Raw genomic sequence first — 72,089 nt, forward strand, 5'->3', positions numbered from 1 at the left:
GCCGATAACTCACCTCTGAACGGTGAACGCTTAGCGATTAGCATCTAACTCTAATAATACTGCTCCAGCAGTATTAAAAGTGCTAAATTTAGAAAATACTGATCTCTGAACAGTGAAAAAGCTAGCTAGCTAAGCGGTTAGCATCTAGCTATTGCTGCTCCAGCCTCGGAGCGGCACGGCTCTGCACGGAGTGTGTGTTTACTGCTCCTTACACCTGACGGGTAAAATTTAGATAATACTGATCTCTGAACAGTGAATAAGCTAGCTAATGCTATTTGCTGCTCCAGCCTCGGAGCTGCACGGCTCTGGACTCTGTATAGCACTGAAACTCTGTATAACGCTGCACGGAGTGTGTGTTTACTGCTCCTTACACCTGACGAGTAAAATTTAGATAATACTGATCTCAGTGAATAAGCTAGCTAGCTTAGCGGTTAGCATCTAGCTAATGCTATTGCTGCTCAGCCTCGGAGCTGCACGGCTCTGGACTCTGTATAGCACTGAAACTCTCTATAACGCTGCACGGAGTGTGTGTTTACTGCTCCTTACAACCTGACGAGTAAAATCCATACAAAAGGCGCACCGTATTATAAGACGCACTGTCAATTTTTGTGAAAATTAAAAGTTTTTAAGTGCGCCTTATAGTCCGAAAAATACGGTAATATTTTGTAATGATCATATTTATTACTGTATAGTATATACTAACTATATACTATATAATGCACTATGTATGTCACTGTAAGTTTTTAAACAAGCTTACAACAATCACATAAGATATTGTGTATGCCCTATAATGCATTACAGGTGCATTCATTATGCTTAATGAAAACAGGATTCATAATTCAATTCATAATTTAATTAGGATGTGTAACATATTACAAGAACAACTTATGATACTTATGATACTATAATCTCAATTCATAATGCATAATAACCACGTCTATTATGTGTTATAATTTTTATACATATTTATAGCAGTGGTTATAATGTCTTATGAATGCATTATAATGTGTGACCAGTGGTTCTTTTATTATATCATGAAAATTAAGGACCTTTGTTTTTAATAGTGAATTTTATTTAGTTCCATAAAGAATGTTTTGACAAATGCCTTTAAATGTTTTAGAGCAGTTAAAGGGCTCTTCCTATGATATTTATTGGGATGGTCCTTTAAAAAAAAATATGTAAACCGTAAGTTGTTGCATAGTCTCCTGCACAAGGGGTAGGTTGTTGCATTTCCATGTACTGATAAATTATTCATGACTGGTAGGAGCTGGAAACTTTATGTTTTCCTTTTTAGCAGAGATGTACAGACTGCTGACATAAAAATAGCATTAATTTCATTTCAATTTCTAAAATGATTTAGTGTTAGGTGTGGGTGTGGGGGGGCTGTATTTTGTTGCAGTTGCAGAGCTTATCAACAGACAGACTCAGGAGATTCTTTGTCTCCAAAGCCATCTTTCAACTCTTGCTGTAGGAGCAGGAATATTGCTATAGACTGAATAAAATCTAGTCACACTACATGGAAATTTACTCATCCACAAATATGGATGGGTATGCTTTGATGGGTACATGGATATGCAAACAATAAATCAACCAACCAGGGCCTCACCTTTAAGTAAACCTAAACTCCACCCCAAGACATTTGAGTTAACAGTAATTGAGAGTCAGACAGGATCCATACTAGCACACTCTTTTACTGAAAATAAGTGAGGAACATTGTTTTTTAACACAATGCTACAAACGTGTGTTAACTAACTCAAACTGATTATAAGAAATGTATAGTATGAATATCAATATAAAATGAACAACTTATTTCTCATTAATTTCTCTCTCTCTTACTCTCTCTGTCTTTCTTACACACACACACACTAACACACACACACACACACACACACACACACAAAACTCCCACATACAGGTGCAGTGTTTACACACAATGCAGTATAGTATTGCACGTGCCTGATTTATCAGACATGTGATCTGCTGCCCACGTGCACTCTCACTCTCACTACGTTCCGCATTCTCCACCTTCTGCACTCACCAAACCCACAGTGTGTGTGTGTGTGTGTGTGGTGACTGCACCATACATGTTGAAATGTTCACACACACTGTAGAGCTGAAGTCAGCATCAACAACAGCTTCTACTGATATCACTCTTCTCTCATATCTCTCACTTCTCTCACAACTCATATTTACCATATAGATTATTAATTAATATTATTATCAATTTCAATACAATTTTCAGCCGCGATGAGCTCATCACCGGTACTGATTACAGTATTTATTACTGCTATTTTGTATGCACCAATACTATATAATGTACGTATTGTACAATATGTATTTATATTAAACTATAGTTTTACATTATATTTATTCATAAGTGTGTTGTAAATAAAACACCAGCAGGTTTGTACATATACTGTTCACAGTCTTCATCATGCAACTTTTTTTACGAAAAATGTTATACATCATGATATTTTAGTGAAGTGTTATGCAGGAGTTTGGGTACTGATATGTTTACTAGCTAAGGAAGCCGCACCTGTCCAGGGTTTCTTCAAGTGCGGTGTAGCTAGCCTTCATTAATACACTCTGTTTAAATAAACGGAAGGAAATAAAGATTTCAATATCACTTTTCACACTTGGTCTCAGTTAACAGAGTGTGGGCATTGCATGCTGGGTACTGCCCGCCATGTTTTAGGACACACATTCAAAACAAATGGACTGTGTGAAGAGCAAGTGCAAGAATTATTACTGTGATAAACTAAACAAAAATGCAGAGGAACCTTACCTTGAGACAATTGTGGGAATTAATGGGCTTAAGCTTGGCCTTTTGCTTAGTGTGGTGTATTATAAGTTGTAACTAGCTAACCTGTCTTAAATGCATAGGTTATGACAAGCTAACCTAGCTTTAATTTATACGTTATAACTACCTAACCTAGCTAACCAAGCTAGGTTAGCTAGTTATAACTTATAAACTAAAGCTAGTTAAGCAAGTCATAATTTATACCTTAAAGCTAGATTAGCTAGTTATAACTTATTTCGTTGACAGCTAACAAAACTCAGTGATCTCCAGGTGCTCGCTCGGTTGTGTAGTGTGAACTTCCGAAAGACTCTGCAGACAAGTCACAGACGCCCATCAAATAATGACATGCTAAATTTCTGATGTAGAAAGAGAGAACTATGGATCCAAAACGCATCTTCAACATAACCAGAGCTGTTTATAGAGGGTCTGACCACTTTCTCTCTCTCTGTTATATCACTGGTAAAGCCTGCAAGTCCTCTATGAATGTGGGTAAATCAAGGTAAAAGCTAAATTTAAAATATTAATGCTTTACTTTTTCTGAGTATTCCTTTAATTTTAAAAAGTAGAATAATGTATTTTTCTAAAAAGCAAAGAAAGCGTGCCTGTATATTTCTGTTTTTTCACAGTAAACAAGTTTTACACACGAAAGATGCTGCATCTCTGGTACTGTAAGCTGATGGGTTGGTGAGCTACTGCCACAGTTAGGGGAGTTTAAAACCTTAAAACATTATGTCTCCAGTAATTAAACAATTGATATAGTTCTGTGCTGAGTACATATTTCAGAATAAAAGGATAAAATATTTATAAACTGATTTTACTCAGTTGTTTCATATGAACCAATTTATTTAAAACTCACACTAAGTGTGTATTCTTATCTGGCATGGCATCAATAGTGTTTCTGGAGAGCTGTGATGTGAGATGGCAATTTCCCACGGTGTAAAAACCTAGTAATATGTGACCCTGTTTCACCCTGAACACTTTTTCACACAGAGCCATATAGGTTTGTATTTTTTTCTCCCTTCATATTGAAAACTGCATTTTGTGCTTACTTATGCTGTCTTTTACCAATATTTACATTTGTTTGTTGATCTGAAACATGTAGGAATCACACACATGCAAACAAATAAGAAATCATGACGAGTGCAAACACTTTTTTACACAACGGTATATATTCAATATAATATAGTTCCTCCTATAGAGTGCCTGTACTCTGTATTCGGTGTGCATTTGCTGTTACAGTTAGGGAGGATATGGGTAAATGTCATTGCTGTCTAAATAGTGTAAAGAAAATAAATCTAGTATCTAAGATATCCAGCTCACAAGCAGTGAACTGGGATGTTCAGGTGACTTTTTTACAATAAAGTTTGTTCATTATAGAGTAGTAATAATTTAAAAGCTACAGACATTCATTACAGTGTACAGTCTTCCCCCATTCAGGATCAGCTTCTGATAGCTCACCTCAAATATCTGTTCTGATCAGAGAACACACCTGGCCCTGAGAGACTCACTACAGACACAGGTCAAAATTCACTGATAATCATGATAATCTCATTAAATCTGTTTTATAAAGATGTAAATCAACTTATCTCCTGATATCTGATTAAAGGAGAGAGAGACAGGTATGAGCTTCTGCATCCTTCCTCTCTGTCTCCTCTCCTCTGAGTACATTATTACAGTGTGGTGTCTGAGGAGCGTAAAGAGCTGAACTTGCTCTGTAATGTGTGGAAATTTCGGTGATTGATGTTTTTTGTAAGATGTGGTAACGTCGTAACGTAAAGCTGAAAGCATGACTGACGTGGTTTGATCTTAAAAACCACCGAAACCTGTTTGCTCTCCCTTTTCTGTCTCTCTTTCTCTCAGTTTCCAGAGATTGAACCTCCCGATTTAGAATAGTGGTGTTAATTAATTTTGTAAAAGTATTGGAATTAATCACAACAGAATTCTGTATTGAACTGTTATTAATCACACTTTTTTATTCTTAACAAGAAGCTTAGGATAAGCTAAGGATTAAAAAGAAAAATACAAATAAAATGATCAATGTTAGATTGGCAAGTTAAATAATATTTATATTAGTGGTGTCAATTGCTTAAAGATTGTGTCAGGTGCGGGTGCAAGGAGGACGCGGAGGCGGACGCAAATGCAAACAAAAAAGGATTAATTAAAGAAAACAAATACAAAATACACCGGGAATAAACTGAAAACAGGACTGAGGAAACTGAGGAAAACATGGAGCACTGACAGACGATAAACGTACAAGGATCGACCCCGGGGAAATGGAACACGGACCTTAAATAGAGGTGCACACACACAGGAAACAGGAAACACCTGGGACGAAGGGGCGGAGCTACAAATGAACACAGGTGAGTGGAAAAACACTGGGAATGAAACACAGACCTGAGAATAACACAGACATGAGAAGCAGACAGACAAAAGACGTGACAGATTGATTGTTTATGACTTAATCACAACAGTATTCTGTGATATGGTTTGCTGATACTACAGCTACAGCAGAAATGTAGAATTAGAAATAAAAAGAGCTGCAAAGTTAAACGAGAGCATGAGTCCTTGCTTAACCCTTTAAACCCTAGGCTGTTTTAGTGTGGGTTTTTTTGTTTGTTTTTGTCAGTTCCTCTTTTAGGTCTTATAGTAATTATAGTAATTATATTAAACAGCCTCATGCCATGAGTTCTTCTTTTACTCCAGAAGCCATACGGCTGCTGTTAAAAAATTTACCAAGCGCCTGTTTTTTTTGTTTTTTTTACTTATTTTTGAATGTATAGACTTTAAATATATTCACACCTGAGATATATTTTCAAAAAACAGAGTGTATATGAGTTAAAAGCATAAGAATATTGATAATAGTTCATTACATGGCTTATTACTTTGACAAAATACATGGAGAGCATCAGGCAGAGTTATTTTTCTTGATAATCACACCTCTAGGATACATGTAGATTACTAAAAACCTGACACTCAGAGCAGCCTATGCCTTTCAGTATTTTGATCAGGACACGATATACTATATACCAGGGGTTCTCAACATTTTCTACCTTACGGCCCACCTGTTTACAAAAAAAACAGAGTATAATAAACTCTTGCTGCCATAACTTTACCCTAAACAGGGATTTAGGCTTTTCAAATATAGTACAAGAACTTCTTACTGGAAACATGCTCTAATATTGTGCTTCTTTTGTATTTTTACCTTTAAATATACACATAAGAGTAGCACGGTTTGACAGGGTAGCACAACTCGACAGAACACCTAATGACATGGCTCGCCGTGTGGGCGTATCCGTGTGGACGTATCCGTGTGGGCGTATCCGTGACGTTTTTTTAACTCAAATCAAACAACAAGTGTAGTCAATCATAAGTTTAAGATCAACCTCACTGTGATCTGTAGTTATATAAATCCCTTTTCAGCTTCTCCTCCAAGGTTAAAAGGCAGCTGTTCTTTGTGTGTGTGTGAGGCTGGTATGTGCCTCTCTCACACATGGCTAAACTTTTTGTCGGAGGGCGGGGCTGAGCTCATGCAGCGGGTCTCTCTACCTAAATGAATAGGATGCACTGTGCTGGTGGACGGGGAGAGGATGCGTCTAAAATTTCATTTAGAAGGGTGCTTCGCGGCCCCCTGGTGGTCCGCAGCCCCCTGATTGAGAAACCCTGCTATGTAATATATACAAAAATGTAAACGTTTTAGTCTAAATTAATAACAAGATTCATCCATTCTCAGTAGAACCTGCATCATAATGCACGTTTTACAAGTGCTTTTCTACATGCTCAGGGCAATTACAAATTCTGTAAAGAGAGGTCTCTAAATTCACAAAACATATAGACTTTTACCGTAAAACCTATTTATACATCTGCATCGAAACTATGCTGTAGCCTATGTGTATCCAGTGTGAGTGTGCTATGCATCAGCGGCATTGCATCACTCTGCAGTTTAATCTGCGAAGGAAGGCGGGTGTATGTTTGACGCAGGAGTATACATTGGCCTTTAAGGTGTAGTGGAAATTTAAAGTGCAACTGAACGAGACACTGAAAGTTCTGAATGATTAAATAAATTTATTGCACAGATATAGAAAATTTAAACTCAGACGGGTCACTTTTGACCCATTTTGTGCATCAAGGGGTTAATGTCTGAATGTACAATAAATAATACCAATAGAGCCAATTATACAGGGGTTCTTGAATCACGACAGGAGGAGGACTGCTTATCCCAACCACAGGTTCAGTTATGTGTGTACGCACATGTAAAGTAACAGTAACAGTAAGAGAAAGTGTGTGTGTGTGTGTGTGTGTGTGTGTGTTTGGAGTGTGTGATTGTGAACAATCAGTATGTTGTGGCCTACTGACTTATCTCCAGTGTTGGCAGATGAGGTTTCAGGGTCTAGCATATCTTGTAGAAAGGAAGAGTAAAACCTCTTGTGCTCCCAGGTGAGAAAGTGAGCACGTAGTATATAAAATGTGTAATAAAAATGAAACATTAGACATGCCCTCAAGTATGAGAGAAAAAAATCATACCATATGAACCTTACCCAGCTATGATTAATATTAATAGGCATATAACACAGATTGTAAGTATATAAGTAAGTGATGTTAAAGACACATTAAAGACTCCAACTCCCAGCATGCACTTACACCGAACCTTCCGGACTCCGCTGATCATGTGATGCTACGGCATTCATGATCTCCGAGCTACTGATTGCCCGCACCTGTCTGTGCTTGTATAACTACCCCCTGTTTTAGTCGCTTGAATCTACACCGCATTCCAAATTATTATGCAAATTGGATTTAAGTGTCATAAAGATACATTTTTTTGTTTCTCAATGAAACTCATGGATGGCATTGTGTCTCAGGGCTCTTTGGATCACTGAAATCAATCTCAGACACCTGTGATAATTAGTTTGCCATGTGAGCCCAAGTGAAGGAAAATTATTTAAGAAGGATGTTTCACATTATTAAGCATGTTTCATGCAACATGAGGAAGAAAAATTATCTCTCTGCTGCCGAAAAGCGTCAAATAGAGCAATTCCTTAGACAAGGTATGAAAACATTAGATATTTCATGAAAACTTAAGTGAGATTATCTTACTGTGAAGCGATTTGTGGCTGATTCAGAGCACAGACGGGTTTATGCAGATAAAGGCAAAATAGGGAAGGTTTCTGCCAGATAAGTTCAGAGCAGCTACTAAAATGCCATTACAAACCAGCAAACAGGTATTTGAAACTGCTGGTGCCTCTGAAGTCCTGCGAACCAGAAGTTGTAGAATCCTTCAAAGGCTTGTGATGGTGCATAAACCTACTTTTGGAAATTTTGAAAATTTCCCCATTGTGGTGTTAATAAAGGATTATCTTGTCTTATCTTACAAACAGAATCGTTGCAGTGAATCCAGACAAACATGAAGACTAATTTCCGAACAGTCTTGTTTACTGACCTGGATGGTCCAGATAAATGAAGTAGTGGATGGTTGGTGGACGGCCACCATGTCCCAACAAGGCTGCAACGTCAGCAAAGAGGTGGCGGAGTCATGTTTTGGGCCGGAATCATGGGGAGAGAGCAGGTAGCCCCTTTATGGTCCCTGAAGGTGTGAAAATGACCTCAGCAAATATACATAGAGTTTCTGACTGACCACTTTCTTCCATGGTACAAAAAGAACTGTGCCTTCTGGAGCAAAATCATCTTCATGCAGGACAATGCACCATCTCATGCTGCAAAGACCTCTGTGTCATTGGCTTCTATGGGCATAACATGGTGTAAAGATCCTGGATGCTATTCTGACATCATGCAAAAAAATCAAGCAGAAATTGTTATAATAGATGCAAGTATTTAGAAGGTGATATCAAAGAAGGGTTCCTATGTTAACATGTAACTTGGTCTGTAAGGATGTTTTTGATTAAAATATCTTTTGATTTCACTAAATGTGAAATCCTCCGAATGCTGCAAATTCAACAACCATTTTTAGTTTTTACAACCTATAAAATGTTTTGAAAATATTTAGAACAGTGCATTTTGAGTTTTTTATTTTTTTCGGGATGTTTCGATTTATACTCTAACTGGTGATGACTTATTATACTGGCTGTCATTTGAAACAACCATTTAGGACAATCAGGGAAGAATATCATTTGCATAATAATTTGGAATGCAGTGTAGTTTACTAGCTCTTTTACTAAGTGTTTCTTTTATTAGTTTTCCATGGTTTCTGATCCGTTTTTGTGTTTTTTTTGTCTACTGTTTTGCCTTGCTCTTCCTATCGTTTGTTACTTAACTTTTGTATTTATTCTACTTTTTTACCTAGCCCTTTTCCAGTTGGATTTGCCATGTATGACCCTTTTGCCTTCTTACTCTGGTATGTTGTTTACTATTGCTGCCATTTTGATACTGAACCTGCCTGTCTCTGACTACCCCTGTAAGTCTAACCAGACCTTGAAGATAAAATTAGATAGCTTGTACTGGCTAAAGTCAAAAGATCCATTAAACTAAATAAAAGTTTGTATGGATACCAAGAAGAAAAGCATTATTTTAGGAACTGGTCTTTAATTTTTGGTTAAAAACTGTGCGGGACAGAGAGAGAAAAGTCTAGATGTTTGTCTTCTATCGGCCTTGAAAGAAGGTGGGTTGAGCCAAGCTGGAAGCTTGAAGAGTTCTTGGTACAGATCTGGTTTTGGCTATTGCCATTGAATAAAAGGGGCTGGTCTATTCTTGGCCTTGCAGGCCAGCATCAGGGTTTTGAATTTGATGGGGGCAGCTACAGAAGTCCAGTGGAGGAACCACAGCAGAGGAGTTACAAGGCGGACTCAATTTTTGCATGTAACATGTATTAATTGGATAAGAAAGATCCAAAATTTTGTTACTGGGTAATCCTGTGTATACAGAACTTTTAAGCATGTAAGAACCTTAAGTAATTCACTGCATTTTGTGAAAACAATGTGAACTGAATTAACGGTATAGTCCACAGTGGATACAAGTTGCGTTGGGTGTGTTTAGAGTTTTTAAAATGGGACTGAGGATTAGACAAAAACATGAAGAAGATGATTTTTGTGATGTTGTTTCTTAGTTTAAGTGTTGTTTTTGACACTACCTGAACCGCAGCCTCTGCTGGCATCACACTCTGATGTAGGTGAGAATGATAATATGTTCAATCGCCTCCTTTTGAAGTGTGAGTGTGTGTGTATGTGTGTGTGTGCGTGTGTGTGTGTGAGTGTGGGCGTGACTTGAGGTCCTGCAGAGGACACACTCATGTAAGACAGAAGTGTCCAGAAACAGTGCTAAAGTAATAGAAGCTTCCTTTAAAAGGTTTAGTTTCTGATACATTTGGTTAAAATGCATTTATTCTTTGCCTTTACAATATTTATTGAATTAAATTTGTCATTTGAGCAGGCAAAGCCTGTCAAAGATATGGCTGGGACAACACTAACCACATTGTCTAGTCTTGTCTTTAGATAAACCTCTTTAAGCTTTATAAAGATTTAAACTGTGAGGCGGATGTGCGACACTGACACTGTTAAGGCCTTGTGTAGAAAGGTCAGAAGTGTTGAAATTTTCCACTGAAGCTCAGCTTCAAATGACTGTCGGTGGGTCTAATGTTAAACTGTGGAGTTTGCACCACTCGAGTGCAAATGCTGCCAGGCACACCAACAAATACTACACTCAATAAACTGCAGAACTGAGCCAGATGGGTCATTCTGTGGGTTATTGGTTATTGTCTTAAGGCCGCATGTTTGTGGATAGTTTAACCTCCGGGTTGATGTGGGGATCATAAGAATGACCCAGGTGATGGGTTGGTTTTGCATCATTGCATACATCATTTTACCTTGACTCAGGTTTTAAAAACAAAACATAATATTTATTTTTTTCTCTTTTCCCAACAGTAGGTATCTCAAAACCAATCTTTACCAAACAAAAAAGTAAGCAGACTTCAAGAGCAAAGAGATGCAGGCTTTATTGCAGTGAGCACGTAACAGCCTGGCCGTTGGTTACGAACTGACTCGTCTCCTCGGACCAGGAACATTCATACAATCTTGTCACTTGCATGCACAAAGTCTACATTAGGACAGACAGTTTTGGTTTCTTCCTTATGAGAACGAACGGGCCCTGTTGTTTCTCTCTAGATAGATCTCCTAGGTCATAGGTCAGCTTTGTTCTCTCACTCGGCCATCTCTTCTGCTTTGTGACAGCTGCGCCTGTACACCAAAAATTCTTTGTCTCTGGAAGATCTTCATACACTAGTGTATTTTTTGTACATGCTCAAACTCCAACATTTTGTTCGCACCATAATCTTTAAATTTATTCTAATGGTTATGTCAAAGATTGTGAGCTTAAAGAACATTCTACAAAACTGGTCTTGGCTTAATCTCAGGAACAGTTCAAACTATATATGTTTTTATTATATGTTTTAAAAATTGACCAAAATTGACAGCATAATCCTGTGGTATGACATGATTAAACACTGTAGCATCAGACCAATACACAGTCAACACTGTGCACACCTGAGAGGATGAAGCTTTGAGCAAAGTTGAGAAAATGTAAGGCAATTTACTGCACTAGGTTTTTGAGTTTGAAGGCCAACTCAAACTTTTAAGTAAAAAAAAACAGTTTAGTTTAGTTTAGATAATTATTTTTAATTTTAGGGAGTGTAATTCTAAGTCACTGAATTAGAGTCAATGGGAGGCAGACAGGAATAGCTGGCCTGACACTACTGTTTCCTTTTACTGGCCCGTAAGTTAATTCAAAATGCTAATTTTAGTTTTATTAAAAATCAAAATCGATAATTAAAATGTACATTTTTGATGCTATATTTTATGCCACAGTACATTGTGGCCATGTGACTTTCTATACTGGTTGTGTTTAGACTGTGAAGAAGTGTGCCATTCTGCACCTACCAGAGGTCCAAAATCTCCAACCTACATAAAATTGTTAATTGATAATGTCATGCTGTCCCTATTCCAGAGCTGTTACCTTACTATTAAACCTGGCTCTTCTCGCACAAGGTATTCGAACCAACCTCAACAAATTTGTATGGGAATTCTAATTTAGAAATCAATAATGTTTGCTCACTCCACCTGCCAGTGAAATATGGTGACAAAACAGTTCCCAGTTTAAATTCCATGTTACCTTGCATGGGACAATCATCCTTGGCCCCTGGCATCAACAACAGCCTGCACTATTTAATGCCTTGGGCTGCCTCACTGCTTTCACCCTCCGACTCCTGGTGGACCCAACAGTGATTCAACCGTCCTCCTCCACCATTCTTCTCTAGGGCTGTGGACCAGCATCTCAGAAGAGCTGCAGAAGAAGCTGACATATTTGAACAGGTGGAGGCCTCATCCTGAAATCCTAAAAGCCTGGATAAGTTAAATAAGTTAAATAATAAAAAAATGGATGCCTTAACATTTTAAGTAATGCTTATTGACATTAACTCAACTTAAAACTCTTAAAAATTTTAAGTTATTATGCCTTTATTGTAAGTTAACTTTTTTTTATTGCTTTGCACAATAATTTTACTTCAGAATTTCATGTTCAGGTGAAAAATAGACTTGTCTCCAGTTTTGATGGATAAAGAAAATGTTATGGAATATTACAACACACTACCAACACAGAGTTAGCAGCTCAGAAAATGATGCCTGGTTTTACTGCCTACAACAAAAATCCAGATAGTTACACATAATATATGATCTACAAATTCATCTAAGGCAGACTACGCACTGAGGGTGAATGTAAGGCTCAATCCAATTCCACTCCTGGGCCCACTTACCCCAACCCCTTCTTTTCGAGTTTAAGGGGTGAAATCCTCCCCCTAAGAATTGGGAGAAACCTTCAAGCACCCGATATGTCATGAGGAGAGCTCAGTAGTTCAGTAACCGAGCTAGCTGGTTAACTAGTTAACTTTCGGGTATATTGTATGTCTTCAGAAAGGGTGGAGATGGTGTAAAAATGAAGTATTATGGTCCATTCCTTAATTCCTCTGTAATAGGGAGCTGACATTTCCTTTAATTAGCTTTTTATTTATCCTTTAATCTAATTTTTCCACCCTAAATGCTGTAGCCTATGCCATATGTTGCACTATTTAAGGTGGAACAGAAAAAGTTAGCTAGTTAGCTAGCTAGTTCAACCATAAAACATTGAAACTACACATTAAACAATGGTCATATAGTGCTAATCCAGATTCTCATACCCCTCGGTTTGAGATGTGCATCAGAAGAATCTCAGTTTCCCTCTTTCTCTCCAGCCTAACAAGAATCGAGACACCCCTTCCCCTTTGGTGAGCACACGCAAAACAGAGGGGTAGGGGTAAATGGTAGGGCATGAGAAAGCAAGGGACACACCCAGTACGCATATAGATTGTGTCAAGAGCCACTGAAAAGGAAGCTGCCAATGGCAACAGAAAAAACTCCTTTTCTAATCTCCTATCGTATTATATATGTGGCCACAAAAGTCCTCCTCGAAACTCAAAATACAGTGGCTTGAACTTTTTCACATTTTGTCACCTTACAACCCCAAACTTAAATGTATTTTATATAGTTTTATGTAATAGCCAACACAAAGTAGCACATAATTGTGAAGCAAAATGAAAATGATACATGTTTTTTGTGATTGTTGTGTGATGTGCAATAGTATTCATCCATCATCCAAAAATGGAAAAGGTATTCTACAACTGCAAACCTACCAAGACATGGCTTTCCACTTAAAATGACAGATTAAGCAAGGAGAGCACTGGTCAGAGAAGCAGAGAACAGGCCCATGGTCACTCTGGAGGAGCTGCAGAAATCCACAGCTCAGGTGGAAGAATCTTTCCATAGGACAACTATAAGTCATGCGCTCCATAAATCTGGCCCTGAGGGAGTGACAAGAAGAAAACCACTGTTGAAAGTAAGACATAAGAAGTGAGAAAGCTCGATCCACACAGGATTTTGGTCAGGCAAGGCATGATCCCGTTCAGCTTCTTCATACTCTGCTCAAGGAGGCATTGTCATTGGTGGAGAACTAAAATGCTTTAGTGGCTGACCCAGTTCTCTCTCAGCTCTACAAATACTTTACTCTACAAACGTTTAATCCATCAAGTTTATGATGTTCTTAAAATGTTCTTATTTAAAGCTTTTTTAATAATCTCTTAATGTTGCTGCAATGTCACTTGCAATAGTGTTTTCATTTTTAGTTTTGGCAATGTTACTTTAACGTTAATATTAATTATTATGTCACATGTTTTTAGAACTTTCCTAGAACATTATGTCTATAGTCTTACAGGCTAACCTTCCTTAAACCTTTCCTTAAATGTTTCTAAATATTTATGTAATATTTTCTGTTGGCTGGGATGTACATTGTGCAAATGGATTTCTTCAGATCCAATTAAAATCTCTTGCAATGTTTTCTTTGCTTCTTTAGAGACTCACTTCTATAAAATGCTCTTTCTTTACCCAGAGTCATGTAACTTAGTTTCAATTTGTTTAGTTAGTACCATTTACTTTTTACTTGTTATTTGTTTCTCCATCCCAACATTTTTGAGATGTGGCACTGCCATCAGACTGTCTTACTTTTTATGTTCTGTTGTAAATAAAATATGGGACTATGGGTCTTTGCAAATTATTTATAATTAATTATTTTATTTTTATTTACATTAACATATATTACACAGCATCCAAACATTTTTAAATTGGGATGTTGTAGATATATACACTAAAGGGTCATTTCAGTGTGCATGATTTAGGTCTGTTGCATCTCCGCTTTCTCGCACACACACACACACACACACGCACGCACACACACACACACACACTTACTCGCCTAAAGCCCCCTTACACACCTCAGTTTGTGGCTGCTGACTTGTTTTGTGTCAGTACAAAAGCCGCGCTTTCATTTCCGTCACCGCGCTGACTGACCTTTACAGGAACACACACACACACTCACACACACATACACACTAAAAAAAGCACTGAGCTGAGCTCAAAGCTGCACTTGTGTCATCAAAAGAGTGATTTTGTTGGTAGAGTGCATGTTGCGAAATGTTCCCCACCTTTTAGTGCTGTGTGTGTGGTATGTATCACACACACTCTAAACACACACACGCACACACACTTCAGGTGTCAGCGCTGACAAGTGACCAACCGGCCTAGTACTACTAGTACTACAAATGTGTGTCTCTGTGTGTGTGTGTGTGTGTGTGTGTGTGTTTTCTGGTAAGGGAACACATAAAGTTAAACTAACACAAACATGTATACATATATGAGTGTAAGGTATTTTGAGATGAAGACAAGCTAGAAAATGCATTTATTAATATATGTGTTTATGAGGTGTTTGTGTGTGTGCGTGTGTGTGTGTGTGTGTGTGTAAATGTTTGTCTGAAACAGGATGTGGTCTTCATCAATCTTTTTTTCCCTGTGCGTCTATACGCCGCTCTATAGTAATAGGTTAACATGAGTCTCAGCGGCTAACAGGAAAAAAAGAAAAAGAGAGGAGTGTGAGAGAGAGAGAGAGAGAGAGAGAGAGAGAGAACTATTTGCACACTTATAGATAGTAAAACATTTGATGTACATAGGAAGTGGAGATTTGCAATAATTAACAAACCAAAAAATGCTCACCCTGTACGACCCAGTCCAAAGGTAAAAGCTTCATTAACACAGCAGGTGAAGGAGGCCTAAATCAATTTTCTTACCAAATCTGATTTTTATTTCAGGTCTTTTATACCATCTTTTTAATGTGACGCATATCTGACATCTGTCTGAACAGTCTGGGCTGTGTAACTGATGCACATGCACTAAACAGCATCTCTTCATGTAAAGGTTTAGTTTCATCCTGGCCAGAATCTCAGGGGCTGTGAATGAGTTCAGGATAGAGTTGAGCTTATCACTGAGAATTCACTCCAACCCCACTGTAAAAGGACATGTTATTCAGCCGCGAAGAGCCAGTCCTTTCCATAAACTTCATTTTAAACTTTTTTTTTGCTTTAAGTTTTCTGATGTTAATAAAACAAAGACATCAGTCCAAATATTACTGAGCTCTGTTACCTCATTATCCCTCCAATCAAACACTTATTCACAGTTGTCGTGCTTTTCCCGTCTCCTCAAGTCCATTTTCTGTGTCCTGCTGACACCCTTTTTTCTTTCTCCTTGGTGTAAAAGTTGCAAAATCTGATCTGACAGACAGAGTCACATTGGAATTTAAAATGTTAGATTCAGTGTGTTTATGCTGTTCACACTGCCACACAAACTACTTGTCTGATTTTTTCTGACGTAAAAGATCAGATTTGGGCCACTGTTACCTGCTGTGTGAATGTAGTCAAAGGAAGAGAAAGATTATATTTTTTAATTGTGTAATCACACAGCAACCTGCTAGTTATATAATCATACAACAGTCCTCTAATCATACTCCAGCTTGTCTGCCTGGATTCAGTGGTGATTATTTTTTTTCTTTAGATGTTTATTGTGTTTATAAGTGGAGTGGAGTGTTTACTGAAAGAATATGTACTACTGCATGGTCTTATTTACATTATACAGTACTGTTCTCTTTGCCTTTGTTATAATCTGTATTAATAAATGCATTTAACAGCACCCACATGATTCATGATTCTCCTTCGTGGGATTTGTTATACTCAACTCAAGACAGAAAAAGTCATGACAAACATCAGCAACAGCAGCATTTCACAAACTATTGCCCACGCTGGATTAGAAACAGACGTGGTAAGAGTAGTGATCTGATTCAGCTGTAAAATAAACCTCTAGTAATCTCTCTACTGTTTTGTTCTGTATCTGTAACCAAATTCTTTAGTTTTTTATTGTAACAGATTACATGTATTGTTTTTTTTTGTATTTTGATTACATGACACAGTTACTAGAATTCAATTATAAATAATGTAAGTTCACACTTTTTATTTTATAATTTATTTTTATATTTACACTTTTTTATATAAATCATTGCTTGTGCAAAAGTTGTTGCAAATGTTCCAATGAAAGCTAAGAACGAGAGCTAAGAGGGAGGGGGGGAGAGAGAGAGAGAGAGAGAGAGAGAGAGAGAGAGAGAGAATGGACAAAAGTAGAAAGGGAGGGGCCAAGGAACTGAGTGAGTGACACAGAAGCGCAGTCATAGAGGAAGAGAGAGAGAGAGAGAGACAGAAATGATGACAGTGAGAGAGAGCAAGAGACAGAGAATGAGAGAGGAAGAGAGCAAAAGAGAGAGAGAGTAAGAGAGAGGGGTTAGTGAATGTGTGAAAAGGTCACATGGATGGATATATTTTCTGCTGTCCTCTCTGACTGCAGAATCTCTCCTGCTCTGAGCTACAGGTGAGTCTGCTCCTGTCTCTCTCACACACACACACACACACACAGATGATTCAAAATGATGTCATCATTTGCTCATCAGTGTAGAGTGTGTCTGTGAAGATTTTATCTTGTGATCCTGAGGTCAGCAAATGAACCACAGAACTGGTTTCTGTGCCTGTGTGTGCGTGTGTGTGTGCAAATTTGCGTTTGTTTCTGCCTAAGTTTCACAGAGCACATATAACTCACACTAGAGAAGCGCTCACTAAATTTTGCACTAGATGACTTGTGAGTGTTTCTGTATGTGTATGTGTGTGTGTGTGTCTCTGTATGGGGGTGTATTTATGTCATAACGGGGACCAGTCAGGAAGTTTACAAAAACTCTGAGCACTGCAATAACCAGGCTGTGTGATGAGAAGTGACGTTCTGTAATAATAACAGGGTCATTAGGTCTAAGGGACACTGTTACATTACTGGAAATATGCTACATGTCCAAATATTTGTATTTAGACGCACCTTGTAATGATTTCATTTATTAAGCTATTTTACACTGTATCCATTGCTAACAAACCCAGGCAAATGAACACGCAGAGCTTGTCTAGTCTCTGAAGATACCTACTGCCACCATGCCAGGTGTGGGCAAGTCTAGAGGGGTATAAAGCCCCCAGTATTGAGCTGTGAAGCAGTGGAAGTCCTGGGTTCTCCTGAATGATGCAGCTCCATCCTGTTTTGGTGCCGTTCAGACGCTTCTCTTCTTAGCTCTGCTATCTGCTATCTTTTATATATTTTTTTGTTTTCAAACATTTTCGAGCTACAGTGTCTGAGCTCATTATTTAGCTTAGCACTACCATAGCACAACCATGTACTACTTTCTTCTGGCCATAGACACAGAAGTCAGAGAAGTTCCTGTAGGCTACTAAAGAAGAAACCTATAAGATGCCTCTTACTGTTTTGGACCTTGTTATCAGAGTTTAAAGGAGCACTTCAGTTTAAAATGGACTTTTGCTGTAGAAAAACATGAAAAAAAGTTCTTACCTTTGTTGAATAGCACACCTTCGTTCTCTCAGAGCATTCTGAGATTTTAAAAGTTTGTCTAAAAACTCCTTAGTTTGGGTGACACAAGGCATATTTTGCCCCAACAAATAGTTTCTTCCACTGTTATCCAGCTCAAAGTAGCTCCACATCTCCTTGCTAGAATCCGGAGAGCCCTGACATTTAAAACGTGGCATTAATAACATTACATAGACTCTGCATAGCGTAGGAGCCGGTTCCAGGAGTAATGGCAGAATTACTGAAGCTAGCGTTATGGGATGTAAACAGTGATTTTTAATAAGCTTCTTCTGCACTTTTTTAACTTATTAATATCTCGTTTTAAATGTCTGGGCTCTCTGGATTCTAAAAAGGAGGTGTGGAGCTACTCTGAGCTGGATAACGGTTGAAAAAGCGATTTATCGAGGCAAATTATGCCCCGTGTCACTCAGTCTGAAGGGTGTTTGGATAAACTGTTAAAATTTCTAGATCTCGGAACACTGTGGGAGAACGGAGGTGTGCTATTCATTAAAGGTAAGTATTTTTTATCATGTTTTACTAAACCAAAAGTTCATTTTACACCAGAGTTCTGCTTTAATGAATGTCATTTCTGTGCTGATCGAGGACCATTAGACACTCCAGAAGAGCCACAGGGCTCCAAGCTGTGGCCACAGCAGACACCCTTGTTTTGGGGGACGACTCTTTCCATGGCATGAAAAATAAACAGAAACTCATAGTTCTATGTGAACCATACATCAGAGTTTCTAATCTGAATGAGAAGCTTTCAATATTACTGGGTGAATACAAAACAGTGAAAAGGATCATTGTTAATGTTTGGAAAGAACGAAGCAAGGAAAGAGAGGTCTGAGGTGTTAAAAAGGGGTATTAGGCTGACATGTGGTGGTGACCAGCCCACATCCCGATCCCACTGATGCTCTTGTTGCTGATTGAACATAAATTATTACAGCAATGCTCCAAAATCCTTCTGGACAGTGGAGACAGTTACTCCAACAAAAGCAGGATAAACTTTTATGTTAACACACTTGATTTCAGAAGAAATGATTAATAAAAGGAGACGTTCAAAATTTGCCTGGTTGGGTCAAAGTTATGTAATTGCAATTAACAATAAGAATAAAGTAATATGTTAAGGTTGGCTTTAAATGAAGCACAGCAGCATTGCAATACACCTTCACAAACACACAAACACACACACAAATGCACTAGTGTGGGTTTGCCTTTTGGTGCTTTTCGCAATAAAACTACAGTTGTAAGCAAATTCTTCTGTTTGAACATTAACTCATTTACAAGTTCCACTGAATGCACAAAATGCATACCCTCCCCACCTACACACACACACACATACAAACACACTGTAACTGAATGCCACACAGTTTCACTCAGTCACTTTAGTACTGCAGCTACAGGTAAAATAACAGAGTGTGTGAAATCACGCTGTCACACAAAAACCTCATATCCCCCAAAATAAACAGCAGCTTTATAGGTACTGTACAGGTACAGGTGCATGAAGCAACATAAAGATTTTTTTGTAAAATAAAGGCAACATAATATATATTATTCCAAATCAATCCAAGCTAGTATAAGAACAAGTTAAATGTGTTAAATTCCATGAGCAGCTCACTAAGTTTACCATCATTAAGCACTGAGTTAGTCAGGTGTTGATTTGATGAGAACTATAAAAAATAATAATAATACATCCATTAAGAGCTCTGTGAGCGCTGGAGATATTTTAATAAATACAACTGTTTTCTTTATGAATGTTATTTGTATTAAATCTAATATTAGTCTTTTAATTAGTTAATAAACATTTGTTGCCCAGATCTTATGTAGCTTTTCGTAATGACTTACACAAGTGACTCTACCTTTTGCACAGTGTTGTATATACACAGATCAAACACAAGATTATGACCATTTCCTTGTGTCTATACTCTCTCTATATTTGTTCAGCTTCATTGATCACTTTGTAGTTCTATAAATACAGACTGTAGTCCTGTATCTGTACCTACATTATTATCCTCCTTTCACCCTGTTCTTCTATGGTCAGGACCCCACAGGATAGACCACCACATAACAGCTGTTGGGAGATGGGTTAAGAGATGTTGGCAGCTGAGGGAGATGGGTCAAATGATATATACCACGTTTATATACGGTTTACCATGTTCCATTTAACAGTGATGGTATGTAATATTAATAGGTCCCACATGTGTTACAGATATAAGTTTCTATTGGTCCATTCATTCTATTGGTAATTCTGATACAACATAAACAACAACAGATTTACATTATGGAGAAAACTGGAACAGCAACGGAATTTGTAAGACAGTTTATATCCTAATAAATGAAATATATTTGTTTGTTTGAAAATTAGTCACCTATGTCACCTATACTTGATACTGATCGCAGGGGCGGATCTAGAAAAATATTTATGGGGTGGCAGGAGTAGGGCAGAAATTTTTGAGGGGTGGCAACATATGGCAGATGTATATATACAGCAAATATATAAGAACACGGGCTGCTATAATTTTCTACTGCCCGCTTCGAGATGTCCTACTACCCAACCAAGGTTCAGTATCCAACTTACAAACTACAATTAAATGATCAGAATCTAAAAAGGCCTACCTTTGTTGACACTGAAATGCTGTGGACATTTCTATATACGTAATACAGCCTAAATAAAAAACATTTTTCAAATATATTTTCAGGAAATCTTCACTTTACGGCAGGAATGCCCTCTCTTAAAGGTCTTATATAAAGGACCAGATATATTCCATCAGCAAATCCATTCTTTAATAAAGTATTCAAAACAGTATGTCAGCAATGGATTTCATGTAACAATGTCATAACTTAAAAACTGTTCTTTTAGCTTTTATGACACACTGAAACAAATTATTAAAAAATATGAATAAATATTAGTCCTAATGGGGCTACAGTATTAATACTCTTTAATTAACACTTCTTTCTTTAGATCAGTTCAGTCCTGATCAGTTCAGTTCATTTCAGTCCTCTGCACATTTCCTCTTTCTCCAGCTTAACCATCTCTTCTGCCCCTCTAAATAATAAATTACACCGCAATACTTGAGTTTTAAACAAACTCTAACATAACCTAAAACTAACCCAGAACTATTAAAATGAATTACTTTTGCAACATTCTCTTTCTCTTTATACTTTTCACAAACCTGCTTAAACATTGTTACACTATTGTATAAGTTGCTGTATAGTTGCTGAAAACATACAATTACAGTAAAAAAAAGGGAAAAAAAAACATTTGGAATCCCTCTATTTACTGTGAAGTACAGTGATTCTCAACCCTGTTCCTGCATATTCTACTGCATATATATATGCTTTCTCTTTTCTGCTTTAAAGGCCCTTCATAAAGTAAGTTGTGGTAAGGTGTGTCTAATGAACTGCTTAATACACATATTGATTGATTTATGGTCCATTCGGGGCTAAGGAATTTTAACAGTTAAACTTAATGAAGGATTGCTAATTAGCTGGTCAGTTGGATCCTGTGGAAAACAAACTTTTATGACAGAGACCAGGGTTGAGAAATTTGTTGTATTTTATTGGACACACTGGTTTGATCTGTGGGTTTTAATTTGTGTCTTTTTAACCAGCTATCAGAAACAATGTAAATACAGTTAGGGTTAGAAACTCTTTCTTTTTAACAATGGCTGTATATCCAGATTAGTTTTAATGTCAGCGAGCTCAGCTGCAACCCGCTGCCAAAACTCACAGCGAGGGGAGGGCTTCCCCACTTTCTACTTTCCTCTGCACTTTGTGTTGTCTATACTGTACTCGTTGTTCAATGTTGCACCGTTTTGGTTTAGAAGGAATGTAATTAATTGCACTGTGTACCTGTACTCAGATGGAACACACTCACACACACACACAACCAACAGATCAGTTTAATCTTTTTTGTGATAAAGTGACCAGTGAGTAATAGCACAATGTAGTTGGTGTCTAATAAAGTGTAAGGTGTTTCTGCAGATAAAGTGAGAGAATGTGTGAGGCCAAGTTGTCACGCAAAAACCTCACATCTCCAAAATAAACAGCAACTTTACATGAGAAGCAACATGTCAAATAAAGCCAATGTAAAAAATATACTATTCTAAGTTAATTCAAGCTGGTTTAAAGAACAAAACTGGACACCCCCAGCCAGCACCGCATTAAATGTGTTCAATTCCATCAGCAGCTCACCTGATTTACCATCCAAGTAAAGATATGATGAGAACTATAAATAAAACTACACCCCAGGAGGAGAGCTTCAGAGAAGTTTTAATAAGCACAGTTGATGTAAAACATCAGTTTTCTGTATAAATGTTAATTGTATTGATTCTAATATTAGCATTTTACACACATATCTTACCAACCCTAATTTTAACCTCAGGAACCAACATATCAGTTAATTCTCTACTAAAATATTGTAATATTTTCTGTTAATTTTTTTTACATTTAGATTCAGATTCAAACTTTACATCTGAATTCAGATTTTGCTTTTTGAAAGTGAAAAACATCATCTCAGAAGTACAGGATGAAGTTTCATCAGGTGTGGGCTAGAGGGGCTTTATACCCCTGGCATTATTCATAGTTTGAACACGTTCATTCTTATCTAGTCCAGAAGACAATTGCTAGGTTGTTGTTACCTAAGGAAACTCTGCTTGCTAAGATTTTGCTGTGCCAAATGTTGTGATTGAGCTCTGGAAAATTGGAAGGTTAATATGATGCTTCCGATTGATTGCAACGGATTGCTAGGTGGTTGCATGTTAGCTGTGATTTACCTGTTGCCAAGTGTTTTCCTGTTGCATGGGTACCCCAATGTGGTTGGTTAGGTGTTACTAGTAATAGTAGTATTGTGATACACCAATCACACAACTTCATAAAAAAACGTTGTTGTGCAGAAACTGTGCCTGATAAAAAGACTGAATACAACACAGAATCACACAGACAGAACAATGTAATGTTCAAACTGTGTCAATATCTTAGAAACTGTGGGATACGATACAGACAAATGAGACCTACCTTTTGCTTCCACTCACTGGCCACTTTATTAGAAACCCATTCCTTGTGCTTTTATTTACTGGCCACTTTATTAGAAACACTTTCCTTGTGCTTCTACTCACTGGCCACTTTATTAGAAACACTTTCCCTGTGCTTCCACTCACTGGCCACTTTATTAGAAACACCTGCTAATCTTGTGCTTCTACTCACTGGCCACTTTATAAGAAACACTTTCCTTGTGCTTCCACTCACTGGCCACTTTATTAGAAACACCTTTCTTGTGCTTCCACTCACTGGCCACTTTATTAGAAACACCTTCTTGTGCTTCCACTCACTGGCCACTTTATTAGAAACACCTTCTTGTGCTTCCACTCACTGGCCACTTTATTAGAATCACTTTCCTTGTGTTTCTTCTCACTGGCCACTTTATTGGAAACACCTCCCTTGTACTTCCACTCAATGTCCACTTTATTAGAAACACTTTTCTTGTGCTTTAACTTACTGGCCACTTTATTAGAAACACCTAAATCCTTATGCTTCCTCTCACTGGCCACTGTATTTAATATTCCTACCCTGTGCTTTTACTTAGTGGCCACTTTATTAGAAACACCTAATACCGTTTGCTTCCACTCACTGGCCACTTTATTAGAAACACTTTCCTTGTGCTTCCACTCACTGGCCACTTTATTAGAAACACCTTGTAACGTTTGCTTCCACTCACCGGCCACTTTATTAAAATCACTTTCCTTGTGTTTCTTCTCACTGGCCACTTTATTGGAAACAGCTCCCCCTTGTGCTTCCACTCAATGTCCACTTTATTAGAAACACTTTTCTTGTGCTTTAACTTACTGGCCACTTTATTAGAAACACCTAAATCCTTGTGCTTCCTCTCACCGGCCACTGTATTTAATATTCCTACCCTGTGCTTTTACTCAGTGACCACTTTATTAGAACACCTAATGCCTTTTGCTTCCACTCACTGGCCACTTTATTAGAAACACCTGTTAATCTTGTGCTTTCACTCACTGGCCACTTTATTAGAAACACTTTCCTTGTGCTTCCACTCATTGGCCACTTTATAAGAACTAACTTTCTATGTGCTTTCACTCACTGGCCACTTTATTAGAAACCCTTTTCTTGTGCTTTCTCTTACTGGCCACTTTATTAGAAACACCTAATGCCTTGTGCTTCCTTGTGTTTTGGTGATGTGTTGGTGAGGGTAGGCAGGTGGTCCGGCTGATGTTTGGTGTTGATGGTGAGGGTGTGTGTAAAGGGCCGTGTTTAGAGTGTGAGTTACACTTTCAGCCACAGGTATAAACAGCTCTGTTTGCGGTTGCTCTGTCCTGCGTGTGTCATCATATCGACAGTTAGTGCCTCCCCTCTGATAATGCAGAAGATGTGACTGTGTGTGTTTGTGTAACATTCTATTAAACTCATATAATTTTACACTATAAATTGATTTCTACTTCTGTGTGTGTGTGTGTGTGCAGCAGCTGTGATGTGGAGTGCTTGGCTAATTCCTGTTCTGCTCCTTTCTGGAGCAGCTCGGCCTGGTCATACCAATCACACACACTCAGGTAAGTGCGTAAATATATAATATAGTTATAATTGGTGTCAATCGATTCAAATAATTAAAATTAATTCAATAATAGTCATTAATCATGCTTTTTATTTTATTAAGACTAAAGCTATTAATCGATATGTAAAGCGAATATAAGATTGGAAAAATTGTATACTATTCATATTGTGTCATTTGTTTCAAACTTTCAAAATTATTATTAGAAGAGTTAATATGCTTGTACTTCCCTGTACATCGGAAGGGAGATAAAACTATTGTGGTATGTCTGCCAAACCCTAGTTTTTATCCATTAAAATATATCATGGTAGATTTGATATTTTCTAAAGTAGAATCTGCTGAATAAAGGTTTAACAAAAAGCTTTAGCATGAAACACATGCTCTCGTACACCCTGCGCAAGGCGCAGGCGCATTGCCATCATACACTCCCTCAACAGTCTATTTTAGCGTTGGATTTTTGGAATATATTAACGCCGATCGGCGTGGTGTTCTGGAAATGACGTGTGTTCAGGTAAATTTCTGGTGTGTTTCTATCTTGGCGGCAGATCCGGTGAATGGACGTCTAAATTCAACAGTCAGTCACGCAGCCAGAACTGAATCACAATCACAGTGGGCACTGTTTGAGAATTTCAACAGATGCTTTCTCTCACTCAAATGCTGGAGTTTTAGAAATAGAGATACCTCGCTATTATTTAACTGAAATTCACTTTTATTATTAAAAATAAAGCACGTTGTCACCCTGGCGTCTGGTGCTGCCCGTCTGTTATATAAAACTTAGAACAACTTAAAACACAGAAATATAAAGCTATATGTGAGCGTTCGTTTCTTATCACCAGGGCAAATTTATAAAAATATTAAATATATTAATTCATTTATTAAAATCTCGTCCAGCTCTCTAAAATGTTGCAGGCGTTTTAATAAAAAACATTGAATCAATGTAGTAAAATCCATGGTATTAAATTTCTCTCTCTCTCTCTCTCTCTTCCGCAGCACGGAGCTGAATTCAGCGCCAGGCTACGAATAATATAAAACTCAGTTTAATTAAATAAATTAAGATGAAGATTAAGGACCTGTAGAGTTAATCAAATATTGTCAAATATAAAGGATAGGCTGAGGGTTGGTTGAGCTGTTTTAATGATTTTAAACTGAAATGAAACTTTTATTATTTTTAAATGCCTGTGATTGTTTTAAATGAGTTTTTTTAATGAGCTTATATTTTATATAATTTTTTTATTCATTTTATTTATTTTTATTATTTTCTTGATCAAATTAGTTAGTTTTTTCTTCATAAGAAATAAATTCTTTGCTTTTTATATAAATTATTATGATCTTTTTTAAAATGTCCTATTTTTCCTTTTTTACGTATATATTTTATTTGTCAGTTTTTATTTCATTTTTTTATATATATTTTTTAGCCCTTTTAACTTGTAAATGCTCAGCAGCATTGTAACTGAGGGTCCCCCTCCAGTGTAAATAATGGTTCGCTCAGTCAGTCTCCTAAGCGCTCTTAAAATAGGAATGAACAGAAGTCAGAGCACACCTGGCGTCTAAAAGGCAATGATTACTGGCACACTGAATGGTTTATTTCACGTTACGCCCAAAACACACCCATGAATAATTAAAAGAATTTGTATACACACTTTTCACTGTTGGAGCGGCGCAAGGCATATTTTTCGCGCCCTTATGATACCAAAGACACAGGACACGCCCCTAAACCCAGCTGAGCAAAGCGCAATTACCTAGTGCGCTATAGATCACTAAAATAGGACCTCATGTATGTATTTATACCCGTTAGAACTTTTTCACATTTTGCACCTTACAACCACACGTTTAAATGTTTTTTATTAAGGTTTTAAGTGATATGCCAACACAAAATAGTGCATAATTGTGAATTTAGTCTCAGTATAAATACATCTCTTATGTTACTGCATTAGTGGTTTCTTAGAGAACACTAGTGAACAAACAGCACCACGAAGACCAAGAACTCACCAGGCACCTCAGAGATAAAGTGGGTTTAGGTTATAAAAACATATTTCAAGGTTTGAGCATCTCAAGGAGCACTGGTCAATCTATCGTCCAAAAATAAAAAAAGAATTATACAACTGCAAACCTAAAAAGACATAATTTTCCACCTAAACTGGCAGATTGAGCAAGGAGAACACTGGTCAGAGAAGCAGTCAAGAGGCCCATGGTCACTCTGAAAGATCTGCAGAAATCCACAGTCAGAATCTGTCCACAAATCTGGCCTTTATGGAAGCGTGGCAAGAAGAAAACCACTGTTGAAAGAAATCTGACTAAGCTTGAGCTATTTTGTAAAGAAGAATGAGCAAAAATGCGTTTGTAGGCATGAGGCTGTAGGCAGAGCGCTGTAGATCAGCACAGCAGTGGCAATATTACAGGTTATAGCACAAACCTCGAGTGTATTATTGTGATTATACCACAGTTCCATTACTGCTGTTTATTGAAAGATTTTAATATAAAGATGATGAGAAAATAGGATCTGCTTGGTTATAAAACCTCTGCGAGATAAAATAGTTCCATTGCTTCTCTGTTTGTAGCTTTTTTTTAAGCATTGCATCGTTGCTAGGTTACCTGTATGTGGTGGAGTAATCTGACTGTTTGATGTAAAGATGATGAGAAAATATGATCTATTTCGTTATAAAACCTCTGCGAGATAAAATAGTTCCATTGCTTCTCTGTTTGTAGCTTCTTTGTAAGCACTGCATCGTTGCTAGGTTACCTGTATGTGGTGGAGTAATACACAGAGAGCTTCGTTTACAGTGCATTGCTGACTAATAACGACACTCCTCTCAGCCAATCACATTGCAATTGCAGGGTTGAAAATAACTGTGGTATAATATACAGTAACTAATGTATGAATTATGTATGAATCCATGATTAAGCATGAATAAATTCGTATGTACTAATTATTCATCATCTACTATGAATGATTCTGTTTCTACAATTAAATATTTCGTTTCTTCGATAAATTATTCAGTATCTACTCAGAATTATTCAGTATCTACTCTGAATTATTCAGTATGTACTCTAAATAATTTAGATCCAACTCTACAGTATCTACTATGAACTATTCAGCATCTAATCTGAATGATCCACATTCTACTCTACATTTTCCAGGATCTACTCCGAATTATTCAGTGTCTCTTCTGAATTATTCAGTTTCTATTCCGAATTATTCAGTTTCTACTCTGTGAATTATTCAGCATCTGCTGTGAATTATTCAGTATCTCATCTGAATTATTCAGTGTCTACTCTGATTTATTCAGTATCTCATCTGAATTTTTCAGTGTCTACTCTGATTTATTCAGTATCTCATCTGAATTTTTCAGTGTCTACTCTGAATTATTTAGTATCTACTCTGATTTATTCAGTATCTACTCTGACTGATTCAGTATCTACTCTGAATTATTTAGTATCTACTCTGATTTATTCAGTATCTACTCTGACTGATTCAGTGTCTACTCTGACTGATTCAGTATCTACTCTGATTTATTCAGTATCTACTCTGACTGATTCAGTATCTATTCTGATTTATTCAGTATCTACTCTGACTGATTCAGTATCTACTCTGAATTATTTAGTATCTACTCTGATTTATTCAGTATCTACTCTGACTGATTCAGTGTCTACTCTGACTGATTCAGTATCTACTCTGATTTATTCAGTATCTACTCTGACTGATTCAGCATCTACTCTGACTGATTCAGCATCTACTCTGATTTATTCAGTATCTACTCTGACTGATTCAGTATCTACTCTGATTTATTCAGCATCTACTCTGATTTATTCAGTATCTACTCTGACTGATTCAGCATCTACTCTGATTTATTCAGTATCTACTCTGACTGATTCAGTATCTACTTTGATTTATTCAGTATCTACTCTGACTGATTCAGTATCTACTCTGACTGATTCAGTATCTACTCTGATTGATTCAGGAGTTACTCTGATTTATTCAGTATCTACTCTGATTTATTCAGTATCTACTCTGACTGATTCAGTATCTACTTTGATTTATTCAGTATCTACTCTGACTGATTCAGTATCTACTCTGACTGATTCAGTATCTACCCTGATTTATTCAGTATCTACTATGATTTATTCAGTATCTACTCTGACTGATTCAGTATCTACCCTGATTTATTCAGTATCTACTATGATTTATTCAGTATCTACTCTGATTTATTCAGTATCTACTCTGACTGATTCAGTATCTACTCTGATTTATTCAGTATCTACTCTGATTTATTCAGTATCTACTCTGATTTATTCAGTATCTACTCTGACTGATTCAGTATCTACTCTGATTTATTCAGTATCTACTCTGACTGATTCAGTATCTACTCTGACTGACTCAGTATCTACTCTGACTGATTCAGTATCTACTCTGACTGATTCAGTATCTACTCTGATTTATTCAGTATCTACTCTGATTTATTCAGTATCTACTCTGATTTATTCAGTATCTACTCTGACTGATTCAGCATCTACTCCGACTGACTCAGTATCTACTCTGACTGATTCAGTATCTACTCTGATTTATTCAGTATCTACTCTGATTTATTCAGTATCTACTCTGATTTATTCAGTATCTACTCTGACTGATTCAGTATCTACTCTGACTGATTCAGTATCTACTCTGAGGTAACACTTTATAATACTGTTCCATAGTTAATAGGTAACTAAGCAGGAACTAAGCAGTAACTAATTAATAGTGCTGCATTAACACCTAAATATTTTCTATTAACTACCAGGGAGTACTGAATAATTACTCAGTAGATAGTACTGAACTAATGATTATAGTAGTTCACTATTAACTTCACAATAATTACTGAGACTTACATATCTCCCAGAGAACTACTTACTAATTATGTCTTCTTTATAATAACTACTTATTACTTACTGCTCAAATCAACATTAACTACTGAAAACCCTTACATGCCACCTGGGGAACTATAGATCTAAATCAGTCTACACAAACAATTATTCTATCAGTGGTGATATTAAAGGCATATTTGAGTGACACCAATTGTAGTAGTGGTAACCTTAATTACTTTATTATCCTCAGTTCCTTCCAAATATTAGCAACATATAGTAAAATACTACAGTGTGTCGTAATCTGCTTAAACCCCATTTTTAAAAGAAAAAAAATAATTAAAAAATAACGTAATATTATTTTAAATAATATTGTAATATAAAAGTAATATTATTACATAGTAGACATTATTTATGTTCTCCAGAAGACTCTAACACTGACTGTACTCAATTTTGTTTTAATGGTCACTGCTTTAATTTTCAGCACCAACCTTATAAACGTTCATCTTTAGCCTTGCAGTCTCACAGACTTTATGTGCCCATTATTAGGGTAATTACGGTAATTCCACAGCGCCGGACCCTAGCCTCTATCAGTGTGTCTCTATCAGTGTGTTTATCTGCTGCTGCAGGTTATTCTATCAGTGGTGATATTAAAGTCAGTGACACCACTTATCATATATTAACCTTACTTACCTTAGTATGCTCAATATCTTCCAAATGTTAGACACACTGAAATGTGCAGTAGTCTGCTTAACCCCCATTTTTGTAATATTCTGTCAGTGTGTTATAGGTGTTTATTCTAAACCTGTGCTCTTCTTCAGTCCTCCTGGAGATGTGCTCAGTAGAAGTGATGGCTCACATACAGCTTTACTCTAGGCTGTGTCCTACATCCTTATTCTGGGGGAAATCATGTTTAAATGAATAAATATTTGTGTTAGATAACGGACTAGGCATCCCTGTGTTCTTCATAGATAATTAATAAGGGGTCTCTGTCTTCTTTTTTCGGGAGTTAACAGCAGCACATGGTAACTCATTACTAATGACTGAGCAGTTACTGTGTTCTTCTTTAGGAGTTACTGCAGATCATACCACAGTATTATAAAGTGAGAAACATGGTAACTAATGACTAATTACTGAAGAGTTACTGTGTTCTTCTTTAGGAGTTACTGTAAATCATACCACAGTATTATAAAGTGAGAAACATGTTAACTAATTACTAATTACTGAGGAGTTACTGTGTTCTTCTTTAGGAGTTACTGTAAATCATACCACAGTATTATAAAGTGAGAAACATGTTAACTAATTACTAATTACTGAGGAGTTACTGTGTTCTTCTTTAGGAGTTACGGCAGATCATATCACAGTATTATAAAGGGAAATATACATTAATAATAATAATAATAATAATAATAATAATAATAACACACATTTAACCTAGCTAACACAATTAACCTAGCTAACACAATTAACCTAGCTAACACACACACATTTCCCCTAGCTAACTTAGCTTGCTAAATAACACACATATAACCTAGCTAACTAACACACACATAAAAGTTAACTTAGCTAGCAAACGAACACACATAACCTAGCTAACTAACACACATTTAAACTAGCTAACTAACACACACATAACCTAGCTAACTTAGCCAGTTAACGAACACACACATAACCTAGCTAACTTAGCTGGCTAACGCTAACTACACACACAACTTAGCTAACTTAGCTAGCTAACACACATCCTAAAGCTGGTTAACAACCCACAAAGAGTCCTCCTCTGATCCGGGGGTAAAATAAGCTGGAAAAGATCTCAATATCTTGATTACTAGTTTATTTTCAATCAAATACAGAAATATGAAAGCAGCAGAGTCTCTCTTAATCCTCCTCTTCCAGCAGCAGCAGCAGCAGCAGCAGAGAATTTAAACGAAGGACCAGGAGAGCTGCGTCGGCTGTGAAATTACCGTAATTACCCTAATAGTGCGCAGTTAAAAAAATCTCTGTGAGACTGCAAAGGCTGAAGATGCACTTTTATAAGGCTGATACCTAGTATTAAAGCAATGATTGTTACATTATTACAGTCTCACAGTCACTCTTAGAGTCTTAGATGCCTTCTGGAGAACTTTCATCAATGTCTTCTATGCCAGTGGTTCCCAACCTTTTTCTTCAGGGACCCATATTTTTACCATTGTAAGCTTTGGTGACCCAACCCCCAATGTAAAAGATGTAAGTGTATAATTGGGTTGGGGTTGGGGTTGGGGTTGGGGTGGGGGGGGGGGGGGGGGGGTTAGAAATGATAAATAAAAACTGACATTTACTATAGATGAATAAAATAAACACGTAAAAAAGGAAAAAATGGATACATAAAACATAAGGAATTTTTATATTATGAAGAAAAAAATAATTAGATCAATAAAATAATACAACTATTTAAAATGAATAAAAAATAATTTATATAAAATAAAAACAAACAAACAAAAAAAAGAATAATATCAGTTTCAGTTTCAGTTTCAAATCAGTAAAACAGCTCACCAAAACCTCAACCTGACCAAATATTGGACAATAATTGATTAACTTTACAGGCCCTCACTCATTTTCATTTATTTAACTAAACTGAGTTTTATATTCTTATATTATTATATTATTATATTCAGCCTCGAGCTGAATTCAGCTCCGCGCTGCCGGAGAGAGCGCCCGCGCGCGCTTCAGAGAGAGAGAGAGAGAGACAGAGAGCGCAGCGAAGCGGCGAATTTTGCTTACCCTAGACTATATATAGTATTAAAATTAAACCCCTTAAAATCAAGAGGGCTTCGCGACCCATCGTGGATCTTTGGCGACCCATAGGTTGGGTCGCAACCCATAGGTTGGGAACCACTGTTCTATGCAATAATATTACGTTATAATGTTGTTTTTTTCTTCCAAAAATGATGGTTAAGCAGAGTAATAAACACTGTAGTATTTTACTATATGTTGCTAATATTTGGAAGGAACTGAGGATAATAAAGTAATTAAGGTTACCACTACTACAATTGGTGTCACTCAAATATGCCTTTAATATCACCACTGATAGAATAATTGTTTGTGTAGACTGATTTAGATCTATAGTTCCCCAGGTGGCATGTAAGGGTTTTCAGTAGTTAATGTTGATTTGAGCAGTAAGTAATAAGTAGTTATTATAAAGGAGACATTATTAGTAAGTAGTTCTCTGGGAGATATGTAAGTCTCAGTAATTATTGTGGAGTTAATAGTGAACTACTATAATCATTAGTTCAGTACTATCTACTGAGTAATTATTCAGTACTCCCTGGTAGTTAATAGAAAATATTTAGGTGTAAATGCAGCACTATTAATTAGTTACTGCTTAGTTCCTGCTTAGTTACCTATTAACTATGGAACAGTATTATAAAGTGTTACCCTACTCGGATTTATTCAGTATCTACTCTGACTGATTCAGTATCTACTCTGATTTATTCAGTATCTACTCTGACTGATTCAGTATCTACTCTGATTTATTCAGTATCTACTCTGACTGATTCAGTAGTTACTCTGAAGCACTCAGTATTGAAGGTGTGTCAGTGTGTGGGTTGTTGTTGAGTGTGTTGTATTGTGTGGGTTTCAGGTCTGTTGTGTGTAAATAACTACAAGACTCAAATCTCCTGTACCTGGCAACACAAAACACAGCACAGCGGGCAGGACTGCAGCCTCAGAGCCACGAGAGACACATTCCGAGGATCTCAGTGAGTCACTTCTCATCAATGAGTTTCAGTGTGTGTGTTGGTATATGTGTGTGTGTGTGTGTGTGTGTGTGTGTTTCATGTGGCAGTTTACTATATGTACACTGAACAGCCAGTACATTAGGTACACCTGCACTTTATCCATTCTCTTTTCTCATCATAAACTACTAATGCATGCTAACAGCTTTGTATTGTTTTATCTATTGTGTGTGTGTGTGTTGCAGAGAGAAACAATGTGAACTGAAGACATTAAGCTATCATTCTGACGCCCCAAGAGGCTGCGTCGTTGACTTTCCTTCACCGGTGAGCAAAAGATAAATTTGACATTTATTGTTCTGAATTATAACTAATAGCATCAATCGCAAAAAAAAGTAATCACAACATTAACACAACATTTAATCTATGAAAAAAATCCTTCCACACCAGCTATTGCTAAATAACAATGCTAATACATCACCAGGTTTGCAGGTTTACTGTTTTATAGCTCAGAATCGTTCTAATGCCTTTTATATTAGAATCATCTAGAATCATTAGAATGTGCTAAATAAAAGGGTAATACTTTACTTGGATGCATACCTGTCAAGTTTTGGACTTAAAAATAAGGGATTTTTTCCGCCGCCCCAACAGCCCAAACGAGGAAAAAAAAAAAAAAAAAAAAAAAAAAAATATATATATATATATATATATATATATATATATATATATATATATATATATATATATATATATATATTATATATATTTGTATTTATTTATTTAATAGATTTAAAATTGAAATTGAAGGGTGCACAAATTTACAAAAAGGACATGGATCAGATATATTCCATAAGTAAATAATAGTCCTAAGGGGCCTACACAATTAATAATCTTTCATTAATACTTCTTTCTATCGTTCAGTCCACTCCTGATCAGTTCAGTTAATTTCAGCCCTCTCCACATTTTCTCTCTCTCCAGCTCAACCATCTCTTCTACCCCTTCTAAATAATACATTACATTACATTATAATACATTACCACAATACTTGAGATTTAAACAAATTCTAACAAACCCTAAAACTAGCCCTGAACTAATAGAGTTTGGAAATGATAGTTATTGGCTGATCAGGCACATCAGGGCAGGGCATTATATATATATATATATATATATATATATATATATATATATATATATATATGTAGATTTTTCTCAAACCCTGAATATCTATCTAGCTAATTCTAAAGTTAAGCTAACTGAGTCACAAGCTGTATTTTATTAAACACACAGTGGGTTTAATTTATGTTTTGATTCAGAGAAGAGTCTTTTTAACCAGCTATCAGAAACAATCTCATCACAGTTTACATGGTTAATTACCTTTCTTTTAGAAAAATCTCCGTATATCCAGATTAGTTTTAACGACAGCTGCTCCGACTAGCTGCCTGAACTCACAGCGAGGGGAGGGGCGGGGCTTCCCGCACACTAAACTGCGCTCCGCAAAACCAGCTAGCTGATTGGCTGTTTCTCCTGAAAGGCGGGACTTTCTACTTGAACCGGCACCACGATTGGTTAAGAGACACACAGCGGTCAGTGCATTGTCGCCTGTGGCCTATATATATTTTTATTTAGTATAATACGGGAAATTTACGGGAAAATACTAATACGGGAGGACGGCGGGAAAGAGGAGTAAAATACGGTAGTTTCCCGGCCAAAACGGGAGACTTGACAGGTATGCTTGGATGGTCCATTTGATGGCCTTTTTGATGCTCAACTGACATTCAACTAATATTCAACTACATGTCTATTAAATGCAAATGAACTAAAAGGTGAAAGTAAATGATTCTCTATTGAATATAACCCTACATTCAACTCTAACCCAAACTCTTATCTTAATATTTTAGGATTGGGTTTAGGGTTAGATTTTAAGCTTAGGTTAAGGTTAGGGTTAGGGTTAGGTGTAGGGTTTGATTTTATGGTTGATTAAGGGTTAAGGTTAGGGTTAGGTGTAGGGTTAGGTTCAATTTTGAATCATTTACATTCAACATAGGGTAAAGTTAAATTTAATGGACATTCAATTCAGTGTTAGTTGAATGTCAGTTGAGCATTAACAAGACCATACAATGGACCAATCCATGTAAAGTGTTACCAATAAAAGTTTATTGAAGAGCTTTAAAAGGGAAAATGTGACTGATAACCAGGTGAATGTGTGTGTGTGGGGTGGAGGGGGGTAGTGATAGTTAGTTATGAGATTTAATCCATATTTCGTCCAGATTTAGTCACCTTCTGAACTCTGTATTGACACTAAGTTTATGTAACAAATGGTTAAAAAAACTCCACCTCCCCAAGTAAAACTAACCCCGTGCTGTATCAACTGCAATGTTTAGAGTGGAACAGAAAAAAACATAGCTCATCCAGATACCTGACGATTGGGTGATATACACGTACCTGTGATCACAATTCGCCATTAAAGTGATTGTAATTTCTCTGTGTTCCATGCAGAATTTCAACTTTGCTGCAAATATCGATCTGAAGGTGATCTGTAATGGAACTGAGGCTGCCAGGCTGGAGAAGTACAAACCTGGTCGTCACAGTGCGTTTCTCCATGTGTCTCTTCTTACCACTTTATTGGAAACAACACCTATCTTATGCTTCCACTTACACATAATTAGAACCACCTACCTTCTTCAACTTATGTTCCAATTTATTGGAAACACCTCTATTAACCTAGTTCTTTATTTATTAGATTGGTATACAGAGGGTATTCTTGATATAAATTACAATAAAGTGAAGCTGCATTACGCAATAAGAGTGTTGATTAATGCTGCTGTGTGTTGATTGGTTTGATTAACAGTTAAACTGGACCCACCGAGCAGGCCAAGTGTTTACAGGGGGAACATCAGCTGGAACAGAGACCCTTTCTCTGTCATCCATTTTGATTATCAGCTACAGTTCAAGCCCTTATCACACAGCTGGAAGGTCAGTATTTAGTTAACAAAAAAATGTTAAACAAAGTAGAATATGTTTTATATTTTAAATTATTCAACGTAGCATCTCTTGCTTAGATGACAGATTTGCACATCTTGGCTGGATTTTCTCAGTCAGCTTTATAAGGTTGAGTCACCTGGAACTCAGGCATTTAGTTAACAGCTGTGTTGAATTGTCAAGAGTTAATTAGAAATTTTTAACTTGAATTTCTTGTTCTCTTAATGTGTTTGAGAACATCAGTTGTTGTAAAGTTGTGAAGAGGTAGAGTTGGTATACAGTGAATAGCTCTACTTAAGTAATGTTCCAATACATATTATGGCGAGAACTACCCAACTAAGCAAAGAAAAAACTACTTTAATTAATAAAGGTCAGTCAATCAAAAAAAAAAAACAATAACTTTGAAAGTATCTTCAAGTGGCTCTTATCAGGACCGGCCCAGAAAAAGAAAACCAAGGACCCTATCGTGCACACAGCACAAGGCACATTGCAATGCATGTTGCTATCTTACACCCCGTCAACAGTCTATTTCCATGTTTTGTGCACACGTTGTTAAAATAGCGGTGGAGTTTAGAAATATATTAAAGACGATGGGCGTGGTGGTCCGGAAGTGACGTGTGTTCAGGTACATTTCTGGCGTGTTTCTATCTTGGGGCGGAAAATAGAGCTGCGCGACTAGTCCAGTTAAACCCCAACCGCAACCATGACTGGAACACTGTTCACCATGAGCACTGCGCACCCCAAGCACAATACCACACACCATCACTTCTTTACCACAGCAAAAAACACCTCACCCAGAGCCTTCAGCAATCAACTATAAAATAAAATATACCTAAAATGTGCACAGTAACTGTTAGTTATTATTAGTTTTATTTATTTCCGACATTTGTAAGGATTTATATTTCTGTACAGTACACAGATTTAATAACTGTAGCTGAATATAGCAGATATAGGCATATAGGCAGATGCTCATTCTCACTTAAATCCTGCAGTTTGGTAAGTAAAAAATGAAAAGAGAAAAGTACTTCAACTGCACATAATTTTATTTTATTTCACCTCACTATTATTTAACTGAAATTCACGTTTATATTTTTTTATATTTGAAAAACATCAAAGCACATTGCCACCACACTCTGGCACTTGTCAATTGTATAAAACTTAAAAAAATGTGAAATACACAGATATATAAAGCTATAGATCTAAAGCTATAGATAAAGGTTTTGTAAACTCAGCTTACATAAACAATAAACAGGATAAAAAAATAATTAACATTGCTCTTCCCTTAAATAAGCTGCTGAACTACCTACACAGCGTACCTTAAACGCACAGGTCAGTCTTCTCTGCTGAGATTCACAAAGCGCAGCGCTCTTTAGATACCAACGCGCCAAAGTCAGAGTCAAATGACACACTCATGGGATTATTTCACATTACGCCCAAAACACACCAATGAATAATTAAGTGAATTAAGAATTTTGAGCTGCGCACAGCGTATTTTTTGCGTCTTCACAATACTAAAGACACAGGACACGCCCTAAATTCAGCTGCACAATGCGCTTTTGAACAGTGCTCTCCCAAGAGTTATCTCTGTTGCACAGGATAAATTAATCAGAGTTACCAGCCTCAGAAATGTAACAGCACACTAGACAAGAGCCACATAAATGCTTCACAGAGTATTTTGGTTTCTTTAAGACTTTAAGTTACTACATGATTCCTTATGTGTTCCTTCATAGTCTGGATGACCTCAGTATTCATTTACAATATTATATAAAAATTGTGTGTGTGTTTGTTTAGGACATTAAACCAGTAGATGTGGTCCGTACATTTGTTGAGCTGAAAAATGACTCGGTGGTTCTGGGTGAACAGTACGAGGCCCGGGTCAGGATAAAGCCTGTGGATTCTAAAAATGCTGGTCAACATCATGGGCAGTGGAGCGACTGGAGCCCCTCTGCCAACTGGACGTCCGACATTGGCATGAAAAAAAATACACGGGAGACCAATAATGCACTCACTCCAGGTATCTCTCTCTCTCTCTCTCTACAGCAGAGTTTCTTTACTTTTTACTGTGAGACCCCTTTTTAGGATTTGAAATATTCTCCACCTAAATGCATCAGAGAGAAACAGATGACTTACAGAGATTTACTTTCATGTTTGACAACTCTTAGGCTCTGTCCACACAAATCTGGATATTTTTAAAAGTGCTATCTACACAAAAACAGTGTTTAAATCAGAGCTTATCGAAAAAGCATTGCAAGGTGAAAGTTTTGAAAAACATGCAGGTTAAAACAGTTTCATGACAATGCTGACATCACACAGTAAAGTCTGTGCATGTCTGATTTGTTTACATTAGCGTAGCTTGTTCAGAATGAGCCTGAAACTTGGACAGCACATTGACTGTTTCTGTTGTCTCTTAATTTGTGGATTAATAACCTGTTTACAAGCTTCATTTAATTTTACTCTCTGCCATCTACAATCTACTGCTCAAGGTCTAACAGGGTATTAAAAAACCCTCCCTTTCCCATTATTAAAAAACTTTAACTCAGTGGTAGAACACAAATGACCAGTCTTGAGAAAAGTACATGTGCTCTCTTAAAACTGATTAGATAAGAAGTTCACACTTAAGTGGAGGTAATAAGTATTCAACATTTATTGTACTTAAGTATTGCAACTAGTTTATTGTAAAATGTACTCAAGCACTGAAAGTAAAAGTACTGTGCTGTGTTCTGTAGTTTTTACAGAAAGCAGTGGAAAGTTCTCAGAGCAAAAGAAGATCTTCTTATAAGATCAGATTGATCTTTTAATTCAGTCAATGATGAGAAGCTTTTATCAAACCCGGTGACAGTGCAGAGCAGTTTACTGTTGAACCAGCATTGTGTGTTAATGGATAACTCCGGTAACTGTTTAGATTCCTCAGCAAAACACAAATATTGAGAAAACAAAAAGCCAGAATGCTACGTTAGCTCATCTAAAGTTACTACATTTGCCATGTATGAAAGGGACAGACGTAGATGCAGAATTACACTAAGAATAAAAAAAGAACAGACTTGGCACACTTACTAAGATAACAAAACAACAGGCCTGGATTGAAGAAACAGAAAATACAAAACTGGTACATGCATATAAGGAAGACAAGAATACAAAAGACAATGGGCTATTTATACACAAGGAGGGTGAGGACTGGACAGGGAGCTTAGACTGGACAGGGGACAAGGATTGGACAGGCAACAAGGCTGGGACGAAAGACTGGACAGGGAGCTTAGACTGGACAGGGGACAAGCACTGGACAAGGGGCTGGACACTAGATAGAGGAGGTTACTGAAACACAGACGGGACAGGGCCGGACACTGAACCAGGGGGTGAAACAGACTGGACAGGGAATGCATACAAGGACTGGACAGGGTGCTGGGCAAAAGACTGGACAGTGGGCGGGAACTGAGACTGGACTTGACTTAAACTTAAAACTTAAAACGCTTGAACTCTTGTGTTGCTGTGTTTGAAACAGGACTGCTGTGGATCTTCATAGCACTGACTTTCATTCTGCTCATCTTAATCACCGTCTGCATTGCCCACAGATGCTGGTAAGTGTTTGTATGTATGATTTGTAATATAAGGAAAGAGAACCCTGTGTACCTGTATGTGTGATTACTAACAGCAGGATGAAACACTCAGTGAGGACAGGACTGCAGTGGCCTCTGGTCTAAGATGGGGAGTTGAGGCTACCTCAGCTAGTCACAGCAAAAGTAGAGGCCAGCGCTACACTGACCTCTACTGGCAGCAGCAGCAGGATCAGAATGCATTAGAAAGGCTTAGGACTGGAACACATTTAAAATAGTGTTTTGATTTGATTAATCAGATTTAATAAAAAATATATGGGTGTCACACTTGTGATGTTCTTGCTGTGAAATTAGACTGATCTTTCAGGGTTTCAGACTATACAGTTTACGTACTGAACAGGACTTAACCACCAGCTCATCAGAAGTGTCAGTGTATTTCTTGTTGTTGTTAAAGTGTGTTGTTTTGTGTTGCAGTATGTTGAGAGCAGGCACCGAGCACATTCCTGACCCGTCCAAATATTTTCAGCCCCTTCTCTCCGTCCACGAAGGAAACTTTCAGGTTAGCTATCTGTCATTTACTTCTCTAATGGTTTAAAGGTATTATTAATAGTGCAGTTTTGCATTAGGATTAAGTTTACATACATTTCACTTTGTACTACCTGTTTACATATATAGGCATACAGTAATGTGTAACAAATTACTGGAAACAAATAAGAGAGCACTTAAAAATGATGAGTTTCTTTGATTTTACCAAATTGACAACCTCTGGAATATAATCAAATGTAATCAAGAGCAAGATGGATGATCACAAGCCATCAAGCCAAACTGAACTGCTTGAATTTTTGCATCAGGAGTGACATAAAGTTATCCAAAAGCAGTGAGTAAGACTGGTGGAGGAGAAGATGCTAAGATGCATTATTTGAGGTCTGAAAGCTCTGCATCTTCTTTGTTATTTCAGTCATTTTCTGCAAATAAATGCTCTAAATAAGAATATTTTTATTTGGAATTTAGGGGGAACATATACCTATAAATAGCAAAATCAGAGAAACTGAAGTGACCTGTCCATAGTCTTGGCCCCCTTGATTTTTTTTCCAGAAAAAATAATTCTTCCAGAAAGTACAAACATATTTCCAAAGAAATAAAAAAACAGAGGAAAAAAAATATTTTATATTACAGTTTTTCTCAATTGTTTACACACAAATATTGGTACTTGAAACACAATGACCACAAAATGTAACTCATGCACCAACCCCCTGAACCAATTCTGCTAAACTACAAGCACAATTCCTGCTTTACACTCAAATTGCAGTTCTAAAACACACTTTTTCCAAAACTCTACACACAATTGTCATGAAGAAAATCTCCTGTTTTCACAAGGAACACACTGTTATTCAAAACTCTAAAGTTAATTGCCCTACTATGCACACTGACTCCTCACATGGGCAAACACCTAACACACATGTTTCCACTCAGCAATCAGAGCTTTAGCATAAAAGGGCAACAGGTGAGCTCTTCTGTTTTGGAGCAATGGAGGCCAATGTTGTAAACAGAGGCAGAGCCAGAGCCAGAGGAGTGAGAGTAAGAGGAGGACGATGGGGAGGACGAGGAAGGCCAAGGACAATCATTTCTGATGAGATCCGAGCCACTTTGGTTGACCATGTGGTCAACCATGGCCTAACAATGAGGGAGGCTGGGCAAAGAGTACAGCCAAATTGTGTGCCATTGTTGAAGTCCCTGGCCAGCGCGGAGGGAACATCACAATGTGTGCAGCGATGACCCACCATGGCATCATCCATCACCATGCTACCCTTGGCCCCTACAACACTGCCCATCTGATCACATTCCTGGACACCCTACACAACACACTCATTCCACCAGATCAGATAGACGGCCCAGAGCAGCTCAGGTACGTTGTCATTTGGGACAACGTAAGCTTCCACCGGGCTGCTCTGGTTCATAACTGGTTCACTGACCACCCACGCTTTTCAGTTGTTTATCTCCCTCCATATTCTCCATTCCTCAATCCTATTGAGGAATTTTTTTCTGCCTGGAGATGGAAAGTGTACGACCTAAATTCAGAAACGCGTATACCCCTTTTCCAAGCTATGGAAGACGCATGTGGAGATATAGCAGTTGATGCTTTTCATGGCTGGATTCGCCATGCTAGGCGATATTTCCCCCGCTGCTTGGCCAGGGAAAACATTGCTTGTGATGTAGATGTGGTGCTGTGGCCAGACCGAAACAGAAGAGAGGATGCAGCATAGTTTATTTTGTTTTGTTTTTTTATTATTAACTGTATACAGTAAAATCTTCTGCACTGTATGTGCAACTTTGTGTCGGTTGGGATGTACACTGTGTACATTGTTTTGTGGGAAAAATAAAACATGTTTGTTACAGTATATTTGTGTGTTCTGAGTATAAAAACAATATTCTAAAATATTTTACAACGCACTTATGTATTTAATGTCTGTAGTAAGTGTAACACTGAACAAAAAGTCATTATGATGAATGGAGAATGGTGTTTTACACTGAGCACATCAGTGTTTAAATGCTTTTTTTAATTGTCTGTTCATATGATAGTTTGTGTGTGTCATCTGAACACAAAATGGCCTTTTGTGAAGAGATAAAACTGTTTTGAATGTAAAGTTTCATTTTGCAGGAGAATTGAAGGGTTTTGCCCATTGTGTGGGTGTTTGTTGGATTTGTGTGTAGAGTTCTGAGAATACGAGGCATGTTTTCAGAAATGTGTGTAAACAATCCAGAAAAACTGTAATATAAAATATATGGGCCAGACAAAATTATTGGCACCCTTACTTTAATATTTGGTTACAAACCCTTTGGAAAAATAACTGAACACTTCTTACAGCTCTCAAGTGGAATTTTGGAACACTTTTCTTTTGCCAACTGCTATATGTTCCTTCTGCCAACAGCAATATTAAGATCTCTCCACAGGAGTTCAATGGGATTTAGATCCAATTATATTGTTAAGAACTTTAGAACTGTGTAGTGCTTTGTTTCCAACCATTTCTGGGTGCTGTTTTAGTATTTTTGGGCTCATTATCATGCTGGAAGACTCATGACCTATGACCTAGAACGCAAAACCTAGTAAGCAGTTATGTCTGGGTCTCCCACTGCTGTATTAAAACACTTTCAAATACTACTTTTGGGTAGTGTACTTCTTTGTAAGAGATCTCTGACTGCTAGACATGCCTTTACAACATAGACAAAGACATTTTGCTCAGATGACAGACGTTCAGATGGCCAAAGCAGGGTGGTCATTTTGATTAATTACAAAAGATCTAGACCTAGATATATATCTGTTAGCCAGTCACTGTCACCTTCATTTGCGGTGGTGTATCGTCTTTAGCAAAAATATCAGGGAAATTCCAAATGGGAATAAATTTGAGAAAATAACTTGAGAGGGAGGAGCCACAGAGTAAACATCTTACAGATAATAGATTAGTTACAAACAATTAAACCATTAGTATAAATAGATTCAGCTCTTGACAGTTCATTAGATCATTTACTAATGTTTTTGAGGCTTAACTTAATATGTAACTAATGCAACTGAGATGCAAAAGGAAAAAAATAAATACAGTGAATTAGAAGAACTGTTGATTACACTGTTGAAGAATTTATAACACCCTGTAATTAGTTACTGCATTATTTGTAGTTTGTTCCTTTGATTTCCCTTCATGTATTTTTAAAGTTTGCTATATTTACCACAAACGCACTGAACAATTGCCATGTTGCAACCTCTCAGTACCCTTGAACAGGAGGCTAAAAGTCCCTGTTTCTCGCTCTGAAGGTGAATGGGTTGAGGTTTTCTGTGTTTTTTTTTCTGTCGTTTTTCGTAAGTAGCATTGACCTCCTCCTGTGGTTTCTTTGCTCCTTTTTGTCCCACATAGTAACGGATGTACGCACACACACACGTATACACACACACACACACATAAACGCTCAGTACACCACAGTGATTCTGTGATATTTTTTTGTGGTAGTCGGGATGAAATTCTTTGCTTTCATTTCACAGAAACTAGTGAAAATCTTATCATTCGCCACTGATTTCACACACGCGCACACACACACACACACATTTACATATGCATTGCCTGGACCCACAATAAGGCTGAAGAACAAATGCTCACTGTTCTAAAAAGAGCTCATTCTTAATAGTAATTGTACTAGTAATATTATTTAGAAGAATAGTACTTCATTTCCTGGAACTACAGCTCTTCACCACAATCTTGTGGTTCCATTGAGAATTCATTGTTTAGCTCTGTACCAAGAGCAAGTTGAGTTTCCAGTACAGCCCAGCCTAACACACAATCCTTCCAGATCAGAGACCATCAGGCATCCAGACTTTCCTCTGGCTTGGGTTTCTAAACGGCAAAGTAGCTTGATATCTTCAAATGTTGACTAAAGACAGAAATTAGCACTGAAAGACTGTACTGTACTGATAACTTTCCTTATTTCACATATACAGTAGGTGAAGTGTAGAATGTGAGCACTGTGCATCTAAATGTGCAGGTAGCATTTGTGGCTATTTAGCACAAACTTAACTCTTTAATTTTTAGTTCTTAATAATAACCAAACATCTGACAGAGCGACTTTTAGCATCTCAAATCTGTACACTGTCTGATAAACCAATAGAATTAGCTTTGTGATGACTTGAGGGGAATTTACTGATGAGACACAGAGAGATTATCTGTTTATTTTGGAAACAAATAAGAGAGCACTTAAAAATGATGAGTTTCTTTGATTTTACCAAATTGAAAACCTCTGGAATATAATCAAATGTAATCAAGAGCAAGATGGATGATCACAAGCCATCAAACCAAACTGAACTGCTTGAATTTTTGCATCAGGAGTGACATAAAGTTATCCAAAAGCAGTGAGTAAGACTGATGGAGGAGAACATGCAAAGATGCATGAAAACTGTGATTCTTTGCATTGTTTGAGGTCTGTAAGCTCTGTATCTTCTTTGTTATTTCAGTCATTTCTCATTTTCTGCAAATAAATGATCTAAATAAGAAATTTTTATTTGGAATTTGGGAGACACATATACCTATAAATAGCAAAATCAGAGAAACTGATTCCAAAACTGAAGTGCTCTGTACATAGTCATGGCCTAAAGTGTTGGCCCCCTTGATTTTTTTTCCAGAAAAAATAATTCTTACTTGAGGGTGGTCTTCTGACTTGAGGGGAATTTACTGATGAGACAGAGAGAGATTATCTGTTTATTTTTCTTTATTTGCAATGAACTCATCCTTGATGCTTCCAGACAAACAGGCTTCCGTTACTGTGCTGAGTCTCTGCTTTTTCTGCTCTGAAAAGGCAATTAAGCTACTAACATTCCAGCACTTACTGGACAATTTATACAACTGCATCCATGGTTACTACACTTGTATCTAATAAATACTTCAACTGCATCCATGGTTACTACAGTTGTATCTAATAAATACTCCAACTGCATCCATGGTTACTACAGTTGTATCTAATAAATACTTGGGTTTTATGATAACCTTTTTTTCAAACACATATCATACACTCATACAAGCTCAAATTCAATTTGGAATTGTATTTTAGGAGCCATTCTTGCTCCACTTAACAGGCTAGAAAAAAATAGCAACCAATTTCCTAGTTTTAGACTATGAAGATATTTTATATAAACATGCCTTAAAGACAACATTCAAACACTGGAGTCTGTTTATCGTTGTTCTCTGAGATTTATAACACTCAGCTCATCACTGCAAACTCTATCAAATGACTGGTTGGGTTCACACTGTGTTGTTTTAGTGTACAAAATAATTATTGGTCAGCTTCCTCCATACTTGTCTGAGTTTTTGGTTTTCGTCAAACTACTTTCCAGTAGCTTATTATGTTTGTTCTTTAAATAACTTATTTTTGGTTCCGCTTAAGAAACATTAAATACCTCAATTTAAGCCTATTCTCAGAGCCTCTTGAATTTTTTTTTTTTTTTTTTACATTTTTTAAACATCTTTGTTAGAATGTACTACAGAATATCTGAAAGGCACAACGTGTGAGAACTGTGACACGCTCTAATACACACGACCACAAATGGTTTTGTTTATTTGGGACAAGCTGAACCCTCAAAGAGAGGTGGTCTACTGGTTGGCCCTTTCCACTGCTAAGCAGTTCGTAATTCTAAACCTACACATAGTGCATCTAAACACCTAAACTGACCGTGTTCTAAATGAAACACATTAACATTTACTCCTGCTGTTTGTTTCTCTACAGAAATGGCTGGGCCCTCAGCACTCCACCCACTCTTTCCTCACCCCTCAGCCATGTGACTGTGATATCTCACCTGTGGAGGTCTCAGGTGTTGTAGGCAGCTCTTCAACCGACAAGATGTTATATTTACACACCAACCTCACGTCATCCTCCCAACAAACCAGCAGCGATAGCCAGTCATCATCCGGCTTCTCCAACATGGGCTACTTCTACAGCGAAACCCAGCCAGGCACTCTGAACCTGGAGACCTGCTCTGTCTACTTTACCTACCATCCAGAAGTGGGCAGCAACGGCGAGCTTCAATCCACGTCCTCCTATGAACGCCTGCAAAGCCTAGGACAGGAAACAGGACAGCCCTCGAGTCCTGACTCTGGCTTTGGCATGGAAGGAGAAGAAGAAGAAGAAGAAGAAGAAGAAGAAGAGGAAGAAAACATAAAAGAAGAAGAAATTAATGAAGAAGGGAGGAATGAGGAGACCAGCGTCGTCAACATTCAGCATTTGGTTTCATTTGTTCTGTCCTTACCAGACAGGTCAAGAGCAATCCCCTCCACAACCGCTGCCCAGGTCCCGTTAAGCTTCGCCCAGCTGCCTGATCCCTTGCCTTGGCCTCAAGCTGAGGTAGAAGAAGCCGGGGTTGGTATTGGTGACTCCTCTGAGTCTCCAGAAGCTGCCGTGGTTAGACCTTCATCTATGGTGGTGCAGCCATGCAGCACTGGCTACCTAACCCTGAAGGAGATGCAGAAATACAGCAACAAATCCATCTGATCTGATTTAGAAAAGGCCAGTTCATAACATTTCACCACAACACACAGTTGTATCTAATCAAACAATATCTGTTTGATGATTTAAGTAGGTAACTCCGTACAGTAAGTACAGTGGTATGAAAAAGTTTGGCACCTCTGATCATTTTCATGAGTTTCTTCATAACTTTATAACTCATTGGTTGTTTGGATCAGCAATTTCAGTTAAATATATCATCTAGCAGATGAACACAGTGTGCACTAATTCTTTAAAGAAAATTAGGCAGGTCCATAAATGTGGGCCCCCCAACAGATAAATTACATCAATAGTTAGTAGATCCTCCTTTTGCAAAAGTGTTTCTCTTGGAATACTGTGTTCTTTTTCCGCCATGCATAAATAGCCTCCAAATAACTCAATTTTAGTTTCATCAATCTACAGCACCTTATTCCAAAATGAAGCTGGCTTGTCCAAATGTGCTTTAGCTTTAGCATACCTCAAGTGTGCTCAGAAAAGGCTACTTCTGCTTTACTCTCCCATACAGCGTCTCCTTGTGTAAAGTGTGCTGAATAGTTAAACGATGCACAGTAACTCCATCTGCAGCAAGATGATGATGTAGGTCTTTAACTAGAACTGTGCCTGTGGTCTTCCATTTCCTCACTATGTTCTGCACAGTGGAAACTGACAGCTGAAATCTCTGAGATTTGAGCTTTTTGTATCCTTCCCCTAAACAACGATGTTGAACTGTCTTTGTTTTCAGGTCAATTGAGAGTTTTGTTTTGAGGCTCCTTTGTTGCCACTCTTCAGAGAAGATGCAATTGGCCCTTTAACCCTTTGTCATAATTGGATTCACCAGTGTATGTAGGTCAAGGAGCAACAGGAGTTTAAGAAACTAATGTTGTGTTCCAATAATTAGTGCTAAAGTGCTAAACAAGGGAGCACAAATTGTTGTAGCTGTCTAATTTTGTTTAAAGAATTATTGCACACTTTCTTTAAATCCTATAAACTTAATTTCACTTCTCAAATATTGCTGTGTTCTTCTGCTTAAATTGCTGACCCAAACAAACCAATGATTTATTTATAATGGAAAATCAAGAAACGTTTTATACCACTGTATACATTAACTAACAGTACTAATTAATGATTGGCACTAGTTTTTTTAAACAAATGTCTCAATTCATTATTTTTACAGCATTCTTAAGCATTCACCTTTTTCAATTTTTTACTAGTGTCAATAATTAGTTGAAACATTACTTAACCATTTAACAAAGCTTATTACTGGTGTAAGTACTGTTAATTGTGACACTTATTGTAAAGAGTTACCAAACAACTACATTTTTTCACACCAAATCACTCCAATGGAAATTTTCCAATATATGCAGATTTTTACATGTCCAAGGTGCACAATATGAAAGTGCGGTTTTCCCAGATTTCTCAGAACCTTTGGTACATTTAAAATCAACCACTTGAAACAGCTTATAACTGTTTCACATAAGAGCTGAAACAGATACGAGTGCAAAGGAGAGCTCAGTATCGGTTTATAGATAATAATATATCTATACCACTGCTGTTGTCTGTAGGTATAGGTTAGTGATATCCAGTTAATTAAAGGGTTTAATTTTATATGGTTTAACTAGGTTGATAAGGTTTGTAATTTTGGTACTAACAACAAACTTAAAAAGAGTTTTGTCCACTTTTGTCCACAAGTTGTCCTCTTTAAATGATATAAACTGTCATCAGTCTCTCAGCATCTTATCAGTAACATATTGATGGTTTGGCAGAATCTGGACATTCAGGAGATCATCAAGTGTGTTTTACTGAAGAATAAAAGTGAATTTAGCAAATTTCGAACAATGGAAAATCATCACCAGTGAATGTGTTGTAATGCAGTGTTGATGTAGTGTTTTTTCTTTGCTATGATATCTGATAATCTGGAATGTGTTGGGGGATGTTGGGCAGGGGAAGTTGGTTTAGGCTGCTAAGACCATGTAACTGATTTAGCAATAAATCAGTTGATGGGCAGATTATACACCTGCTGAAGGAACTGATGGAACTTTTATGAGCGCTGCTTTAGGTTTTGATTACTGTTTAAAACTCAGGATTGTTGAGAACTCAGGGATATTGCATTTCAGGACGAGCAGAAAGTATTCTGTATAGAAATGTTTAAGCTAAGGGATGAGGTGATTTCAGGTTCAACTAAATGATGAGGGTGGTGATGAGTAATGAGCAACTTTATCTACCAACAGCATTATAGGAGTCAGCATGCTTTACTGCCTTACTTTATAGCATTACGCCATCATAGCCACGTTAGCAAAGGCCAGAGTGACTAAAAGTATACTAATACTAATTAATACGCATTGCAGGTTCAATGCTTCATCTGCGTGTAACAGCATGGTTTAACAGACTGTTTACAGTCATTTTTTCTGTTTGTGATTTGTAAGCATTGCTCAATATATAATGTAATATAATAATATATCTTATGGTAGCTGAAAAGCTATTTTAATGTATTTGTGATGTCACAATAAGCACCCCACTTCTTTATTGCTTTGCCCCAATCATTTATTGAAGTTATTATTATTAGTAGTATTTCATGCCAGAATGCTTCTTAAATGTGAAACAATGCAGGGCAGCCAATTGAGACACAGCTCAATTACATAAACACTATATTGCCAACAGTATTTGCTCGTCTGCCTTCACAAACAAATGCAGCCACCTCTATTTGACAGGTCAGACACTGGTGTTGGACGAGAAACCTGGCTTGCAGACTCCATCCTCGGTTTAAGGCTTTATATAAGGCTTGGATGCAACTGTTTGATCATGGAAACCCATTCATTCCATGAAGTTCTCTACGCTCAACTGTTCTTAAGATAATCTGTAGGTCACATGTTTGGAGGTCTGTAGCAATTAATGCTGAGGTTTTGTGACATCTACACACTATGCACTTTCTGAATGAGTTGCTGTCTTTCCCAGTCACTTCCACTGTGTTTTAATATCACTGACAGTAGTGAAATTTCACGACTGGACTGGATGTTGCACAGGTGCTGCATCCTATCTCTTACCACACTGGAATTCACTGAGCTCCTAAGAGCGACCCGTTCTTTCACTAATGTTTGTAGAAGCAGTCTGCATGCCTAGGTTCTTGGTGTTCCACACCTGTGGACATGGAAGCGATTGGAACAACTCAATTGAATGATCTGGCTGAGTGAGTGAATTCTTTTGGCAATAAAGTGTACAAGCAGAAAGAAGTTGTCAATTTTCCTTTGAATTGTTTATTTAAAATATTTTTAGTGAGGATAATAACAGGGAGTAAAAAGATGTTAGCACTGATGTTAGTCAGAGCTGATGCCTTTACAGTGGGGAAAAGGTTCAATTGGATATAATCTGAAATGTTAAATGGATTTTGATTATTTTTGTGGCACTGAAACCTAAACAAATGTTTAAAAGAAAACACTGTAAAAAAAAAAAAAAAAAAAAAAAAACTGGAATCAGCACAATAAAATGTCTCTACTGTTTGTTGTCACTCAGGCTTACATCATTTTTTTTTTTTTGCTGGTTTTCTTTTTGCTTTTTGATGATGTGAATCTCTTTCCTTATATTGTATCAGGGTGTAAAGATGAATGGACCAGTAGAAATGCTCCAAACTTGGACTTGGAATAAAACATTTTTACATTAACTTTTTGAAATTGAGGAAGAATTATTCCTTCTACTGTAGAGATTTTAAGGTTTAAGGTTGTGCATTCCTTCATTAGTAAACAAGCACTGGTTCTGCTGTATGGTGTAGGGTGGTGGTGGTGGTGGTGGTGTTAGCAATATTAAAGTGTTTGTTTGCTACAACATTTATAACAACAAACCCATCCTAACCAATCATTAGCCTCAATCACCAGACCACAATCACTGTGGATACAGTATCTAAAAAAATGTTTTTTTTTTGTTTTGTTTTTTTCATTTTAAACAATTATAACATTAGTTCATACTCTTTTTCTTTTGTGATACTAAACAGTTTATATTTTACCTGTTTTATCCTGTGTTTCTATTTTTACTTCTCTGGAATGTGTCTAAAATAAAACTGAAAACAGAATCCTGTGTGAAGGTTGTGTTTGCAAGTTTAGCTTGTGGTCAAGTGTGTGTGTGTGTGTGTGTGTGGGTGTGTGTGTGGGTGTATGCATGTTTGCATGTTGATGGGCTGAGGTGTGAGTGAGTGTGTGTGTGTGTTTTCCTTCAGTAGTGTGTGGTCTGACATTTATATGTACCAAGCAGCTTCCGTTCACTGAGACAGAGAGAGAGAGAGAGAGAGATAGAGAGAGAGAGACAGAAAGAGAGAGAGAGAGAGAGAGAGAGAGAGAGAGAGAGATGGAGAGAGAGAGAGAGAGACAGAAAGAGAGAGATGAAAAGAAAGGTGAAGCGATAGGTGAGACAGGGACCCATTTAAAGAAAGGCCATATTTAGTACATGTGTGTAGGAGTGATAGAACCAGTACATATAAAGCTTAAAGATTTCTTACAGAAAGTGTAAAATACTTCTTTAAACAAAATTAGGCAGGTTAAATGTTAAATGGTGTTCAGTGTGGGAGTCATTTGACAGAGTTGAATATTTCAGTGTTAATCCCACTAAACCCAATAAATACTGGCCAACTCCACAGAGATTGAATTAAACTCCGCCCAGTTAAACACGTTATTTGCATAATGGGTGTGTCCCTCAGATCCTAACTTACTATCAGTGTGAAATCTTGCCCACCAGGGCTACCTTCCATTGGGTATTGAGTTATTTTTTTTTAATGGTTGTTTGTCTAGCCAATATATTGTAGGTTATAAGAGCAAGTTACCATCCTTTGTACAGTAAATTGTGATAAATGTTGGTAATGCACTAAGAAATACAATGGAAGATTACACTCAAACCTGTCCTGAATAATAGTTCAATAATAAAAAGTCATATTAATTGAGTAATTCTCTTCTCATTTGTAACATTTTTTAACTCTTTCCAGTGTTAGTGTAACAATTTAGAAAGTTAAATAAATACAACTGTGAGTTAAAAAGGAACTCTGGCAAGGTGTTAAATGTTTAACTGTTTTGAAAGTGTTGATTTAACTCCCTGAAAAAGAGTTAAAATCAACTCTGTGGGAGTTCATTTAACACTTGCCTATTTGCTGTGTACATACTGCAAACGGTGAAAAAATTAACACTTTGGGTGTTGCTATAACACTAATAAACAACACTAGCATGAGTAAATAGTACACTGCACAGTGTCACATTAACACTAAACATTTAACACTGCTATCAGTGTCATTTTCACTCTCTGTAGAGTGGGACCATAAATGCTCCAAAGGAGTGTTAAAGTTAACTCTTTAGGTGTTGATCCAGCACTGCTAATTTTAGTGTGTTCTGGCTTCTGGTTGAAGGTATTTTGGATCATTCTTCTTTACAAAACATCTCCAGTTCAGTCAGGTTTGATGGTTTCTGATCATGAACAGCTTGCTTTAAATCACACCACATATTTTATAATAATATTCAGGTCTGGGGACTGAGATGATCATTCCAGAACGTTGTACTTGTTCCTCTGCATGAATGCTTTAGTACCTGCACTGATCACACAGACCCACAGCATGATGGAACCACCACCAAATTTTACTGTGGGGAGCAAGTCATTGAATGCAGTGTTTTTTTTCTGCCATGCATATTGCCCTCCAAATAACACAATCATGAAAATGCTTAGGGGTTCCCAAACCTTTTTTTTTATACCACTGTAGATAGATACATAGATTCATAAGAAACATTCATAACACATAAGAACGTTCTTAAACCTACAAGCATTTTCCCAAAACCTATCCAAAATCAGAATTCATTTTTAAAAATCTGTTTGTACCACACATACTGTTCTAATTAATAGAAAACTCTATTAGCATGAATTGTGTAACTACTACGCTTTAGTAGAAACTAACCACATTAGTAAAACTGCCATTCTTTAAGTTACATCATTCTTAAAGTTATTTGTAAAACACTAAAATGAATTATTAATAGGAAACACACCCAGGAACAAGTACATTTTAGTAAATTCATTATTTGCAAGTACTATGATCTACAGCACAGTTTTACAACACTTTACTTAATAAATGAACTACTGTTTCTCTCCACCAGGAGGCAGAATATATCTCACTAAATCATTCAGAGCAGAGTTTGCTCCCCAGTTGTTTTTCTCACAATATCCTCACATCATAATTCGGTTTCTGCAGAAACATTTATACCAGTTAGCTTCACACAACTGTATTGAGAAGCTTTATTTAGAAAAATGAGAAATACTAAAATAGGTTTATGTACTATGTAAAAAAGGGCGAAAATCATGTAAAAAAGCTACTGCAGGCCAATTTTAGAGAGCTGTCCTATGGAGTCAAAAAAGGGTCATAAAGATTTTGAGTTTGTAAAACAGAAGTCACAAATGTACTGAAACTTGTAACTGCGTTTAAACAACTGCATGCACGAAAATCCAAATCCACAAATTAACTGGAATGTACAAACTTGAAACAGAAAGTAATATTAATAATAACTCAAATGTACAAATGTGAAAAAAATATGTTAATTATATATAAATATATATTTTTATTTGTAAATCCAATCTCTTGAATGTGTGAATCAGTACTGCTCAAATGGCTTAAGCTGGGTCAGACCAAAAATCACATGGAATTTGTAAGGTTGTAAATGTGACAGTGGGTGTTTTTCACTGTGGAGCTAAAAATCCTCTCATTCATCTTCTCTGCTGCGTGTGGGAAGCTCTAGCTGCAGTTGCGAATTTTGACCCTGTTTTGACGCCTGATTGATGAACCAATAGGAAAGCTTTATCCGGACCAATCAGATTACGGGGTTTGTTTAACCAATCAGAACAATGGGTGGGTCTCTGCAGCTCAGAGTACAGCTGCAATGCTCACATGGGTTGCCAGGTTGAGGACACTGAACCTACATGAACCAGTGCATGATGAGTTCAAATACTTTGCTAATTGCAAGCAGCAACATTTTTCTGAAAATGTTCCCAAATTTTTAAACATATCTCTATAAGTGTCACATTCTGCTTCTCTAAAATTCTCTTTTTATATTCACTCATGTAAGTTAGTTGCAAATTGCTTCTATGACAGCTGCTCTTAATAGTATCACTTATTACCAGACTTTTGTTGTCTTCTCACTACTTCTCTGGAATGTGCTGTAGACCAGAAATGAATGAATGTGTATATTAATAAATAAAGTTCTGAGAAGAAAAACATGGAATATATTGGGTTCATACTGTCTGCTATCCAATAAAAGTCAAAGTAACATTAGAAATACTCCATTATTACATTTATTAACATTTTTCACACCATCCCAACTTTTTTTTGATTTGGGGTTGTATTTAACCCCTTAAAATGCCCTGTCCCGTATACACGCTACAGGTATAGATGATGCAAAACTATTTTTCTTTGCAGTAAAATAAGCTATTCACATTCTTAAAATTTGAGGGCTTTGAAATCTTCTGCAGGACACTTGGAGAAGCTGCCTGTTTACTCTCTACTCCACTTAATAATTCCAGATCAGTAGCAGGAATCAGCCCAATTTCTGCATGTTTCTATATTATAATTACAATAATGCTTTTCAATAATTTTCCTTAACAAACATGAAAGCTTATTATGTAATGCTTGAATAGAAATCCTCAAGATGTAGAGGTGTAATGTCAGGCAGACAATTGGCAAAAATCCTGGCCTGTTATTGGGTAAACCATGTTTAAAGATAATATGAGTTGTAATATAAGTTGTCCTCCTTGTATTTAGCCGGTTCTGAAGTTCTCATGGTTCTACTGTACCATTGACTTTCGTAAAGAACCAATAAACTCTAGAAATAATTACTGAAAGTGCAGAAATGCAAGATCTCAAGATGATTGTGAAGAACTTTTTTCCTTAAAAGCCTGAAACTTCTGACCTTTAAACTCCTTCTCCATCTGGGTATATATCCTCCTCTCTCCTGTTCACTGTCTCTTTCTTTCTAATCACATTTCTTTTTTCTCTCTCTCTCTCTTCCCATCTCCCCCTCACTCTCTCTCTCTCTTTCTCTCTCTCTGCAGTGGGGTTATATATGAGTTGAGAACAGTGTAGCTGAGGTTCAGCAGGGAATCAGGGCCAAACCAAACACTGAGCTGGCCTGTGTGAGTTTCAGGGTTCAGTTGAGTGACTGTAATTGTGTCCTAGATAGATAGATAGATAGATAGATACTTTATTAATCCCCAATGGGGAAATTCATTTGTCCAACAGCACACAAATAACAACAACAAAAAACAAAAACACACAAAAAACATACACGACAGAGTCCACACCCAGGTACAAAAAAAAAAAAAAAAAGTGCTAAATGGTGCTTATTAAGTACACACATCAGGTGTTAAGTAGTCTAATTCCAGCAGGAACAAATGACCTGCGGAACCTCTCAGTCCTACAGCAGAGAGAGAGGAGTCTATCACTGCGCCTGCTCCTCTGAGCTGCCAGGATCCCATGCAGAGGGTGACTGCTATTACTGAGGATACCCTCCATTAAACACCTCATCCTCTTCTCCACTAACTGACCCACAGAGTCCACTTTCCCGCCCATTACTGACACACACTTCCTTATAAGCTTATCCAGTCTGTTCCTGTCCCTAACAGTAATGCTGCTTCCCCAGCAGGCAACACCAAAGAAGACAGCACTCGACACATCCGAATGATAGGATGTGTGCAGAAACTCTTTACACACATCAAATGATTTAAGCTTCCTGAGGAAGTAAAGCCTGCTCTGTCCTTTTTTATATGCTGCACTCGTCTGCACTGACCAGTCCAGTTTGTTGTCCAGGTGGACTCCGAGATACTTATATGACTGAACATTTTCAATGATCTGTCCATCGATGATAACAGGCTGATGGGAATGTTTCAGTCTCCGGAAATCCACGATCATCTCCTTGGTCTTCAGTGCATTGAGGAGAAGACCTTTTCTTCTACTCCAGGCTGTAAAGGCAGCAACAAGATCTCTGTACTCTCTTTCATCCCCACCTCTTATACATGCCACCACAGCTGTGTCGTCTGAATATTTCTGAATGTGGCAAAGTTCAGACATATGTTTAAAATCAGCAGTGTAAAGAGTGAAGAGAAATGGTGACAATACTGTACCCTGAGGAGCCCCAATGTTGGTTACCACCGTCTCAGACCTGCAACCACCCAAACTGACATACTGCGGACGCTCTGTGAGATAGCTGTAAATCCATGTGACTAACATAGCATCCACACCTATCATCTCCAGCTGTTCCCTCAGAAACTGCGGCCTGATAGTGTTAAAGGCACTTGTAAAATCAAAAAACATGATCCTTGTGTATCCCCCTGTCCCGTCCAGAAACGAAAGTATCTTGTGGGTCATATATATTACTGCATCCTCCACACCCATGTTCTCCTGATATGCAAACTGTAAGGGGTCCACAGCCTGCTGCACCTGAGGCTTGAGAACCCGCAGCAAAAGCCTCTCCAATGTCTTCATGATCACTGAAGTCAGGGCCACTGGTCTGTGGTCCTTCACCCCTACCGGCCTCCCTACTTTAGGGACCGGCACAAGGCATGATGTTTTCCACTGGACAGGCACTTGTCCTGTGCGCAGACTCAGGTTGAAAATTGATTGTAGAGGCATCGCCAGTCCTGATGCACATTCTCTTAGAAGCCGAGGCGATACGCCATCAGGACCCGCAGATTTCCCTGGACGCAGCCTACGTAGTTCAGCATAAACCTCATCTATGGAAAAGCTATGTGGGGTCACAGCAGTACATCTGGAACAGCTGCCGGGTGGAGCAGTGCAGGTGGTCACAGCAGAGGGGGGTGGTACAACTGCCGGATGGAGTAGAGCAAGTGGTCCCCACAGAGGAGGTGGTACAGCTGCCGGGTGGAGCAGAGCAGGTGGTCACAGCAGAGGAGGTGGTACAGCTGCCGGGTGGAGCAGAGCAGGTGGTCACAGCAGAGGAGGTGGTACAGCTGCCGGGTGGAGTAGCTAATGGAACAAACAGTATAATTACAATTACATAAGTCAAAGAAATATATTCCACTGGCCAAACACTGATAATGTAAAACAGGTGTGTGTGTGTGTGTGTGTGAGAGAGAGAGAGAGAGAGAGCACATTTCTTTTGTAAGCAAAAGTATTGGACATGTAAAATGTAAGTAAATTAAAGTAAATAAGATTTAATATTTAGTAGCAAATCCATTGCTTGCAATAATTACATCAAACCTGTGACCCACTGACATTAATAAAATCTATTATTCTTCTTTTGTGATGCTTTTCCATGCAGTGTATTTTAGGTTATTATCTTGCATCATGTTGAAGGATCTCCCAATAAGTTTGGTTTCATCTTTCTTTAAAGTGACAGACAGACTTTTGCCATCGGCTAACTGAGCACAATTGCTCTCTGGGTGGGTAGATGGCGCTTATTCCCCTTATCACTCCTAGGGTAATGTCGATCAACAAAAGGCGTCTGTGAGCTGATGTATCGCAACCAATGCTGCATCTGCAGCAGTTAAAAAAGAGGTGGTGGCTGGCTTTACATGTATCGGAGGAGGCATGTGCTGGTCTTCACCCTCCTGGTGTGGGGCATCAATAATGATAGGGAAGTCCTAATGAGTGGGTTTGGCCTCACTGTTCCAATACTTTTGGTGGGGGTGTATATATACGTAAGTATTTGCCCTTCTACAGATTTATTTTCTACTTGTTTTTTTTGTAATATTGATATTATTCCATCCGGTTATTAAATGTAAATAATACATTTGGGGTACATAAAACTACTCTACTACATTACAGTTACATGATACTGTGTTATATGCAGTGTTATATGCAAGTTCAGATGTATGAGAACACATCTTTTAATGAGTGCATTGAGATAATTAATTAAATGAATGAGTTCAATGAAAAAGAATCAATAAAAAAACCCAGGCGCAGGGTGGGTTAGAGTAATGTCAGTGCTGAGCTGTAGAGCAGTGCAACTGTGCTCTCTCTAGGGTGCACTTTACTCTGACAGGATGAAAATAGTCTGGTTTGTATATCAGCAAAAACAAAATGCAGTTTTCCTCATCATGTGACCCTCGTCCCACACACTGCACCCCAGAGTGTGTGTGTGTGTGTGTGTGTGACAGAAAGAGAGAAGAGGGGCTATCCGGAAATGGCCGGCTAAGGGGAGCATGGGAGCATGGGTAATGTCAGTGTGTGTATGTGTGTGTGTGTGTGTGTGACATTGTGTGCGCGTTACATTAAACTGTATGTGACTGGAGCGTGTAAAACTGGACCTGCAGTTCACTGCCGCAGCAGATACTACAATCCAGCTGTTCGTTGTGAAAAAGTGTTTGCCTTCATCTTTATTATTTTTTGCATGTTTGTCACTTTTAAATGTTTCAGCTAATCAGATAATTGGATCACTGTCCTGCTGCAGAACCCAAGTTTGTTTTAGCTTAAGGTCACAACCAGATGGCGGGATATTGTCCTTCAGGACTTTTGGGTAGATAGCGGAATTTATGGTTTCAATTATCACAGCAAGTCTTCCAGGTCCTGAAGCAGCAGAACAGCCCCAGACCATCACACTACCACCACCATGTTTTACTGTAGGTATGATGTTCTTTTTCTGAAATGCAGTGTTACAGAGTCAGTCCACATAGTATTTTTCCAAAAGTCAAAACTGATACAAGCCTTAATGTTGATTTTGCTCAGCAGTAGTTTTAGTCTCTAGTGGAATCATGAATGCTGACCTTAACTCAGACATGTGAGGCCTGCAGTTCTTTGGATGTTGTTGTGACCTCTTGAATATTGTAATACTAATAGATTTAATCACAGTAATTAGTAAGCAAACTTATAGTAATTAGTAAAAACCCATTCGGACATTTTTCAGTTTCATATACAATCTAAAAAAAAAAGACAGCAGCCTTTTACACTGACCTGCTAACACACAGCAGCAAACCAGACCTGTATAAACCAGTTCATACCATTTTACAGTGTTCTCATGTCTCATGTGACACACACACCTCAGCGAGTTCACACGCCACACATGGTATTACTCACGCTTGCCATTCCATCTGCTATATATTATAATGTACTCTCGTTGAGCCAATCAGAATATAGATCGCTCTATTGTTAGGCAGACCTAGTCAAAGAGGGTGGAGTTTCAGCCAGTGTGTCAGGCGCGAAGAACTCTCACGCTCACCAAACTTCAAAACTTGAGATCCCTGATTTTAGATGAAGATGGGATTAATGCCTTAGTCTCTTTCTTTGCTGTTCTTAACCAGCATGAAATCACAGTTTAGAAAGTAAGAATGGTAGTCAACCATTACATAAAACAAAGCAGAGTATACAAGGGAAGTTTTCCTTGGTGGGAAAGACTACACACTAAAGACCAACACCTACGCTGTAGCTCAACACGCATCTCCCTGGTAACTAACGCGTTGCGTGACCTGGACAGCCACAGATGTGATTGGTCCGCTGGGCCTCGCGTTCCTGCCCACACAGCCCAGCCTTCGCGGTTTAAACTGCAGAGCGACTTGCTAGCTGTGGGCTTGAGGGTGCTTGCTAATGGACATGACAGGTTCTTTTCTCCAGAGAATAAAGTTCAGTAAGAGCCAGGTTCTCATTGATCCATTCATTCATTCATTTTTCTGTCTGTTCAAATATGTAATGTGGTTTTATCATAAAAAAACACTCTGCCCTGTAAATCTGGTCACAGAAAGATTGTACTGTCTGAATGCAGCAGTTCTTACACTGAGTGCACTGAGCTCCGTACAGCAGAACTCAAAGCTGCAGCAACCGTGCAGGCTCACACACGGGTCAATAGCTTTAAACTTTAGCATAGCATTATATCCAATACAAACCAACCCTTCATCCATGCTGGATGCATGCTGTGCTCCAGTACTGTAAAAACAAAACCTAAAATTGTTATCCTTAAGGTGATTTTTAACATATTCAGTTGCATCGTAAAATTTACAAATTGTAGTTAAATTCTAGTTCGGGCCAAGCCAACTTTTCTACATATGCTCATACATATACATAACCCATTTTCTCTGGGATGAAATATGCGTGGTGAATGAAGTGCTTCTTCGCTCTTCCCATGGTGTAGTGCAGGGCTGTGCACGTGTCATGGGAGAGCAGCCTTTGGCTGAACCTGTCAGGCCTTGGTGACAGCCAAAAGGCGGAGGATGCAGCTTATGACCCCACCATAGACAAGCTTTTGAGAAAATTTGAGAATCTGGGGCTAAATACTTAAACACTGCTCAAAAACTGCTAAGGCATTCATGCAGAGGAACAAGTGCAACGTTCTGGAATAAATATCTCAGTACCCAGACCTGATCATTATTGAAAATCTGTGGTGTGATAGAAAGTGGGCTGTTAATGCTCAGAAACCATCAAACCTGACTGAGCTGGAGATGTTTTGACAAGAAGTCAGACTCTCATTGGAAGTTCTGCTCTGGTGTCCAAATGTATGCACCTGTCTAATTTAGTTAAAAGAATTATTGAACAATTTCTGTAAACTTCATTTTACTTTTCAAATATCACTGTGTTCGTCTGCTACATGATACATTTAACTGAAATTGCTGATCCAACAAACAAATGATAATCAGCAAAATTATCAAGGGTTCCCAAACTAAAAACATTAATTGTATTTGTAAGTAGGTCAGACTTAATATTTAACATTTTTATACATGTAGAAAAATTTGTTATCTAAACCAAATACTTAGTTGACACTACTATTGCTGGTTTTCTTCAAAACTCAACAATCTAGTGCGGTAAATTGCCTTTTCTCAACATTTTTTTTTTTTCAGTGTGCTGGCTGTGCTGAAGAATGTTAAAGATGTTTGAGGGAGGTTGAAAGCTGGCGAGCACTCTGTTAAACAGTGCAGATGGAAGTTCAGTAATGCTACTAATCAGAGTTGTGATGCAGTGACTGTGAAAAAGGTCTGTAGTGTAGTAAACAAGGGATTTGTTACATCAGGAGAGAAATTTTTTTTGATATGGAGATGAGATGGTTTGGCTCACAAAAGCCATTAGAATACATTACAATCACAATTTTAAACACGTGATAATTATCAGATTATGTTTGAAAGTAAGCATCCAACCCTGCTAATAATTAAGTGTAATGGAGTACAACCCTAAATTACAAGACATTGGAGCAGTATAGAAACCTGTAAGAAAGGCTGGGTTGGGGGTTAGTGAGGGACCTGGGAGAAATGCTGGGTCTGGGGTTAGTCAGGGACCTGGGAGAAAGGCTGGGTTGAGGGTTATTGAGGGACCTGGGAGAAAGACTATGTCTGGGGTTAGTGAAGGACCTGGAGAAAAGCTAGGTTGGGGGTAAGTGAGGGACTGGGAGAAAGGCTGGGTTGGGGGTTAGTGAGGGACCTGGGAGAAAGGCTTGGTTGGGGGTTAGTGAGGGACCTGGGAGAAAAGCTAGGTTGGGGGTTAGTGAGGGACCTGTGAGAAAGGCTGGGTTGGGGGTTAGTGAGGGACCTGGGAGAAAAGCTAGGTTGGAGGTTAGTGAGGGACCTGGGAGAAAGGCTAGGTTGGAGTTAGTGAGGGACCTGGGAGAAAGGCTAGGTTGGAGTTAGTGAGGGACTGGGAGAAAGGCTGGGTTGGAGTTAGTGAGGGACCTGGGAGAAAGGCTGTGTCCAGGGTTAGTGAGGGACCTGGGAGAAAAGCTAGGTTGGAGTTAGTGGAGGACCTGGGAGAAAGGCTGTGTCCAGGGTTAGTGAGGGACCTGGGAGAAAAGCTAGGCTGGGGGTTAGTGAGGGACCTGGGAGAAAGGCTAGGTTGGAGTTAGTGAGGGACCTGGGAGAAAGGCTGTGTCCAGGGTTAGTGAGGGACCTGGGAGAAAAGCTAGGTTAGGGGTTAGTAAGGGGCCTGGGAGAAAGGCTAGGTTGGAGTTAGTGAGGGACCTGGGAGAAAGGCTAGGTTGGAGTTAGTGAGGGACCTGGGAGAAAGGCTGGGTTGGAGTTAGTGAGGGACCTGGGAGAAAGGCTGTGTCCAGGGTTAGTGAGGGACCTGGGAGAAAAGCTAGGTTGGAGTTAGTGGGGGACCTGGGAGAAAGGCTGTGTCCAGGGTTAGTGAGGGACCTGGGAGAAAAGCTAGGCTGGGGGTTAGTGAGGGACCTGGGAGAAAGGCTAGGTTGGAGTTAGTGAGGGACCTGGGAGAAAGGCTGTGTCCGGGGTTAGTGAAGGACCTGGAGAAAAGCTAGGTTGGGGGTTAGTGAGGGACCTGGGAGAAAAGCTAGGTTGTAGTTAGTGAGGGACCTGGGAGAAAGGCTGTGTCCAGGGTTAGTGAGGGACCTGGGAGAAAAGCTAGGTTAGGGGTAAGTAAGGGGCCTGGGAGAAAGGCTAGGTTGGAGTTAGTGAGGGACCTGGGAGAAAGGCTAGGTTGGAGTTAGTGAGGGACCTGGGAGAAAGGCTAGGTTGGAGTTAGTGAGGGACCTGGGAGAAAGGCTGGGTTGGAGTTAGTGAGGGACCTGGGAGAAAGGCTGTGTCCAGGGTTAGTGAGGGACCTGGGAGAAAAGCTAGGTTGGAGTTAGTGGGGGACCTGGGAGAAAGGCTGTGTCCAGGGTTAGTGAGGGACCTGGGAGAAAAGCTAGGCTGGGGGTTAGTGAGGGACCTGGGAGAAAGGCTAGGTTGGAGTTAGTGAGGGACCTGGGAGAAAGGCTGTGTCCAGGGTTAGTGAGGGACCTGGGAGAAAAGCTAGGTTAGGGGTTAGTAAGGGGCCTGGGAGAAAGGCTAGGTTGGAGTTAGTGAGGGACCTGGGAGAAAGGCTAGGTTGGAGTTAGTGAGGGACCTGGGAGAAAGGCTAGGTTGGAGTTAGTGAGGGACCTGGGAGAAAGGCTGGGTTGGAGTTAGTGAGGGACCTGGGAGAAAGGCTGTGTCCAGGGTTAGTGAGGGACCTGGGAGAAAAGCTAGGTTGGAGTTAGTGGGGGACCTGGGAGAAAGGCTGTGTCCAGGGTTAGTGAGGGACCTGGGAGAAAAGCTAGGCTGGGGGTTAGTGAGGGACCTGGGAGAAAGGCTAGGTTGGAGTTAGTGAGGGACCTGGGAGAAAAGCTAGGTTAGGGGTTAGTAAGGGGCCTGGGAGAAAGGCTAGGTTGGAGTTAGTGAGGGACCTGGGAGAAAGGCTAGGTTGGAGTTAGTGAGGGACCTGGGAGAAAGGCTGGGTTGGAGTTAGTGAGGGACCTGGGAGAAAGGCTGTGTCCAGGGTTAGTGAGGGACCTGGGAGAAAAGCTAGGTTGGAGTTAGTGGGGGACCTGGGAGAAAGGCTGTGTCCAGGGTTAGTGAGGGACCTGGGAGAAAAGCTAGGCTGGGGGTTAGTGAGGGACCTGGGAGAAAGGCTAGGTTGGAGTTAGTGAGGGACCTGGGAGAAAGGCTGTGTCCGGGGGTTAGTGAAGGACCTGGAGAAAAGCTAGGTTGGGGGTTAGTGAGGGACCTGGGAGAAAAGCTAGGTTGGGGGTTAGTGAGGGACCTGGGAGAAAGGCTAGGTTGGAGTTAGTGAGGGACCTGGGAGAATGGCTAGGTTGGGGGTTAGTGAGGGACCTGGGATAATGGCTAGGTTGGGGGTTAGTGCGGGACCTGTGAGTAAGGCTCCTTAAGGTTCCTTAAAATACGTTTCTCTGGCTTATGAATATGGGTGATCTCCAACCCCATCAAGAATCATTATATAACAATAGTTGACAGAACCATATGGACAAGGAATTACTTTTTTTTTGGTTAAGCACCTAAAATACAGTTACACACATATCTACTGTATTGCTTATGTTACCCATATCCATAAGAAGCATTTAGTTCTTTGGGTTCTTGCTTTTGGTACAGTCCCAACTTTTTCTGACTGTCAGCGAACTCATAATAAAGGGATGGGAGCTCAGGGTTTTTTGCAGCTTCTGGCCTCTGTACTACATCTCATTGTGAGAAAGAGAGGGAGAAAGGGAGATAGAAAGGGATAGAAAGAGAGGGGGGTAGGGAGAGAAGAAGAGGAAAGAGACAGAGGGAAAAAGAGAGGGGTATAGAGAAAGGGGTAGAGGGAGAAGGAGAGAGAGAGGGATAGGGAGGGAGAAAGAGAGAGGAAAGGAGAAAGAGGGAGGGAAAAACAGGCTGACTAAGACATTTTTCCCTTCTTTCTCTTTTTCTCTCTCAGCTGAGGACAACACAGCAGCTGGAATCTCAGCATCAACAGCTACAGTAAGTTCAGCTGGAACACACACACACACACACACATACACACACACACATTCCTGCATCTGTTACGTTATTTCCATGGTCACTTAGGCGAGCAACACACAACCACTTTAAGGTATTATGGTCTGTGCCTGAGTAGAACTGAGTCAGGGTTGGCTCTGAGACTGGCACTGGCTTAAATGTTCAGAGCTCAGATTTCAGTTTTAAGACTGGTTTAGAACTGTGATTTTGTTTTTGTATGTAGAATTTAAGTTTAGGAAGGCAAGGCACTCTGTTGTGCACTTTAGTAACGCTTTTTCATCCATTAGAGAACCAAAGAGGCACTTGCTGTAACTCTGTTTATAATGCCTCTGCATGATTAAAAGTATTTAAATGATAATAGAGAACTGAAGAGTTTGTATTCACAGGTTGATAATATTTTGTAACAGAACAACATGTTTAGTTTTTCCTGCTCTGACCGCATTGCTGTGTCTGCACTTCAGGAATCTAAATGAACGAAGACGTGCTCTAAATGTTCAGCATGTGCTGCAGAGTTCTACTCCAGGAATCTGTCTCACACTCAGCAGAAAGCCTCAGTAACACAAGCTTGGCAGCACTCCAGCCTCCTGCTCCTTCAGTGGAATAAATCTTTATTGTGGAAGACAGGGACCATGTGAACCCACGCTCCCCCTCAGTGTTCCCACACTGGCATCATTAAAACATGTACTAAACACTGAACCAAAAGGAAACTCCGTATATAAATCCTTATTCAGAGTTGGGTACCGTGCTGTGGTTCTGAACAGGTGGTTTGTGTCTGTTTTAGTTTTTAATTTTTTAATTCATTGTGTTTGGGGTAAAGTTAGATGTTTTGGGTTTGTGTTTGGGGTTTCGGGCTTGTGTTTGGGGTTAAGTTAGATGTTTTGGGCTTGTGTTTGGGGTTTTGGGCTTGTGTTTGGGGTTAAGTTTAAGGTTTTGGGTGTGTGTTTGGGGTTAAGTTAGATGTTTTGGGTGTGTGTTTGGGGTTAAGTTAGATGTTTTGGGCTTGTGTTTAGGGTTAAGTTTCATGGTTTTGCTTTGTGTTTGGGGTTTTGGGCTTGTGTGTAGGATTAAGTTTAATGTTTTGAGCTTGTGTCTGGGGTTATGTTACATGTTTTGGGTTTGTGGTTGGGGTTTTGGGCTTGTGTTTGGGGTTAAGTTTGATGCTTTGGGCTTATGTTTGGGGTTTAGTTTCATGTTTTAGGTTTGTGTTTGGGGTTTTGGGCTTATGTTTGGAGTTAAGTTTGATGTTTAAGGTTTGTGTTTGGGGTTTTGGGCTTATGTTTGGAGTTAAGTTTGATGTTTAAGGCTTGTGTTTGGGGTTTTGGGCTTGTGTGTAGGATTAAATTTGAGGTTTTGGGCCTGTGTTTGGGGTTACGTTTGATGTTTTGGGCTTGTGTTTGGGGTTAAGTTTGATGTTTTGGGCCTATGTTTGATGTTTTGGGCTTGTGTTTGGGGTTAGGTTTGATGTTTTGGGCTTGTATTTGGGGTTAGGTTTCATGTTTTGTGTTTGGGGTTGAGTTTGATGCTTTGGGCTTGTATTTGGGGTTAAGTTTCATGTTTTGTGTTTGGGGTTATGTTTGATGCTTTGGGTTTGTGTTTGGGGTTTTGGGCTTGTGTGTAGGATTAAGTTTGATGTTTTGGGCCTGTGTTTGGGGTTAAGTTTGATGTTTTGGGCCTGTGTTTGGGGTTAAGTTAGATCTTTTGGGCTTATGTGTAGGATTAAGTTTTATGTTTTGGGCTTGTGTTTGGGTTTTTGGAGCGAAGCCAAATTTCAGCAACAATTCGAAAGTACAGTTCACAACCACAAAGTGTGGGAGTCTGTATAAAAAGCACTTGTGAGCTTTGTCCATTTCCACCCACTGTTGTGTTTACGTAGATCTCCGTGAAAATGCACGGCCAAATTGTAATTATGGTGCATGGCAGGGGACAAATAGCTAATTTATTAAACGTAAGGTGACGAAACTCAGAGATGTCTGTTAGACGACCACAGAGTTCAGCAAAAAACAGGGACGTCTGAGAAAAACACATATATGGTCGTTCCCGATGGAAATAAAATCACAGAGGACCCCCCATAAAAAGAAAATTACCCCAGGACCCCCTGAGAAACTAATCCCTTCCGGATAGGGCTTAAGATTAGATTTAAGATTTTTGACTTGAGTTTGGTGCTTGTGTTTGTAATTGAGTTTTTGAGATTCAAATTAAGGTTTTATGTTTAAGCTTGGAATTTTTGGTCTAATCTTTTTTTGCATTTAGCTTCTGTATTAACTGATTTTTTATGAAATAAGGCACTCATTTTTAAGTAAAATCAGATACAGCTTTTGCACATTCACAGTATAATAAAGTAATGTTTAAACATGTAAATATTTGGAATACCAAATGTTTCTTTCTTTGATATTGTTTGTTGTTGGTTCTTATCATGTACTTTGCTGTTCTTATTGTTTGTTTTATCATTTTGTTTCAAGATAGACAATGAGCAGGGGAGTATAGAATGAGAGTTCTGGCTCAGAGATGTGTATGATTTGGACTCTGGTTATCAAAAAACCCATCTTTACTCCTTACCCTCTCGCCATGGAAAGCTGATATTTTATGCTCATCTGCCCTGCATTCTTTTCCCTCTCTCCCTCTCATCAGTGCACTGATGGAACCTGATATCAGCTTAATAGAGAAAACACCAGGGTTTACTGTGTGACAGACAGACAGCAGACAGACAGGCAGACAGATGGACGTACTCTAAAGCCAAACTCCTCTCACTAAAAGATGTGTGGCCAAGTCAGTATGCATGATCACACACACACACACCAGGATCAAATTAACTCATACTTATCCTTATTCAAACCACAGTCCACCAACTTAAATAAAGGAGAAGGGGTAATGCTGCAGACCGGGGGCCTAAATGGGCGAGGACTCGAGACATGAGCCTGTCAATCATGTTTTGCATTGACCAATTGCAGAGTAGAATGACCTATCCATCATTTTTTTGCATCAGCCAATCTAGATGTTGTTAGATTATTTAACGCCCAGATTTGATCCTGGTTCTTTTAACTAGTGGTTGTGCTCTCGTAGTATGTTTAATTGCAGCCCAGGGAACCAATGGGTGTGGCGAATGGGCAGGGATACTGTCAATCATTTTGTGCATCAGCCAATCATACAACAGAGATCAACTGTAAATCATTTCTTGCATTGGTCAACCAAAAGTGTAAAAGAAGGTGTGAATTACTTGTAATTATTTTGTGCATCAGCCAATTGTTTAAAGGAATTTGGAAAAAGGCGTTAAGTATTCCTCATGTACTCTGAAGTGCTTTAAATGTCGACTTGTCTTTATTTCAGGTCAGGAGAACATCATTAACTCGACTGTGTCATATATGTTATATTATTTAGCAGTAGCCATGTAAAACATTGTGAAACATTTATACTTTCGTTAAACCATACTATGTTTTCCAGATAAAAATGTCAGAAAACTGCTTGTCAATGTTAGAATGCACAGCTAAAATATCTTAGCTGAAATTCACTGATTAAGAATTGCTTGACACATCCAAACACATTTTCTGTTCTAATTATGCTGAATGATTAGGAAGAATTTTGTAAATCATAAGTGATAAAAGGCTTATTCAGTTAGATGCACCAGCCTCTGTAACTTATACATACATATAAACAAAAATACTTTACACTTGATTTTGTACAAATTCAGCTTCTACAAAGAGGTAAAATGTAATTGGTTGAGCAAAACATGAGTCCTCACCCATTTAGGTCTCTGTTCTGCAGCAATACCCTTCTCAACATATAATACAACTCCGTGTACATAAGAAATACTCCTTTTTCCAAATTACCTTAAGCTAGTCGAGGTAAACTAAGGAGGCACAACAATGAAGCGCTCTTACCCCAGCGGTGCCCAAAAAAGAAGGAAAATAAAGGAGAGGAAATCCAGTACTCAAAGCTTGACAAAGCTTACCAATTTTTTCTTAGCAGCAAGAGATGAAAAGTCAGATGAGGATGAGGTACCTGAGACCGCTAGGTTGTCAGAGGAAGATGCTGCACCCGTAGCAGCTGAAGTGGCTGGGTCTAGCGTTTCTCTACACAGTTCCCCACAGCAGTCAATCCTAGAAGAGACGGTAAGCGCAGCTAAAATTACCGTTCTTTCTGACGGCCCAGCGCTTTGGCCAGAAACGTTGACTGACCAACAGCGATGTGAAATTATAAAACCTGGGCCAGTTCAAATAAAGGAGTTTGACTTTCCTCAAAACAACGACAAAATACCTCGTCGATTTACTGTCGACAACTACCACATGAAAATGAACAACGGAGAGAAAATAAATCGGAATTGGCTAGTTTATTCACTGAGCAGCGATTCTGTGTTCTGCTTCTGTTGCACCGCTTTTGAGAGGAAAAGCAAGTTTGCTCTCAGTAGCAGTGGATTTCGCTCGTGGATCAATATTCACAGTCATTTAAGAGATCATGAAAAAAGCAAAATACACCGTGCAAACATGCAAAACTGGCGTGAATTAGCAGAGAGGCTTAAAACTATTGACAGTGCTTGTCAGGAATTACGTGCCCTTGAAGTACAGCATTGGAAAGCTGTCTTAAGAAGGATACTTGCTATTGTTTGTCATTTAGCAGAACGCAACCAGGCACTAAGAGGGCATTCAGAGAAACTATTTGAGCCCCATAATGGCAACTTTCTTGGCCAGATAGAGTTAATGGCACAGTTTGATCCTGTAATGAGTGAACACCTTAGAAGGATTGACAAAAAGGAGATCAAAGATCACTACTTAAGTAAAACCATTCAGAATGAACTAATTTCATTGGTTGGACAGAAAACAAAGGATGCAATTGTCCAGAAAGTTAAGGATGCGAAATACTTTTCTGTAATAATGGACTGCACTCCAGATACCAGTCACAATGAACAAATGTCCCTGGTACTACGCATTGCATACCTGTCAAGTTTTAGATTTAAAAATAAGGGATATTTTCCTCTGTCCGCTTAAAGCCGTCCCACCAGCCCAACGAAGGTTCAGTATCCCTTACATTTTAAAACAGGTTTACAAAAAATCTAAAATAACCACATGTGAACCACTTACACACTACAATTAGATTATCAGAATCTGAACATGTTGTGGACATTCCTACATATGTCATTCTTTTAATACAGCCAAATTAAAAACCTTTTTCTATATCTTTTTTTTATTTAAGATTTCATGTCTTTTTTGTAATAAATTCACTCTTTTATATGATATATTTTTTATTTATTTCATGGATTTAAAATTGAACAAAGAGTGCACAAATTCTGCAAAATTACTGTTGGTGACCTAAAAATGGTATTATGAGCTTTTACTAAAAGGACATGGACCAGATATATTCCATCAGTAAAAATTAGTCCTAAGGGGCCTACACAATAATTTTTAATTAATACTTCTTCCTTTTGATCACTCCACCCCTGATCAGTTCAGTTAATGTCGGTCCTCTCCACATTTCTAGTTAAACTGAGTCACAAGCTGTAATTTTTTTATTTTAAAAGGTTTAATCTGTGTGTTTTATTTCGGAGTATTTTTAAGCAGCTATCAGAAAAATCTCATCACAGTTACCATGATTAGACTACCGTTACCTTTCTTTTAGAAAAATCGCTGCATGTATGTTTTAACATCAGCAGCTCCAACTAGCTGCCTGAACTCACAGCGAGGAGGGCGGGGCTTCCCCACACTGACCCTCCTTGCAAGCTGATTGGCTGTTTCTCCTGAAAGGCGGGACTTTCTCCTTGAACCGGCTGCACGATTGGTTAAGAGACACAGAGCGGTCAGTGCCCTGTATCCTCAATAATATATATTTTTTTATTTTAATAAAATACGGGAAATTTACGGGAAAATACTAATACGGCAGGACGGCGGGAAAGAGGAGTAAAATACGGTAGTTTCCAGGCCAAAACGGGAGACTTGACAGGTATGCGCATTGTGAATTGTGAATCATGTTCAGGAGCCTCCATCTCAGAGCACTTTGTTGTTTTTTTCAGCGTTCAGGACACCTCAGGAAGAGGCCTGTGTAATACCCTCACTGAAGAGCTCAAAAACATGAAACTGATCATGGCAGACTGCCGTGGTCAGTCTTACGATAATGGAAGCAATATGATGGGACACAAGCAGGGAGTTCAGAAAAGAGTGCTGGAGATAAACCAAAAGGCACTGTGTGTTCCCTGCAGCAGTCATTCACTAAACCTTGTTGTAGCTGATGCTGCCAAGTCTTCTGTGTTGTCTGTGACCTTTTTTTGGCATTCTTCAGCGGCTCTACAACCTTTTCAGTTCTTCTGTGCACCGCTGGTCAATCCTACAGCGCCATGTAAAGCTCACTGTGAAAAATCTTTCAACAACGAGGTGGGAGTGCCGTATTGAAAGTGTAAAAGCCTTGTGCCACCAATATCCAGAGATGATTGAGGCCTTATCTGCGCTCACTGAACATGCTGCATTTAAGCATTGCCCTGCGCTTACTCTTGACATTGCCCATCACTGTTGCTTCAGGAGAAAGAAGCTTCTCCTCCTTAAAACTGATAAAAAATTTCCTGCGCTCCACCATGTCTCAAGAAAGACTGACTGGCTTAGCAATGATCTCTATTGAGCAGAGAGTCTGTATAGGCCATTGAACATGGAGGACATCATCAGCGCATTTGCTGAAACCAAAACCAGGATGGTTCAATTCTGAGTGCAGTAGGAAGATTGAAAATAGCGCAAGGTGAGTCAATATTGCATTTTGCTATTAAAAAACAAACAACCAAAAAAACATTTGATCAGGGCCCCCGGAAAAAACATTGCTTGGGGCCCCAGAACTACGAAGTCCGCCCCTGACCTATATCCAGTGTTCTCAAGTCTCGCGCTTTGAGCGTGTGACACACGCACCTCAGCAAGTTCACTTGCTCACACGCCACACATGGTATTTCTCACGCTTTCCAATCCATCGGCTCTATGTTATAATGTACTCTCGTTGAGCCAATCAGAATATAGATCGCTCTGTTGTTAGGCAGATCTAGTCAAAGAGGGTGGAGTTTCACCCAGAGTGTCAGGCGTGAAGAACTGTCTGATTCGAAAGTTCTGAAACACACGTCGGTGAACAACTGAAGGAGAACGGCGGCAACACTATAGGAGAGGGGTGATGGGAGGAAGCACAATGTTTATCATGCAAAGGGGGCGAGGAATTGTCTATCTGCTATATATGATATATTTAACAGAAATTGCTGATCCAAACATCTAATGATTTATAAAGGAAAATCATGAAAATTATCAGGGTTTTTTTAAAATATATATCTGTATGTCAGAAATCTGTAATACTCTTTGTTTAAAGTAAATTGCTATTCTTTTTGTACACTAACATGCTATAGTCTTTCTTCACAGTGAATTACTGTAATTGTACAATTCTTTATCGTAATTTTTTTTTTTGCTGTTAACTTCATTTAAAATTTAGAAGAAACATTTTTAAATGTACTAATCTATTAACAGTACTTCTCTACAGGGACATTACAAGATGTGTGTGTTTATGTGCACATCTGGGTTAGCACTGGTTGCACCTTAAAGTTAACTGTAAAAATACAACTTCTAGAATTTACATTAAAATTGAGGTAATAATTTGTTCTCACTTTATTTGTGTAGAGTTCACTTACAAAATATGACGTTAAAACACACGCAAATTAGGTATAATTAATTAAACACTTCATAGTACAATACAGAAGAAAGTGCATCTTCCCTATTGGTTCCTGGCATAATAACCTTTTTTTTTACACTTTTTTTTACACTGATCTGTAATCGTGTTGTTGTCTCTGCAGGACATGCTGGGGACTCTCCTGACCCCTCTCCTCTTCCTCCTGCACCTGACCTGGTCTGTACCTCAGCCACCCTGCAGCCGCTGCTGTGATGACCTCCCGCAGGCAGAGGATGTCGGGCGGAACATACCTGAAGTGCACACTTACATCAACATGACCATCCTCAAAGGTGCTCACGCTGATTATCTCCCCTGTGTTGTTGTTAACCAGTAATGCAAACTAATTTCCCATGTATGCATGGATTTTGACTGTTTAACCACATGTATGTTTCAGTTATGTATTATATATGTATTTTTAATTATAGTCCAATTACAATGTGTAAACATTCTAACCAATAAAAACATTGATGATTAAAA

The 72,089-nt window shown here is 38.4% G+C and overlaps 2 protein-coding genes across 3 annotated transcripts in view; both read left to right on the plus strand.

Moving 5' to 3' along the window:
- The first annotated feature begins 16,884 nt into the window (after positions 1 to 16,884).
- On the plus strand, positions 16,885 to 50,822 carry LOC125797532 (interleukin-2 receptor subunit beta-like). 2 transcript variants are annotated; one of them, XM_049473962.1, is made up of 10 exons: positions 16,885 to 17,070; positions 24,582 to 24,668; positions 33,120 to 33,237; positions 33,459 to 33,537; positions 35,707 to 35,797; positions 36,059 to 36,183; positions 37,981 to 38,203; positions 39,689 to 39,764; positions 40,215 to 40,299; positions 46,002 to 50,822. In XM_049473962.1, the coding sequence occupies exons 2-10, from the start codon at positions 24,590 to 24,592 to the stop codon at positions 46,761 to 46,763; spliced, it is 1,638 nt and encodes a 545-aa protein (XP_049329919.1). In that variant the 5' UTR covers positions 16,885 to 17,070; positions 24,582 to 24,589; the 3' UTR covers positions 46,764 to 50,822. The 2 variants fall into 2 exon arrangements, with proteins under 2 accessions (XP_049329919.1, XP_049329920.1); XM_049473963.1 differs by having other exon boundaries at positions 24,585 to 24,668.
- Positions 50,823 to 71,739: 20,917 nt separating this feature from the next.
- Positions 71,740 to 72,089, plus strand: part of LOC125797538 (complement C1q tumor necrosis factor-related protein 1-like) — a 4,276-nt gene continuing 3,926 nt past the window's right edge. Inside the window, exon 1 of the mRNA XM_049473976.1 lies at positions 71,740 to 71,902. Coding sequence (XP_049329933.1) covers positions 71,740 to 71,902 — 163 coding nt within the window. The remainder of the gene's footprint in view (positions 71,903 to 72,089) is intronic.

Source organism: Astyanax mexicanus, unplaced genomic scaffold (genome assembly GCF_023375975.1).
Source record: "Astyanax mexicanus isolate ESR-SI-001 unplaced genomic scaffold, AstMex3_surface scaffold_48, whole genome shotgun sequence".
In the NCBI taxonomy this organism is placed as follows: Eukaryota; Metazoa; Chordata; class Actinopteri; order Characiformes; family Acestrorhamphidae; genus Astyanax; species Astyanax mexicanus.

Coding starts and splice junctions, on each gene's coding strand:
- LOC125797532 (XM_049473962.1), top strand. CDS start 24,590: ATGTGGAGTGCTTGGCTAATTCCTGTTCTGCTCCTTTCTGGAGCAGCT. Junction 33,538..35,706: donor TCGTTGACTTTCCTTCACCG/GTGAGCAAAAGA, acceptor TGTTCCATGCAG/AATTTCAACTTTGCTGCAAA. Junction 35,798..36,058: donor GTACAAACCTGGTCGTCACA/GTGCGTTTCTCC, acceptor TTTGATTAACAG/TTAAACTGGACCCACCGAGC.